The following is a 72089-nucleotide window of genomic DNA, read 5'->3' on the forward strand; positions in this document are numbered from 1 at the left end:
AAAGTCTCTTTATAACGTTTTCGGTCAAATGTAAATATATATTCCCATTTACCAATTTCGTTAAATTAGAAACAGAAAGAACACGTAATCTTCAGAAGACTGAGAACCATGTACATAGTCTGTACCATTTCAGTTTAAAATTATATTTATATAAGTATACTATATAATTATATTTGTATAATTTAATAGCAATATTAGTATTGTTAGTACAACTAATTGATGGATAGGTTATTTTAGTAATCGCTGGACAAATGGGATACAGCCCTACAGAATCCTTTAACGTGATAGCAAAGTAATTTGGTATCTAAAAAATGTTTGGAAATTAAAGATGTTACACGTGTCAAATGTCATAATAGTAATAATAATAATGCAATAAAATATATCATTTCAGGAAAATTTCATTCTATTTTAAATTTAGCGTTGTAATGGTTATTTTGAAGAATATTAGTTCTACCTTAATATCTCATTTTATATTATTTTTATATATTATAAGTATATAGAATATTATAGGTGAGTATATCATTCAGTTGGTAGCACTAGCTTTTCGTGTGTTTAGAAATTAAATCCAGAAATATATTGTTACTCACGAAATATAAACATGGAACACGAGTGTCTGAGACCTTTATTTTGTGATTGTTTTAAGTTATAAGTAACTGTTGTAATTGTGTACTACTCTAATTACAGTTTTGATATTTATCATAATAATAATAATTTGATATTGTAATTTCCATGCAATTTTTGACAGTATTGAATCTACTGTGTAATATTAAAATCGCTATAACACGATGTGGCGCAGTAAACATTAATGGGTCACTTGTTACTGCGGACTGATGCCTAAATCATTTATAAACAAAATTTTTTGGCCTCGAACAATCTATCAAAATTATGATTGAATTTCAACAACGTTTTATTGCGTATTTTATTATGTTTTTAAGCAAGTCAACCGATATTCAGATACAACATTTCCAATAAAATACAAATAGTTTATTACTGCTTGTAATCAGTATTGTAATGTAGTTTAATATAATAACACAATATCAATACAAAATAGCCGTCTCAAGGAATTTCTTAATTTAAAAGGCTGCTAGAAAATTCATTTTATATTTCCACCTGTAATAAACTATAGTTTTTAAAAATGTAGTGTTATTAAAACATTACCGCTTACGAATAACAATCTTATTCAAGGGTCAGAATATATCGTAGATTGTATTTAGAAACAAGTTAATATATAGACTACTTGTTGAATATAAATGTAACCTGTTATAATAGCGCGCACTTTTATATTTTTGTTAATATTTATTTATACCTAAAAGAAATTACCGTCAAACTAGTAATCCATAAAATCAGCTGTTCCAATCTTACCAAGTTTGTCATAATGAGTCTTAACTTTATATAAACTATCAATTCTTTAATTTGTTTCTGAATAAAACTCAAATATTGAGGTTGATTGGTAGAGAGGGCTTGATAACCCTAACTCCGCCTCTTTAATAAACGCTCTTTTCATTTAATTTTAATATGTATAATGAATAAAAAATACTGTACAAATATAATAATCTCCTCCATACCACATATTAGTTCTCGAATTTAAACAATAAATATTGATTTTGTCCAACAGTGTTATCTGTAATAAGATACACCTTACATGAAATTACAGTTACCAGCTTATTGTGTCATAGTTTAATTGGCAATCAACAAGTAATATTTTGAAATAACATGTTTGGTATTGATAAAAATAGTGACCGATGAAGAATTGGTCGTATCTCTAGTGACCAAGATACTCTAGAAAATAAGCCAGTTCGCTGGATACGTCCAGATAACAAGGTACGATACTTGAGCCGGAGATAACAAGCTATTCTGTCTGCAGACAGTAAGTTGGTGTTCGAGGAAAAAATTATTAACTTGTTGGCTGAAATCCTTCTTTCATATGTTTTTTACGAGATTATAACAAATTAGTGACTCTTTATGGGAAACAACTACTGACTGAATTGCTTTCCTTTTATTTAAACAGTAATACTATGAGCCTCTGCAACACTGAATTTCATACCTTAAGAATACTTAAAAATGAGATAGGAAAGTGCATTCAATTGTTAACAGTATTTATTATCTATTCTATTAAGATAAAGCTGAATACTAAGTTTTAATATTTCATAAATAACTAGTCAAAATTGCAAATAATTACACTGTAGAGTCTCTATTTATCAGAATAAATAAACTATAAAACCCAACGTTACTGTATTGTAAAATGCCCTTAAGGTCTTGTAATTTAATACAAAAGATTTAAAAATGATGAGTTCCCATTATATGGTTAATTAATTTAGAAGTGATATTGACACTCTACTGAAATAGCTATAATCTGAGTAACTTTAGACATTCAGTAAAAAGTAAGACATAATAGTTATATTTCTTGTATGTTTGCATAAAATATTAGTTGTGTTGAATATTTTATTTGAAGGTTTGAATAGTTCTACAATAGAAAGTTATTTTTTTATTGAATGTTTGTAGTGGGATTCGAGTTTTAACCAATTTTTTCGTTGACTCAGGGGTTAATTAAGGAAATATTTTGCTAACCTTTGGTACGAAGATGGAAACCGTTTATATGTTAGTGTATTTATATTTCGTTATCAAAATTCCCGTTTGTAGAGAGCATTTTACTTTATTTTGTGTTTTACAATTCTTTTTTTATATAAGACATGGTTAGCAATCGCATATCCCAAACACCAAAACATTCGTAAAAGTTTAAATAGCGTGTCTTTATTAAACACAGAATATTTAATTTTTATTTATTGTCCGCTGGTTTTTAGGGTGTATAAATAAGGAATCTGGTAAGGCGATGGAAATTTATTCATAAAAAGGATTAAATTATCTCGCACTCTATGTAAGTTACATTTATCAAACAGAACATTATTGAACTGGGAAAAATTTGCACATTACTTTGTGATAAGCGAAACCGATTGATATTTAAACGTTTAAACAAATGTAACTTATCCCTTAAACGCTTCAACCATTATTCACAACACGCCAAGCTAGTACATGGTGGGACATATTACTCGCACAGTTGGCAACATTACAACTGTCTCCATACCTCAGCGGCGGACACACCCATATTATGTGCGCGGACCCACATACACTCTGAGATTTAGCTGTCTTTGTCAAAGTTATGCGGTTTGTTAACATTGAGTGTATTCGGTGGGACTTTAATGTTTGTTCACTGTTCAGATGTTTCAATCTGTTTCTGTCAAACTATAGGTAGTGTGGTTTATGTTTATTGCACTAATTACAGTTTTGGTATTGTAATTTGTACGCAATTAATAGTTTATTACTGCTTCTAATCAATATTGTAATGTAGTTTGATATAACAACACATTATCAAACTACGCTTGTGTACGCTTATGTATTCCTCGAGTAAATCCTAAGATTGCCTATGTTAATTCATGGATGGTTTCTAAGAACAACCGGGTTTATTAACTAACTTTGTATCTAGAAGGCAGTTAGACAATATACAGGGTATATCAGACCACCTGCCATTGATTGCAGGGGTATAACAAGTGAAGATTGAGACTTCGTTTCAAATGAGCCCTCCCCATGTTGTTGCCAAAAATAAATAAAACAAAAAAAAAACTATTTTGGATCTCCAAAAGAATTCGTAAGGAATATTTTTGAAGGGTGAGGGATTGATTTAAATATACATGTTGGGCGTGTAATTTTAAGGTCTCTTGACAAAGATACTTTAAAGATGATATTTTCAATTTATCTTGCTGTATATGTACATGGTGTTAAAAATATTAAAAAACAGCTTTAACTTGTGTTTTCATTGTTACTTTCCTAAAAAACTTATAAAAGTCCAAAAGCTACCCAAAATAAGCTGAGGACCTGTTAAAAAAATAACTAAGTAAGTTCAGTTACAACAAAAAATCTACGATATTCTTTATTTAAAAATGTTTATAAATAAAAACATTAAACGGAAAGTATGGTTACATACATCAAATGAAAGGTAGTAAAGAAACAATATTTTGTATTTAAACTACGGCTTTATCAAGTGGTTTCGGTTCTGTAGGCAAAAAGTTGAAAATTATTTAAAGAATTTTATCCATGCACTAAATTGTAATATAACAGTTGAACACTTTTTATACTCTGGAAAGGCCTTCATCAAGTCCTCTAACACTTCACAGGTGCTCCAACTGTTTCCATCGTTGCCAATGCAAAGCTTCACTCGCCCACTGAAGGGCTAATGAACGATTTCCTCTGGAGAAATGAAAGCTACTGCATTTTAGAGATGTAGCCTCGAAAAGTGTTTTATAATAAATAACATAATATTAATAAACTTTTAACACTTTTAAACTTTTATTTTTCTTACTATGTACATTTCGGAATCATTTATTCCATCTTCAGGTACAAAATAAGGTTCTTTTGTAATAATACAAATAACCTTATTTTGTACTTGAAGATGGAATCAATGATTCCGAAATGTACATAGTAAGAAAAATAAAAGTTTAAAAGCGTTAAAAGTTTATTAATATTATGTTATCTACTGCATTTATTATTCTAGCCATCATATCCTCTCTAATAGTTGGTCTTACTATAAGTCTTACACTTCAATCTCCCTAAAGGTTAGTATTCTAGACAGTTCAGATCTGGAGAATGAGCGGGATAACCGACTGATGCACCCCGTCCTTTCCGATTATCGGAAAGCTGTTCATTAAGTGTATAACGAACAGCTATAGCATAATTTGGAGGGGCGCCATCTTGCTGAGGCCAAATTCTTTGTCGTACTTCGTTCTGAAGACCTATCAGCAGGTTAAGAAAAAAATGTTTAAGGAAATAATTTTACATATCTCCATTTCAATTTCCTTCAAAGAAGTGGGAGCCAATTATTTTGTTTCCAACAAATTATGCTACACCCTCTTGTTGAGCGTCCAATACCTTTGATTTTCTACATCCAATTTGGATTCTCGAATAACCAATATCGCATGTAATGGCAATTCACCACAAATCACACCAGAGCACATCATTAAATAAGTCAGGGTCTTCATTCATTCTCTATTGGGCCCCTAAATACAATATGACAAGCTGAAGATAATCATATTCATTAAGTTCTTAATATAACGGTATGTTGTTGGAGTGCATCTTGTTTTAGCGAAGGATTCTCAAAATTGTCGTTTAACTCAACCCAGATTTCACCGTTGTTCTGGATTCCTTTGGATTTGTGTGCAGCAGGCGTTACAAATTCGGCAGATTTTTTGCTTCCAACTCTCCTAGCAATCTTCTTACCTTTGTTGTAATCACAATGCAAACTTTCAGTTTCAGAAACAGGATCAGATAAACTTCGGAGTAGTGATGTCTTCCAGGAAAGCGTTCGGCGTACAATACAGCTACTGAAGTCAAGTTAACACTCTACCAAAACTATCAACATATCAAACGCCTCAGCGCTGGTGTAAGTCATGTTTAAATTTAAATAAATAAAGTTACAAAAGAAACTATGTAGTTTCGTTTGTTACAGTAATATTGCTATAATTTTACGGTGATTAAGTTTCAGAAACTGTTACAATAGTAACAAACGTCAAAGATAATGCTTCCAGGCTATCATTTGTTTGTTCGGTACTGATTGGCTGTTTTAAAATTAGGACACCAGGTCACGTTTCATAACAATTACAAAACCTACATTATCGTTATTGTTTACTAGAAGAATAATGCACACCTTATCATCTGACAAAGTTTGACGGTAAAATTCTAGAGAAGCTGAAAACATAAGAATATGATTGCAAGGCACATTGCCTTGCATCTTCATGGATGGATATTGAAATTGGGTAGTGGACTTCGTATTAAAAGACTATACGAGTTTCAGGACCTGCATCAATTTTAAGAGTTTTATAAGCACATTCATTTTTTAGAAAGTGTTGATGGTTTTAAAACAAATTTGAATAAATGAATTGAAATTGTTATTTTTACCTACAGAACCACTTGAGATAAAGCCAAAGTTTAAATACAAATATTTTAATTGTATAGGATTTTGTGTGATGGAAACCATACGGTTGTATTTGATATTACTTAGTTATAAACATGTTTTAATTTTCAAAATGGGAATAATATTTATATGCCGAACTTTTTTGGAAATTGATAGGACTGGAGAAGGATAGGTCCTCAGCTAATTTTGGGTAACATTTGGAGTTTTATAAATTCTCAATAATATAGCAATAAAAACCCTGTTAAGCTGTTTTATATGTTTAAACAGCTTTCAAGATACATTGAAAACGTGTTTTATGGTCATTGGCAATAGATCTTGAAAATGAGGTCCTACACGCCCCACATTTACATTTAAATATTTCCAAAACCAACCATTCACCCCACAAAAATAACTCTTACAAATTCTTTGCTGGGTTTTTAAATAATTTTATCGAATTCTTTGGCCAAAAAATGGGGAGGGTGATTAATTTAATCGGAGTTTCTATCTTCACTTGTTTTTCTACTAAAGTGGCCCAGGTGGTTCCTGCATTTAAAAATACTTATTTGAGGTTAATTGTTAGAGTGGAGGTTTATTTCCAATTCTGCCTCAGTCAATAGAGACCGTTTTCATTTTAATAATCCCTGCTACACCACATGCAACACTCACAAATTAATATGATGTGACACTTCTCTAAACCAAATAAACTAACTGCCCTGCACTCAGAAAATATTTATTATTATTAAATTTATTTATACACTCGTTAACTCCAAACATGTTTACGAACATCAAAATTTGCAAGTTGACAGTTTGGAGAACTTCGTGTGGCAATCTTTTAAGGTTTACTTCCGATATAACTTAATTAATAATCTTTATAAAATTTAGTACAGTCTTTTACATTTATCAGAACTGTAAAGTTTGGAAAGATAACTATGTCAGATACTGGAAAGGCAAGAGAACTAAGAATGACAAATTAAAAAGAAACCTCGTGTATTAGTACAAAAACACATCCGCTAGCGACAGAATTCGTCAAACCAAGCTGCAACATATAATGCAAAAGTTGTAAAATTAGACGTAAATGGTATGAATAGTTTATAATCGTATCATGGATGGATAAAGCAGCAATTAATTTCTATGGATTGGAATAATATGCTTTAATTTGTATCAAAAGCGTAGAGTGCTACATTTTGTTTTTCAGGCCTTTTTAATCGATCTATCGAAGTGAGCCTACACCTATTATATATTTCAGATAGTTTGAGATTCTTTAAAGCTCATGCGAAGTAAATGTCTAAAATTAGGAAGTAAAATAAGTGGTCGTGTATCTTCACCCGATGAATAGTTAATGTCCATCATAATAAACTATTTTTGAGCTATTTCAAGATATTTCAAAAGCCTTGATTATTTGACTGGTCTATAATGGTAACCAGCGCACGGAGTTTAGGTTCTAGAAATTGTGTTCCAGTCCGGTGCTCCGTCACACAGGCCATGGTTTTTAACGTAAAGAAAGCAATCATTCGAATAACTGCTGTGTTATAAACGACAAGCAGGTTTTGAAATCTTTCATAAGTCAATTTCTCTATTTTTACTTGGGTATGAACTGCTCATTAACCTTCAAAAGGATTCAAGCTTCATTTCCTCTATGTCCATCGTTTCCTTTCCGAAATGAAATTATTTCAGTCCCTCTCTATCCCTCAACCAATAGATGTATTTATAAGTTATATTTTTTAATATATAGTTTGAAGTTAAATAAAATTTGTAGATTACTTTGCAGCTCATAGTTTTTGTTAGCAAAATAGTTAACTGACATGTTTTTAAATGGTGAACATTTCTTGGATTTGGAGTTAAATCGTGATTAACTAGTTATAGTACTTGATATATCTGTTCTTATAGCACTGTAATATCCTACTCGGTTACAAATTGTATGCAAATAAAGGTTTCCAATGACATAAATGCTTTGTTAGAAATATTACAGTGTTTAATTACAAGACACTTCAATAATCTGCCATGGGAGTTTCTGTACGCATAACTACTAAATCGTCTGTAACAAGTGGAAAATGTCTGAAATATACTTGTATTACATTATACTTATATGAATATTATATTTTCTAATTACCCTTAATATGAGTATAACTAAATATTACATTTGATCTGATTTAATACGCGATAAATTCGTTGAAAAAGTGTTTAGATTTAAAATAGAAATACAATATTTTTTATGTATGGATTAAAAATTAATTATATGTTTTGTAGCTCCATCATGAATGTGCAGCAGAATATTTCGTCAATACTTAAAAAAAACGAGTATCATCTATATGAAAACACCAGAGTGTAGGATAGCACGTCAGACACGTAGAGGTAACAAGGAAGAACACTTGGGACTGGGATCACAAGTTATTGTGTCTACAATGAGAAGTTAGTGATCGAGAACAGAGTGTAACAACAATCACGTCCAACACCTCTTGGAGGTGTCACATTAGAGTAGCACAATTTATACTCATAGAAGATTTATTGTTTTACGTTATACAAGTCATTCTACTCAACCATGATAACTTATTGGAGAGTTTGCAATGAATGAAAAATCATTTACTGATAAGTAAACGGCTTAAATTAGCGTAAGTATTTTTCCTAAGGTTTATAAGTCTAGATTACATACACTATAGGTACAAACAAACAAAATTTAACTTTTAACTTATCAAAGCCAAAAGTAAAGAAATTTTTCAAGCAGAATCATTTGTTTACAAGGCTATCGACTATTGCAGGACTTGTAGAATCAGGTTATTCTGAGCTTATAAAATGGTTGGCTGGCCGTTAGATAAAGTCAAGAGACAGGAAAAATCTCTCTCTCTCTCTCTCTCTCTCTCTCGTTTTTCTTTGTGATTGTCTCCATGTACAGTATGTCTACCCGCACGCCATATCAGGAATGGAATGAGCTATAAACGTATAACATATTTGCATGTTAACTCACCAAAGCTTGTTACACGACACGAGGTGTTGCAACAGCAACACACCACATACAATATACAGAAAGGAATGTCATAGACTGTATTTATTTACAGGAAGCTCATGCATATTCAGAATAAAATCCAAAGATACAAACGGGCATAGGTAATCGCTATGAAGCAGGTGGTTTTGAATTATTTTGGGAATGTTTTTGTTTTTATCACTCAATAACTTTTATTATAGTTACTTTGGAATTTTGATCTTAATTTTGACAACCGAAATAACATATAGGCTTGTGTACGTTTCAAAATTGTTACAGTACTTTAGCACTCTTGTGATAACGGCTCTGGTCTGCGCTCCAGTAGTTTTAATTGAACAATGGCTACTTACATTGTACAGCATATCTTACCAAATTTGATATTGCCCAAAGAAATTTCATGCATGTACAGTTCAAGGACTTTAGCTGTGCGCGTGTCCTTGAGTGTGTGGTGATAGGCGGGAGGGGTGGCGGGGTAGCATTATGCGCTGCGTCCCGAAAACATTTCCTGTGACTCACGGGTAAAACCCTCCTTTCAGGAATCGTATTGGCCCGAATAACTCATCACACTCGCTAAAATTAATCTGTTTTGTAAAAGTGCTGACTGTGGTGGAATTAAATAATAAGAGAAAACCAAATAATAGGAATAATAGGACTTATCCTTGTTTTTCAGTTGTTATAGTACTGTCTAACGTGTTTTTTAAAATAACGTATTTGTCAATTTTATCTGGAAATCAAAATCGTGAGTTTAAAGTCGTTAAAGAGATTGTTGCGCCTTCATCTCAGCGGCTAGCACGTAAACGCAGCCCGCCACACAGATATCGTTTGTTGAGAGGGTGGTATCTGGGCCCTACGAGCACAGCTAAATTCCTCTAACTGTATTTGGTGATTGTAGGAACACTAACGCCAAAACTTAAATATCACATTATTCGTAACTAGATTTAAAGATGGAAAAATCTTTCAACAACTACTTACCTATCAGTTAAATCCAATAAATTTAGCTATGACGTTCCTGTCATACTACAAGGAATTCCGTACAAAACTACTGGTAACTGCTAATATATAGAGTGCCTCGTAACTCTTTTACTCGTATAAAACGTTATTACTCAGGTCAAGACAAATAAATTCAATCATATGAACATTGGTCCATAGTGCATAGTTTCACTTATAACAAAAATTTATATCGTAAAACTAGTTAATTGTTTGAAAGTTAAAAAAAGTAATTCTTGTATTAATGATTGTGTAACATTGATAGTTTTGCAGATATATTTAGTTAGAAAGTTGTAATTGCCACTACTTTAAAAATAATAAAGATAACGTCATAATATCTTTTGTGGTTACTGGCCTTGCCACAATAAACATTAGGTAGAATTTAATTTATCGTTTTTGTTTATTCACACAGACAGAGAAACTAGGCAGAGATTCATGTTCATATGGTGAAATCTGTTTGTCTTGACATGAGCAATAACGTTATACATCTTTTTCCAAAGAGTTACAGAACACCCGGTATAATAAATCATACATTTAAAACACCTAGATTACAGGTAGATGACTACAAGTTAGCAACTTTATTTACAAATACAAATAAGATCATTTCATTCTGGAAAACTTCAAAACATAATAATATTGATGCAACATTAAGCAAATTATGGAGAAGTAAATTATAGTTTCAATAAGAATTTGCTCACTTGCAAGTTTCCTAACACTTTCATAGGTAGGTAAACTATGTATGTAATTAAAATTGTTATTTCTCTGCCTAAAAACTCCAGAACCAGCTAAGGCTATTTCTCAAAATTACGAGTAGGCTAAAAATATATTGGGCAAAACTGTATGTAAACTATTTATTAGTAACAAAATAACTCTACTATGGGACATTATATGGACGTCTGTTAAACAGTTAAGAACAGTGTTACAGATCTAAATACTCGTTAACGTCCCTTATATGCCATTTTGATACTTTAAGGTATCTAACTGTTCCAGATCATGCAATAGACGACCTCAGTCATCTATTACAATACCAAAATATAAACGGGAGTTATTCCCATCTATTTTTGGGTTAGTTTATGAATCGTGCCAACATTATCTAAGAACTTCAAAGTATCTCACTGATACAAGATATATTTTGTGGTAAGTTTAACTATAGGTTTGAATTTGGTTGATTCTTGCCAGATTCGCAAAAGAACATTCTGGAAAATAACATCCCAAGAGGTAATTGTTTTAACCAATAGAAACCCCTATTTATGAACCATAATCTCCATTCTTAATCACCGCATCAACGCGATTCTCTTTTACGATGGGAGGTTACCTAGATGAAGAAAAAAATATTTCCCTATTCTGCTGTAAGTGGCGAACTCTGCAAACAACCACACGACCACTAAAATAGTATTCCAATAAAAATATTAATTAATTATACCACGATAGTTCTATAAAGTAAAATATACTAATTTTTGTTTATTTTCAATTTAGTTTCTTTTAATTTTGGCTCAAAATTTCAAAATAATATAATACTTTATACAAATTAAACTGTTAATTAGGATATTTTAACACCCACTGATTTTTATTACCATTATCTCTTTTGTAAATGGAAGATCTGCGGAATGTGGAAACCCGACTATTTTTTAAGTTCCCACCCTATTCCATTATATGTTCTTGAAGTTTTTAACAAGTGCGAAATCAGCTTATATTAATATTCTTACAGTGTTGCCTTAGCCATGTTGTCGAAACTAGTCTGCCATATTTTATTGATTAAAAATGAACAAAAGCATATTTTTGTAGAAAAAAATGTAAATAAAATAATAGAAATAATATAAAACTGACCCGAAATAATAACCTAACACCCTCAAAGTATCTAAACGCTAAAATCACTTAGTGGTATGCGGTCCGCTTGAGTGTGAATGGTCACTGCGGGACTGTGTAATTGCTGTTGCTAAATATATCTTTCTATTATGTAATTAATTTTGGTGGCGGCCATATTAAGCCAGCACTACGGAATGAATGGATTGTGTTGGTTATTCAAACGTAAACATCTTATAAACCAAAAATTTGGATTTGTCAAATAGGTTTCTTGTTGTTATTTTAAATTTAAATAGGTTATAATAGTGAACTTAATTAGGGTGTTAAAGGAATAAATGTTTGTATTAGTATCCATCCATAACTTGTAGCTCAGATAAAATTAATGATTCCTCAGGTATACTTCACTATCTTACAGCATTAAATCCCTTAACACATTAATTCCACTAATAATTTTATTACAGAGTATCTTTTGGGGACCATTACATGTGAACGGTTTTACTCAACAACAGCGGACAACTCAACCTGTACAACACAAACATTGACCTCTCCAAATGCAAAGGACTCTGTTTTTACGATCATTGATTTATATTAGGATTTAAAAATCATTAAAATAAATAAGATGCTGTCATTGTCATGCAGGATATCGGTCACTATCGTCACAATATTGGCCAAAAACGCTCGAATGTAGGAACCTAGTGGTGAAAATTTGTTTAAATTGATTTCATCCAACTAAACATAGGATATTAAAAGGGAAAAGAGGAGCGCAACATTTTAAGTTTGTTAAGTAACCTCTGTACACACTAATCTTCTTTAGCTTGACTGATAAGTATATGAGAACGTTGCCAACGCGATAAAGGAAAAAAGGAGAATACATATACAAAATGAAAAATAAATTTAAAAAAATTTGGATGATATAAAAACTGAATGAACTTTTATTTTCATGGTTCTTGGTGCCCTTTTAAGTCAAAAATAAAGAAACACGACCCATCGCAAAGCAGGATTGGTAAATAAACGCGCTATTTTAAATTTCACGTGGTAGATCTTGATATCATTTGTAAGTAATGCGTGCTTCTTGATGATAACAAGAAACACGTTATATTAAAAAAAGCTAACTTTGTTTGTTAGACATTGATTATTTGGTTTTTAGTGATTATAATAATGCTCCATTTTGTGGATTGTGAGATAACCAAATTGATAATTACCATAAGATTTCGTAGGGTAGTTAAATACTAAATAACTACATGGTCACAAAGATTTCTTAAACAATTTTCAAAATAAACTTTTTAGACGTTCACGAAACACAAAAGATAAATGAGTGTCAACAGACCATTATTGACTTTGGCTGTCTGCCCAACACGTGAAGAACAGTCTAGACTAGTTAGCCTCTCCGTGTTGTTTGACTGCAGTCGCATTTGTGGCGATAGCTTGTCTAACCTGTGCAAGTACTGCGGCACATCGGGATGAATTTACTAGAAACATAACGTATACAAGAATATCTTGCAGTATATTCGATATTTCATTAAATGTATTACAAGTACAGAATATCTAGATTCTTCACTGAGAATCAGTGACTGTCTATTCTTCATAGTATCTATTGTAGGCCACAAAAAATGTAAACTTAACTAGGAACTTGTGTATTACTTCCTTTTATTTTTCTAGGAAACATATAAATTTACATAACACTTTAAAATAGGTTTAGTAAAGATAAAAATTATGAGTACCAGACACCTTACATTAATAATAGACTTCTCAGTAATATTTAATGTAATCTTTTCCAAGGGACACACTGAGGATGAAAGCCGTGTTTAATAAATGCAAGTCTCATTATAAGGGTTCTATAGTTGGAGTTCTTTTTATTGCTTTAACCTGTAAAACGTGGCATAAACACGAGAAATATATAGCGTTAGTTTATATCCCAATGAAATTGTTACAGAATTACGTATCTTTAATTGGATTCGTAAAACACCAAATGTCTTTGTATTTTTAATTACGTTTCTAAGCACCTTATAAAAACTGTACTATTTGTGTTTATTAGTTCATGACGACAAGAGTAATTTGTCATCCTGCGGAGACTAAACCTGTGTTTATACATAGTATTAAATGAGCATTTAATATTTTTCGTTATTACAGTATATAGGAGGAATTTATAAAACACGCAATTATTTGTTTCAGTGTGCTAACCTCCACCTTTAATTGTTTCACTAAAAAGATAAAGTAGTTGTTTTAATACTACGTAACATTACTTTTTTCTATACAATAAGGACTAAATAAAATTTATATTTTAATTTAGTTTTCCATGGAATAAAAAAAAATATCTTTCGCCACTAAATCGTATTTTTTCCTTCTCGTAGTACTAACAACTACTGTTTTATCAAAACCTTAATTTGGTGCGCAATCGTTGTTTACAATAAAGTTTCTATTGTTAAGTTACTTATTACAGGAAACATCCATAGATTCTAATTGAAATCACAGACATAGCCAACGATTGATATGTTCCTGTTTTATTGGCAATTACCAATCAATATTGGTAGCTCACGTGAATGTGAGCTATCGACAGATCAATGCGTGCTGCTAATAAAACTAGTTAGAATTTCAGTGATTCCAGGTAATACAGCGATGAGATCGATGTTCAAAAAAAGTTTCATTATATTCTGTGAAATAACAGTTTTCTGTGCAGTTGATGAACAATTCAGCTTTCATAACACACAACACGTACATTTGCAACGGACGGATATGGAATGATTAACTGGAAATTAAAAATCAATAGTTGTCACGAGTAGATCGAGTAAAACGCTTTATTATACGAACAGTGAGCAAAATCTGAAGTAACTTTCTCTTCGAAATAATTATACTTTTATTATTTTTAAGTCTATTTGGATATTCTGCAACTCGTTCAGTTCTTGTTCAGTTTTGCGTATTAAAATAAAATTCATAACTTTCGATGGGATAGGATGTTAACTTACACTGTACAAATGCTTAATCTAGTTAGAATGTACTGACTTCCACAAAGACTAGGAGAATTAAATAGGAGGAAAAGAGATCACTTCATTATAAATCTTTATTTGAATATTCCTTAAACCAAATGATTGTGACGGAACAAAGTTTGGTTTATTTATTATTTATCCCTCTTTGAAATGTATAAATTCTTAGTAATGAAATATATTTAAGAATAATTATACATTATTCACCACTTACGGTGAAGAAAGTTTTTTGTTGATTCTAAAGTATGACATTTCTAAGTTATTAAAGAACTATTTAATCAAAATTAATTTTTTCCAGTGTACTTGTAACTCAATATACTTAAATAATTGAATTCTTGCAATAATTATCCATTAAAATAATTGTGATTATCCATTGATATTATGAGCTTTGTATGAGCGTAGAGGCTTATCCGTCACACCAATGTGACAAGAGAATGTTAATATGTAATATTAACGTACATTTACTTGTAATATTGCAATACGCAGGAGAAAAGGGGTGTAAATCTCGGAAATATTCAAGTCAACGTTATTCATTATATTATTTCTCATCATGGAAAATTTCAAATTGTTAACTGATGAAACATTTTGCTTAATTGACATCATTTGTATAAGCCGTGTTCCTAAAACTTAATATATCTCCAAATTTTTAATAATATAATCAAATGCAGGGTAAACTAAAATGTTGCTGTCAATACTATTTCATGATTCAATAATTTTAAGCGTTATACTGTACGTAATCTAATATCCGTTATTGAAGTCAAGTGTTGTCTTATTTAGAAATGTAAGGTTTATCTTGTTTAAATACAGCAACTGCAAAAGTATAGATTTTGATATTCTGTAATGTAAATGTATATGAGCTAAAATATAGAAGAAATACTAATAGCAGTAATATAATAAATTCCTGTGTTTACGTAGTAATTAACTTCAATAATTTCAAATTGTAATAAATATCTTAGCATATTCAATCTTACTATACGAAAAATCATGAATGGATCTGACATTATTTCATCTTCATTTATAAAGCCGTAGTCTACTATTATAGCTACTTTTTACTTGTAATATTTTTACAAATTCTTGTTTAATCTAGTTCAGTTAAACAAATAACATGATTAATAGTAATTTTTAAATAATATCATAAATACAATCCTAGATGATTCTGAATTTCAAATTCAAATTCAATAATTGAACAAAGCAATATTCTTAAATTAGCTAAGCATTAGCAAAGCCTATTACTTAAGCGGCTGGCAAATATGGCCTGTCGGTCAGCATATCTGTCTGCTGTCGCCATGATATATCGATAACGAACTGACTTGTTGACTCGAAATTGTTCATAGAAACATTCTTCATGAGGAATACTAAGTTTTATTATGATGTATGTCACTTCATGGGGTTTAGCGAAGTATTAGCGAATATTTTTGCATTGGTGTTATCGCTAACCAACATGGCTAACGAGAAAAACAGATGTGTGAACAAATGTAGTACACTCATAAGAGATTTCAACATGTGACATACTTACTCATATAGCCTAACTATCCACACATACTGTTTTAAGGTGACTTCAACTATATACATTTATAATTTAAAGACTGATGAACCCCAATTTAATAAACAGAAGTGTCCAAGTGATAAATATAAAATTACATCTCCAGAAAGATCTCATTCTTAGACTTAAAATGAAGTTTCATGTACATTTTTAAAGACAAAATTTATTTTTTGTTTTCAGGGGTACGTAAAAATGTCTTTTCAGTATAACCGTATGGCGTTTTATCTGTTAATAACGAAATGAGTTATAAACTTGAAAACATTGAACCTCATCGAAGCCTGTAACACAACACATTAGTGTTGCTTGCTTCTTTTATTAACTAACAAATTATTTATTACCAAATTTTCAATATTGGCCTGTTTTTAGGACTTGCGTAATATTAGTCATATTTTTTGGTTTATTATATTAAAATGTTTTTTAGGCATATGTATTTTAGGCAAATGTACAACTGTTACAATGTCCTACTATATGAGGTTTATTTATAATTTCTAATGACAGAATATTATTTGATGTGGGAAAAGCTTTAAAATATAAAATATTCATATTTCACAGTACCATAATGACAATCTACTTATGTAGGTAGATGTACAATCTCTCTGGAGTATACAGCGGTAGAGAGCTCGACAGATGGCCCGGGCCGCGGCAATCCATTAACTAAAGACACCCCTGGGCCTGATCTTGTGCTGCCCAACATTAGCGTGATGTGGGAATTCTAGTTTCATAAACGCCTAACGTAACACATTAAATCATGACTAATATTATAATTATAACACTATTTGACTGATATTATAATTTTTTATATTATAACTGTTCAATATGTTTTACATAGTATACTCGCTAATATGTTAGCGTCACTCATTAAAGTTTAAAAATATCATTCACCATCGAATACATTCAACTAGAACCCGGCTTGCGTTACGCCCCTTTCCGATTTTTAACCCAAAACGTGTTTTGATCCTGGCTGTTACCCTTTATTTAGACAACAGAAGTGTAAATTAATAAATTATATATATATATATATATATATATATATATATATATAATATTTTATGATTCAATGTTTATTGAAATTAAATTAGACTATTGCCACTTATACAAATTTAATGAATGTAAATAAAAGCCATTTAACAGGTATTTAGTCTTCCGATCATATGTTAGTTTGGTTACTTAAAATACATATGTGAAAGAAACGGCCAAATACAAAATAATTTATTAGTAAAAAGTAAGGGCTCTGTAGTGTAATGGTAGCACATTCACCCGGCAAGTAGGAGGTCCGGGTTCGAGTCCCGGCGGAGCAAGTACTTTTTGTCATTCAATGTTTATTGAAATTAAATTATATATATATATATATATATATATATATATATATATATATACATTAAATTGTATAAATGGCAATAGCCTTATTTAATTTCAATAAACATTGAATCGCAAAAAGTACTTGCTCCGCCGGGACTCGAACCCGGATCTCTCACTTGCCGGGTGAATGTGCTACCATTACACCACAGAGCGCTTACTTTTTCCGATTCAATTATTTTGTATTTTGGCCGTATCTGTCACATATGCGTTTTTAAATAAGCAAACTAACATATGATCGGAAGACCAAATACCTTTCAAACGACTTTTTATTTACATTAAATTGTATAAATGGCAATAGCCTTATTTAATTTCAATAAACATTGAATCGCAAAAAGTACTTGCTCCGCCGGGACTCGAACCCGTCTGTCACATATGCGTTTTTAAATAAGCAAACTAACATATGATCGGAAGACCAAATACCTGTAAAACGACTTTTTATTTACATTAAATTGTATAAATGGCAATAGCCTTATTTAATTTCAATAAACATTGAATCGCAAAAAGTACTTGCTCCGCCGGGACTCGAACCCGTCTGTCACATATGCGTTTTTAAATAAGCAAACTAACATATGATCGGAAGACCAAATACCTGTCAAACGACTTTTTATTTACATTAAATTGTATAAATGGCAATAGCCTTATTTAATTTCAATAAACATTGAATCGCAAAAAGTACTTGCTCCGCCGGGACTCGAACCCGTGGGACAGATACGGCCAAAATACAAAATAATTGAATCGGAAAAAGTAAGCGCTCTGTGGTGTAATGGTAGCACATTCACCCGGCAAGTGAGAGATCCGGGTTCGAGTCCCGGCGGAGCAAGTACTTTTTGCGATTCAATGTTTATTGAAATTAAATAAGGCTATTGCCATTTATACAATTTAATGTAAATAAAAAGTCGTTTGACAGGTATTTGGTCTTCCGATCATATGTTAGTTTGCTTATTTAAAAACGCATATGTGACAGATACGGCCTAAATACAAAATAATTGAATCGGAAAAAGTAAGCGCTCTGTGGTGTAATGGTAGCACATTCACCCGGCAAGTGAGAGATCCGGGTTCGAGTCCCGGCGGAGCAAGTACTTTTTGCGATTCAATGTTTATTGAAGTTATATATTATATATATATATATATATATATATATATATACATTATTTTAGTCTTTAGGAAAATATGTGTTTTTGTTCTTTTTCATCCTCTTATACACGAATTGTGACCAGTTTATTATATCCAGCAATGTTTGATTCTTTAGCTATTTCCATTGAAAGTAAATACGGAACGTGCTCGAAGTCCAGACTGTAAAACATGTTTGATGAATTGCCCGGGGCCAAACAATTTCCCCATATAATTGATTTAGGCGCCAGCCAGTCCAGCGTGAAGGGTGTAACACGGTAACATTCCTGTCACTCATGGCTTCACCGATACAGTGTTTCTTGCCTGGATTTAAACATGTCACCTCGCAAATAAATTAGCTTAGTCACAGTGTATATTGCTCAATTTGAAAGGTCTACACCTATTCCAGCTGAGATTAAAACGTTTTAAAAAGTCCTAATGTTTTATTAAAACCAAAATGCTATACTCGAAGTATTTTCTGACAGACTTATTCCTAATATTTATCCTATATAAAATGACGGCCATTAAAAGATTCAGTATTGATATTATTTCAAAAAACACTAACAGCTGTAGTAAGGCAAATAAGTTATAAGGTAAGGAAAACGTTAAATCACGTCCAACATAATCTATAGTAAAAAAATCTGTTATCCTTCCAAACCCCCTTGGTCAATAATAAACTTTAAATTAAATAATAGCTCACAGAGGATGGTAAAATTAACTACCTCTCACCGCATAGCCGCATAGATGGTCGTATTGTTACATCTAGATAAATTCATTTAGCTGCTCGGAAAAACACCTATGCGTTGCCGCTAAATAGGGGATCCTTAAAATCCAAGTTTATCAAGATAATAGTGCTCTGAAGTATAATACCTCGCTAAGTGCACTATCATTTTTATAAGAATCAATATTGTATTTTGAAGACAGATTTGGATTCTATTTGTTATTTCGACCTCGTCGTCTTGGCGTGCATTCACTCAACGCAGGACCCCACTCACAATAACACGCTTCCAAAAGTTCAAGCGCTATTGATGTCAGTGACGATCATTACGAGGAAGGTCTATCTCAGCCCTAACCCAAACGTCGAGTTGATCTGCAAGGTCCGAGAGTTCCAAAATGTAGTCATCTGGCACAATTACATAGTTCACCAGATATCCCCAAATGTCCTTGAGGTCAATAATGCACGTAAAGGGGAAATTTCCATACCCGCACAGAACATCTGTTTCGATGTATCTGACTATGAATATGGTGTAGGCTATTATAACATAAATGTTATCAACTATGTTTCCTCGAGCGACTGTCTGTGTTAGTAGATTCATTCATGAAATTAGTTATATATTATTAAAACCTTTCACGACAATCCTAGATGTTTCATATAGTAGTCCGGTCAATTTAGCCCAAAAATAGGGGTAACTTTGCATTAATTCCCAGAAAGCTGAAAATTTGCATAGATGTTAGGGACACCTTTGTTATGAAATTGTGAAAAGTCCCCATCGATCTCAGGTCTGCAAAATTTTGTATTCAAGGTCTAACTTCACAAAAATAGGATTTTTTACTTTTTCAGCGAACCGATTAGTTTTACACAATTACTGTTTAAATTAGGTTTATTTTTGTCTTGTTCTTCTTTATGGCCTATCAATTTACATCGTTTCTCTCAATATTTAAAGTAACCCCTATTTGAAGACATCATGCTATTTTGCATGAAATTCGGACCTATGGAATGTAAATAAGTAGCTGCGTATTTTCTTTAACTTATGTCCAAAAGTTATCTGAAATAACTATTTTACTTAAGCTTTAAAATAATTATATATAAATTACCCTGTAGATACATATTTCATATAAACTATTATCCAACGGTGATAAAATATCTTTAATAGCCACTTCAAATTCAATAAATAGTTGAGTAATACATTCCATTTGCTTGCATAAGTGAAACAATTTTATACAAATTATGTCCTATTAAAAGCTGCTTTTATTTCATAAGTTGTATTAATTACAACTATTATAATCGTATAGATGATTTTCCATTGGTTCCTTTACAGTTGTTTTCGGTTAAGTTGTAACAAATATTTTTACAGTCATTGAATTGTGTACATAGGAGAACGTTTTCAAAACAAGTGTAGGGAATTAATTAATTCACAAGCGCAATACGTTGTGAGCTCGGGGCTGTACATTGTACAACGGTCTACTGTGGGATTTGTCATCAGCAGCCAATATCACCTGAATGCTGTATTGCAACATTCAACTTTGATGTTGCCCTCGTGGCTATGAAACAGTATTTCCAACTGAAAATAAAATAGTAAACACACAATTTTCCATAATAACACAGTTTAGTAGTAATGTAGGCATACTTTATGCATGAAAGTAATTAATTGTAATCGAATGTAAACTCGGGCTTGCCACGCCCTCTCGCTTCTCTATATTCTGAGATAAGCTTTCCCGCTCGTTGTGTTTTGGCAGCTAAAATTCTACCTTTACTGCTTTCCAACAACACTGTTCATTTATATCGTATTTTTGTCTATGGTTATTTTATACCACTAAAGTACATAGATAAAAATACATAAAAATATATTATTAACTAAATATATTAAGTATAAAAATGTTGTTTTATCGCTTTTCATGGATTTTATAGTCGTTATATACAGGATTGGGCAAAAGTGTGGAAACGGCTGTATATCCCTGGAACGGTATTCTCGACAAATACCAAATTCAGCACACTATAAAAACTAAAAAATGTGCTTTTTAATGACAGGGTCTTTGTTACTTTTTCCAAAATGGGGCATATGGAGGGTAACCCCAAAATTTCATATGGCACACCGAATCACGCAATGGCTCATTAGAAAGGTATTGTGAAAAGAAGACAAATGGTGAAAACTAGAGGTGTCTATCCTGTCGAATAACAAAAAGACGCTTATTTGAATATCAAAATATCTATCATATTTGTATCAGTAAAAAACAAAGATAAGGTAAGAAAGCATATAGGAATTACCTGATAATTAAAGTAGATGCTCCAACTGCTCTCCTTAGACTGTCTGGCAGTGTCGTATCCTGGTTTAGAAATGTTAAACAGCGAGTGCAATAGATTCCTGGGAAACACTTTGAACCATTTGTACAATTCTTTCCATCATTTCCTCGATATTCTGAGGTTTGGTTTTCTTTAATGTGACCCCAAGCGAAACAATCAAGAGGTGTCAAGTCAGGGGATCTTGCTTGCCACTCGATTTCACCCCTTCTACCAATCCATCGATTTGGAAAAATGTCACTCAAATAAGCACGGACATTTAATCCATAATGCGGAGGTGCCCCATCTTGGTGAAACCAAACTTGATCGGAATGTCAAAAACTTGTTGAATCACCGGAACAATCTGTACTTCAAGAATCCTTTGATAACCATCAACATTAAGATTTCCTTTAATGAAAAATTGTCCTAAGAACTGACCTCCTACGATCCCAAGCCATACATTCAACTTTTCTGGATGTTGTGTATATTGTTACCTCATCTAGTGAGGATTGATCTGAGATTAATAACAACAATTGTGCCGGTTGACGTTACCGTTTAACATAAAAGTCGCTTCGTCAGAGAAAATAATATTATTCAGTCCAAACATGTTGTTGTCTAAGTTCGCCATCATAAGTTCGCAAAACTCTATACTACGGTCAAAGTCACCTTCTGACAGTTCTTGGACTAAATGGATTGTATACTGTTTGTATTGGTTCAAAAGCACGCAATTCAATCGAACAATGTATTTTTTTTAATTTTAACAAATATAATGTAATATTATAATTTATAAAATCTAATGAGTTATCGCGTGATGTGGCGTGCCATATGAAATTGTGGGGTTTCCACCCATATCCCCCATTTTGGAAAAAGGAACAAAGTCCAAACGTCATTAAAAGGCAAATTTTTTTAGTTGTTATAGTGTTTTGAATTTGGTATTTGTAGAGAATCCAGCCGTTTCCACACTTTTGCCCAACCCTTTGTATAATTAAGTTACTCAGTCAAAAAGTATTAAAAAGTTGTGATAAATATGACATATTTTAATGATGCTTATTTTTAAATAGGATTTGGATAATGCTAAGATACACGTTGTAACTTCAAGCACAAAGTTTCACCACGTAATTTAAAATATTTCAAATCTGAATACATCTCTTAACATGCATTTTCAATAAATGCGCTTAGAACTTGTACATAACTTGTTTATTTTTAAGACACATATCATAAATCAGTGGGCATACTTAGACTTACTGTTTACTTAGTTGCATAAATTGACAGCCACTAAATAAATAATAACATTCTCCTATATCAACAACATCTTATCAATTCTATTAATTTTATTTATCTGGTGATGAGAGAAATAAATCGTGCGTTTATGATGACATTCTACAGTGAAGCATATACAGACTTTGATTTCATTCTTTTTCCCACATTTGATTTCGCCCTTACGATACATTATTTTATTCTTAATTTTAGATTATTTAAGCTGAGGAGTGGTTCGTTTTCATTTCAAAATATTAAGACCATTTTAAAACTTTTATGTAAAGCTGCAGTACAGCACTTCACTTCTGGTTCTTTTATCGCACCCTCTAGTTAAGTAGTATTTGTCTGCAAACGCTTCGAACATCCCCTTTATATTGAACAATGTGCGCACAGAGAGCCTAGCCGGATATCAAAGGGAGGCCCACACACATGCGGTGCTGGAGTATATACCGTACAGTAAACAATGGTCGGTGGATCGCCGCACCCTCCGCGCACACTGGCTGTGACAGACACGTCAATGGACGCGGTACTTAAATATAGAGTACTTCGTATTGTGTTTAAATTTACGATATAGGTACTTCGAGAGAGAAATTGTTTGTTTAAAAGTGTGAGAAGTTGTGATATTGAGTTATTTATTGGCTGAGCGTTAGCAAAGTCTATTAATCAAGGGAAAAGAAAAAATACATTTCTGTCTATTTGCCTATCTACTTGTAGACTGAAATTTTGCGTGAATTTTCATTTCTTTATATTAAACACTCTCTGACAGTGGATGTTACACTAAGCGTTAGCGAATACTTTTACATTGATTCTATGGGTAACAATGAGTACAACGGGAAAATAGTATATAGAATAAATAAATTTCAATATAAACTGAGTACAATCATAAGATATCAATCTGTAACCTTTATTCCGGTTAAAATTAAAATATAATAGACTGGAAAGTCATTTTTAAAAGTCTAAGACAACTTTGATTTCAGCACACCTTTCCGTTATACCCTCCCTAGCTCACCAAAACTTGTATTATTTAAACACTCTGTTATGAAACCCAACTTAGTGACCACAAATGTAAATGTATCATGTGGCGAAATATTTCATCTATACACTTTAAATTTTGCATGAAACTACATTTCTACATACACAAGAATGAGTTCTACGATGATTTATGTCCAATTATGGAATTTGACAAAGCTGTCTCTGAAGCCTCTTGTACGCTGTGACAACTAGTTTTATCTACCGGAGGATATAAAATGTGTATAACGGTTTGTCTATCTATCCCTCAGCAAAACATATCAAGAGTAAAATCAGCTATAGACTTGAAATGTTATAGGGGACTTAAACGAAGTATATTACGCGACACGTGTGGCTTACTACTACCTTGTAAAATAGTAAAGAAAATTCCTCTGCTATAATTCAAACGTAATGTTGTTTTAATGTTGCATTCTACTTATCCAACAAGAAGACATTTTAACAAATTTAATATTTAAATTTTTGCAAGTAAACTTGTACATGACCCAGACTACTCATTCAGAATGCACGATATTCCAGTTATTATCAATTGATCAAAGTGAATCTCTCTTTTGATTCTTATAAAATGGATATAATAATGACTATCTCATTAACTGGTTGTTGCGAAAGGTGACAGTAATTAGAGTCAGGGGTTCTTTAAATCATATGGTGTTTAAAGTCTACTCAACTTAAAAACCAGAGCGTTTCTAGGAACTCGCAAAAGCCAGATTGCCTCATATTCTAGATTATTCAAGAGTACTTAAATTCTCAAAGGAAGTTTTTTGAGAATTTTAGTGATTTTTTCCTAAATCTTGTAGAGATTAATTATGCTTTTGCAAGTAAATGAAATTATAAAGATAATTTAGGTGTATACATATTGATTAATAAAATGCTTTAGGGGTTTTATAATTGAATTTGTGTAAATGTTGTGGCTTAACATAGTAGAGAATATGAATGTATTTATTTATAGATTAATGTGCTCTTCTCGTTTAAAATATAGCACTGTAAGTTTTTAATGTATAAGCTGTTCATGATTTACCTAAAATGGATTTACATATGTAAAAATTTAGATAAATTATGAGTTTTGTAATGTTAAATAATTACTTTAAATTTTCAGACAGTCAATATATTTTATAAACTCAACATTAAAGCCCATGAAATATTTTCATGCAAGTTGCAATTTAATCTTGAATTTTGACTACAAAATGAATTATAATAATTGTGAATAAAAGCTTTAGAATTAAAACGATATAATCCGGAACTTGTAAAAATCTATAACTTCTCTAAACCATAAACTTCTCAAAATATTTGTGGTTTCCTTATATAAAATAAAAATTTTAGCTACTTAAATATCATTGTTCGTTCACTATCAATAAATTTAGGAGTCCAAAGTTTCAATATTTCAGTAATGAACTTGAAAAAAGCAAATTATCTGTTTGTATTTTCAGGTTTTAAAACTTTGTAATTATTTATATATTATATTATTTATATATTTGTATTATATATATATATATATATGTATATATATATATATATATGTATATATATATATATATGTATATGTATATATATATATATAGCGACAATTCATCTATTTTAAAATACTTTACAATTATAGAAACTATTTCAATTATTAGCCCTACTGGAAATAATATTGCAATAATAAAACTTTTAATAAACCCTTGCTGTCCTAAATATAAATCCAACAATGAAGTAATGTTTCATTACATTAAGGCTCAGTATCTCAAGTTTTGAATCACACAACACAAATATTTAAGTACTAATACTTTTCCTAAATAAAATTTAATTTACTTTACACGCATTACTACTTTTAAATTACTTTAAATTGTAAGAGTTCTAAATATCATTAAGTACGTATTATAGAAGAGATAAAAATGCATGCTCTTTAGTTTAAGTATCTCTCTAATACCCTTATCCCTTTAAATACCCTTTCCACTCCACAATTGTCGTCTACTACATCCCAACACGACTCGATGTTCCTCCCACAGTAATTTCTCTCTCATAAATTTATTTGCAAGAATTATAAGTACTTTAACCATTTGATAAAATTTTTTCATGATAAAACTAATTAAATTGACATTAAATAAAAAAATAGATACTTATTCAACTGACACCATATTATAAGAAATTTAAATTTATACGTTTAATTAAGCACTTAATACCTAAGCTTGTGATGTTTACATATTTTATGTATTAACTCATAAATTACTGCGTAAATATTTTATTTATTTTCAGTAATGGGACTAAAGTTTATACTTTTGTAATGAAACCCGAATACAAATGTTAGTAAGAACGCCAATCAAACAACATAAAGCAATTGCTAGTAAAAGAAAGTATTCCTAAAAACAAATACATTAGTACAGTAAAAAAACTAATCCTCTCCATGCAACGTCTTAGCCTAGTAGATAAGCAAGAATTTTTCCGTAATAAAATCGTTTACAATTCAATTTATCCCATCGATTAGCACCAAAAACTCACTCAGTTTGGCATTGGTTGGGTGACCGTACTGGCGTGGATCATTAAATATTTTGTGTCGCTCTATAAACTTCGGATCCAACATTAATTTGTGCCAACGCGGATGGGAGTGCAAAAATGAATTTGATGAATTGCAAAAAGCAGTGATGGATTCGGAAACCAGGCCAGCTTGACGTTCGGTAAAGAGGAAAACATAGCCCGGTAATGACATCGCTCAATCACTCAGTTGCAAATCCGCGATAAAACTGTTATTGAGCCGGAACATGTACAAGTACAAACTGTTCCAGTGCGCGGAACTGATTTGTAGTCGTTAATATCTACGTTAATCATCACTGTATCACTGTTCAGTACCGCGCTACATTGCTGGTTCATGAATGTTGGATACTACTCTCTGTGAAACAATGTGATTTTGAAATGTTCTATATTGTGGGATATATTCTTCACATAAGTAAACACAACCAATAAGAGTAAAAGTATTTATTACATTTAATATTATGTTTAATTTGTACCATGTGCGTTTCGGATTGAATGAATCCATCATCAGGCACAGTAGTGTTGGCTAAGAGACTAAGTACCTTAACCTACTTCGTATGTAGTACTGGAGGCTACACTACTAATAATTAAGTTCGCTTTGGAACGCTAATGCCATGTTTAGCTCTTTGGCTACGAAAGAGAATATTGTCCAAGAGTGTGGAAGGAGAACATATTCCCACTGTAATGCTAGTTGTGATATTATGAAAAATTAGTTTTGGTCTCTGAATTACTATAACGCTTCCTTTAATCTGTACCTTTTATCTCAAATGTTAATAAAGCATAGCTTTAAGGCACAAATAACACAGGCCAACGAAAAATGTTTTTGTGAAAAATAGCTGATTTTTATAGATTTTTATGTGCTGAATCCAAATCTGGCCTTAGTTTTTTTTTGTATCACCCATAGTTTTTTCTGCAATTTGGGTTTTTTTATGTAGTATACATTTTTATGTAGTTTCTTATGTAGTATAAAATACGGTATATGGTGAAATTAATGAAACACTATGTTACATCATAATTATGAATATATTAATACAATAGGTTACTTGAAAGGAGTTATACATGTGGTTATAATACAGGTTCCATTAGTCCCATCTGGGTTGGTTTGTATTTTCTTTCCCTCTTTTCTTTGAAACTTCTTGTGTAGCTTTTTCTACGATGAGTCGCCTGCTGAACTTCTCTGTGAAGTGACCAACAGTAGTCCCCCATCATGTTTAGTGTTCCAGCGGCCCTGATAGCGTTTTTCCATCAGTTTAATGTCCTGGTGAAAACGCTCTCCTTGCTCCTCACTTACATCGCCCCAAGTTTTTCCGGGAAGTTATCAAGATGACTGTTCAGGAAGTGAACTTTCAGGCTCATCAAAACATCCTAACTTTTTAAAGTTCTTTAACATGTTAGCAACAATAGCAACATATTCTGGATCTTTTTTTATTCCCCAAGAACTTGGTAACCACTTGCTTGAATGACACCCATGCTTCTTTCTCATTTGAGGTCATTGTCGATTCAAAGTTAAGGTCTAACATCATTTTTCTAATGTCTGGTCCGACAAAGACGCCTTCTTTCAGTTTAGCTTCTGAAAGGTGTGGAAACTTTAGGCAGAGATACATAAAAAACATGGCCCATCTTTAGGCAAAGCCTTGACAAACTGTTTCATGAGGCCTAACTTTATGTGAAGAGTGGTAGGAGCACTTTTTTTTTGGATCTACGAGGTTTTTGCGAAGAATGTTCTTTTCACCTGGTTTTAAAGATTCCCTAGCAGGCCAGTTCTTTTTGCACCACCATGTTGATCTCTAGCCCTACTGTCCCATTCACACAAGAAACATGGAAACTTGGTAAAACCACCTTGTTGACACCAAGTAGCATACATGTTACTTTTAAATCACCACATATCATCCAACCATGATCACAATAGCCTATTTTATTCAGCACTATTTCTAGGTTTTCATAGCTTTCTTTCATGTGTACAGAATGACCAACAGGTATAGATGCGTACTGGTTTCCATTGTGTAATAAACAGCCTTTAAACTTCTTTTGGATGAGTCAATGAACAGCCTCCAGTCTTCCTTTTTGTACTCAACACCAAATTCATTCATCAGACCTGGAATGTCTGTACAGTACACCAAATCACCATCTTGTTCAAAAAACTTTGAAAATTGTTGCTCTCTCTTTCTATACACATAAATGCTGGTTCCAGCACCCAACAAGTTCTTTTCTTTTAGTCTAGAGCCAAGCAATTCAGCTTTTTCTTTAGTTAAAGCCTAGATCCCTAACCAAGTCATTAAGTTCAATCTGAGTAAACAATTTTAGCTCTAACATTTTCTGTAATACATCGAAATTCTTCATCATCTTGTTCATCTAACTCAGATTCTACATCATAAGATGGTTCAGTTTGAATGGAATCCAAATCATCTGGAGGTTCAGGGACCGGCAAATCTTGACCGTGTTTCACTGGTCGGATGGCAGACATAAGGTTAGGGTAGCTTATTACCTTCTTATTTTTTGAGTTGTGACCAGTTACATCAACACTGCAAAAGTAACAATCATCAGAATGATTTCTTGGCTCTCTCCATATCATAGGAACAGCAAATTTGAAGGATTTTTTCTCCTTTTTTTTGACCATTTTTCTTAGATCTTCAACACATACATAACATACCTTATGCGGCGCCCAATATTTATCCTGATCTCCAAGTAAAGTTCCAAAGTATGATCGATAAACCTTTTTCACAAAGTCCGTAATGTTTTCTTTGGTGTTTTTTTAATCACAAACTCACCACAAAATATAACAAAAACTGTCAACAGAGTTTTTTACAACCGCGGTTAGACATTGTGTTGAGCACGTGTACAAAAACCGTGAAAGTGAGGTTAGATTGACAGTAAACAAACATCAGCTGTTAACGTTCAAATGGAATCTACCTTTTTTGATCTTTTTAGTGTGTTTCAGCAGTGCTACCAACACAATTTAAGTCCATTACCTCTACTTTTTTGATTATATTTAAACTCTGTAGAAATCGCTTAGTTAAAAAAATGTTACTTCAAAATGTGAAGAAATTGTGGGTGATACAGCTTTTTAAGCATCATAATTATTTGGATTCAGCGACCTAAAAAACATTAGATAAGGTATTTTTAGTAAAAAAGTTTTTTCATCGTTGGCCTGTGTAATTAAACAAATCGATTTTGCGTACTTTATTAATAAATGTTTTGTTTCACATATAGTACTAAGTGAAAGCTTTTTGTTATATTTTGTTACATATGTTTTAAGTTAATAATTTATCACGCAGCAAAGGATAAGTTGTTACTTGAGGATTAAATAGTAACTAAAGTAATCTTGTGACTACAGATATTAATTAAAAGATCTCCAGACCATTTTCTAAATGATGGAATGTCTAAGTTTCAAGTATATAATGTCAGTCATTTAAGTCGGAGAGGAAAACTCCGGTGCCCATTGAAACTGAGGTTTTTCTCAGTAACCACCGATGAGTGAATGTGAATTTCTATGCAAAATTTCACTCAGTCCAGTGAAGAGTTCCGAAGAATTTACTAGTGTTTTTTATCGTTATCGTAGTCTAAGAATGAGGCTGCGACTCTCGAAAGGTCACAGGCTTGATTCCCGGGAACGTTCATACTAATATTTTGCAAATGTGTTTAGACCATTTGCCCTGAAAACTTCACTAAATTTCCATTAACGGTGAAAAAAAACCTATGGAAAACTACTTAGAATCTTTAGGTTGATACCTGAAGTCAGAGATTACTGCTGTTTCTTGCTGCTCATCCATCAGATATATTGAATGCTATTGATAAATTTCGTACGATGTATGTTGGTGTTTTATAAGATTTAGTTTCTCAATTTAAATGCAAAAGTTGTAGAACCATGTACTAAATAAAATACACATTTCCCAGCAATTACTATAAGGAAGCATAAATTCTTAAACCATGAAATGATGAAAAAGAGTTCGTTTTGAGCATCTTCATAGTATGAATCTCATCACACGTACAGATCCCAGGAATCGTGTATGACAGATTTCAGACGCTGCACTAAGCGAAAGGGGAACTGGAGCTAAACTTAACATTCACACTGAATCAACCCTTCCAACCATAGCGTTATGGTAATTTACTTTTATAAATCCTGATTCATAACAAGAACATAGTTATGTTATTCAAATAACTTAAATGTTAAAAATAAGTGCTCATTGCATATTTGTTGTTTTTAAAACTAAACCTTTAATTATGTATAAACACCCAATTTAATTCAAATTGTTATGTGCTTATACGATCAATAACAGTAACTTCTATTTCATTTAGTTTTCTTCTTAACATATTGCTTTACCATTTAATTTTTCACCCCTCTAACTTTATGAAGTGTTCTTATTGAACGGACCACTACATCTAAAAAAACGTTTATGTAATACTATGCCAATTCTGCTCATTATCACGAATATTATGGATTGGTTTTGTAAAAAAAAGGGTTTCTGATTTGTAAGATAAAATGTGATTATATAGATAGTTTTTGGTTACATTCAAGAACGTAAGGTTTCTAATCAGTATCAATCGATATTTGCAAAATTTAAAACTACTCCATATATATTCTGAAAAAACCCCGGGCTTTCTTGTGTACTGTTAAATTGGTCAAAGATTTAAATGTCCAATGTCCGTTGTTCATTGTAGGCATCTATTAGAACACCACATTTCCTTCATACAGTAAAATCTAATTCTTTTTTAGCAAAAATGAAAATGTGTGATTAGATAGTTATCTTGGTATCCATGCTGAACCAAGTGCATCAAAATTTAACTTTCGTCCTATGAGAATCTGACTCACCCAAAAGTAGTAAAGGAAGTAGACAATAAAATTGTACACAATGTCCTTAAAAATATTACAAAACTTTACATTTAATTTACACTGTACAGTTAGGTTTGTGTATATTTGATATGCGCATTATTTAGTGATGGTAACTTTGTTGCTGGGTTGTGTGACTCGTGCTGTGCCTTGGGCCGCGTCTGCTTGTGCCTCAGGCTTTACGTAACATACTGTTAGGCTTAGACGGTGAAGAAGGTTCTAGTCCCACCAGCCACCTGCAACAATGATATATTATAGCTATTGCGTATTCAGTTTTTTATTTTATTTTATTTTAAAATTAACTGTTAATTCTTTTAGTTTATATCCATTAATTTTTGAAAGAAGATTGCTCCGCTGTATTGAGCTTGCAGCACTGACGTTTAAAAGTTGGCTGCATTACCAACACATGTATGACCATCCAATGAAAACAATTCTGAAACCTCTATTTTTTATTTCTTTTATATTTATTAATAGGCTTTTATGAGATGCACATTATAAAGATGTGACACATGTATTAAGTATTTTCAATAAGCGATTAATTTGATAACTCAAAATATCTCCAGTATTTACCTTTCCGAGTTCTCTGATTACAATAATCAGCCACTTATTATTAGAACTGCTATATACGCGATAAACTGATTCAAATAGTTATACTCGACCGATGATTACACAATTTACAACAGGAACTGGGACCCAAGACGAGCCAGGAAGTTGTTGAAAAACTCGACACCAAAAGCTTTCTCACATCGCAGACAGGGATATTCCTTCAGTCTCACTTTCCCTTGGACCGAAACTGCCTCTATTCTCCTCCATAACTGAACTGTTTCCGGTAATAGGTTCTCGGTCATGGTGAGTTACGGACTCGTGAGAGCACAGTTTCGTAACTGGTGCTTCTGGAAGGATGTTGTCTGCCGATTAGTCCCATAAGCATTTCAAATAGTGTAATGGTAGGCTAGTCAATATAGTTTTCCTTTAGAGTTTATCAAATATATGTTTATATTTGTTGCATTAACATACAATAAGTAGATTTCAGGTCATTATGTTATAAAAGGGCCCATTAAGGAATTTTATTTCGTACTACAACCTACTTAAGTTAATTTCTTTTTATTGGTGGTACATCACCTAACTGTGATATGAGAATTATTTATTATCTGGAAATTGTTAGTTAAATCTTAAAAAAACTATCGTGCTCCATTTTCAGTAGTGATACGTATAGGATATGCGTATGACTAACTATTATTCTACTACTCAGAACATAACGATCTGCTGCGAACAAAATATTACAGTATATGTCGAGTTAAAGTTTTAATTTAAGTTTGGTTGTAAATAGATATAGTTCATCACTAACCTCCACCTCCTCCAGAAGACCATCCACTTCCACCACCGTTCCATCCGCCGCCACCTCCACCACTCCATCCACCGCCGCCGCCAGAGCTCCATCCTCCACTACTCTTCCAGCCGCTTCCACCGCCATATCCGCCTCCACCGACGCCTCTCCATCCTCCGCCGCCGCCTCCGCTCTTCCAGCCACCACCTCCTCCATATCCTCCACCTCCTCCACTCTTCCATCCTCCGCCGCCACCGTATCCACCGCCTCCGTGGCCACCGCCGCCGCCGCCGCCTCCACCACTCAGGTAGATTATTTTAACAATCGTCGGCTGTCCGCCGCCGAATCCTCCGCCGCCGCCGCCACTTTTCCATCCTCCGCCTCCCCCGTATCCTCCACCTCCGCCGTATCCTCCACCACCGCCACTCTTCCAACCGCCGCCTCCACCACCGCTCCATCCTCCTCCACCGCTACTCCATCCTTTACTTATGTAGCCTGCAACAGATACCCTTGTTCCAATAAAACTTCTCATTCAACACGTAATTAATAATGGTATGATGTAAACTTTAATATGATGTAAATTTTCAGATTATATTTTCCCATTTTTCGTAATGTCTTAGTGTGCCATTCATTTTGTTACATCTGTCAACAATTAATAATTCAATTCAATATATGTAGAGTGACATTAGTATTTGCAATTAAAATTAAATAACAATTATATTTTAAATTTAAAACTATCTACTATGTACTATGTACTAAAGTCTGATATTGGACTATTAACTTGGAAATTTTAAACGTCATGTAAGCTAAGGCTAGATAGTACACAAAATTATTTTTAATATTATATAACTGTTACTCGTATCATACAATACACACTTCATAACTTGCTCAAAACTCAATTACAGTAATTCGAGTAAAAGCTCATAATTTATGACATAGTTGATATAAAGTGATTCTTGTGTTTTTCCAATGATCTGTTAATTTTTGTTAAGTAGTGGTCATTTCACTTAAAACATTCTGGAATCAGATGCGATTAAAATTACGTTTAAAGCTATGGTAATTTGATACGAAAGGTGTTAGTCTAAATATTACTAAATTTTTGTTTCGTTAATCATAATTCTAAGGAAACTTTTAAACGGAGTACTTACATTTTACAATTTATAAGGGACATTTATAATCCAAATTTACCTAGCCTATTTCTAATATTTTAACATGTTTATTTTATTAAATTTCCAGTTTTAAAGATGTTATTCAACGATTTCAAAATATATGTAACGTACTTAAAATAATGTTTTATACTTAGTGTCTTTTTTAAGTTTTAAAGAGAATTGGACTTATTTGGACATTTCATCTAGTAGTAGTACATGTGGTATTTAAATGAACATAGTGTAATATTAACATTCAATCTTTAGTTATCATTTCTTTACAGTTTGACGGTAATACCACAGGTGCCAAATAACAAGAACAATGCCAACTGACCAAGATCTTTACCTGAAAACCAAGCAATAATGATTATTTGTAAGTTGGATGTAAATGCTCTCGGTGATAAAATTAAGTTGACTAGTACAAAAGATTCTAGTAGCTTCAAACAATGTAGTCCATATTTTATCTAGACATAAAGGGAAAGTAACATTTTAAGTTTAATGTTTATAATATTTAAATGATTGTGATCTTTATTTGTATACTAATCACTCAACTATTGAAGCACAACGTAAGGTTGCGTTGATTATGGTATGAGATAGCCCAGATACTATACACGGTTTACATTAGAGCATCGGAAACTACATCTAAAAATATGCACATAATCATGAATATGTATAATTTGTGTTTTGGATATTAAATATTATTTAAACCAATATACGAGATTACAACAGCAATATAAACTATCATAACGTATTAAATAAATATTAAAATTAAATGTAATGTATTTTTACGTTCAGGTGTGGAACATAAAAACATTAATGTGAATTTAAGGGATTACGTGACGTGGTAAATATTACATTACGGTAACAATGCTGTTTACTTCAAAAGCCATAGTAAAGTAATGCAAGTCCATGTTGTAGCTATGGACAAACACTGCACTTGGCTGTTAGCTGCAGGCAGCTGTAAAACAAATATTTTCACTTCATTTTACCACTTAACGCTCAACTGTTTACCAGTAATTTTACAGTAACATAGTATAAACAACACACATTATTATACCCTCTATTTCGTTCTGCAAACACGTCCATTCTACAGTGTTTTCCGACCATTGTGCCTTTCTACAAAATTAACAAAACAGTACGTTTAGTTTTTGCTTGTAAGTTATTGTGTTGGTAAATTTTCTGCCTTCCATACTATCTAAATATCTAATAAATATTTTATAAACATTTGAAGTTGATGCGATTTCGTTGATAACTATTGCGTTGAAGCAACTCTTTGTATACTCCAGGCAATATTCTTCCATGCCATGGTTATTGGTGGTTTGCAGCCTCAACACCTACAAATAATTGCATCAGGAATGATAATCGTAAGATGTTGGAGATTGGATCTCACTTTAGAAAGCGCAGGTTAAAATCCTGTCTGTGACCGTAGCACTTTTTATCAATACCATCGACTTTGAACTGTATAGACTCCCCCCACATTATTCTGTGTGATATGATCCTCGCACAGGAGAGAGGTCCAGTCAGGCAGAACAAGGCTTAGAAGGGATTTGTTTCTTATTGATTTTTGTACCTATGGTAATTAGGATTATTCCCTTTGGGTCGCCTCTATATTTTTCAACAGTAACGTCTTTGTACTCTATTACTAACTCAAATTGAATGTAACAGTTGCAAAAGTTTAATAAGGGATTAAAATTAATTATATTAAATCTTGCCAAAATCTGGACGGCAATTCTATTCATTATAACAAGATAGTATATTTTTTTATCTGAGATAAATAATTATTCTATAATGAACTCCACATTCCTTTTCGTATTTGAATTAATTACAAGTGACGTATTTTGATTAAAAATCACTAAAACAAAGGTGATTGTTTTCCATAGTAAACTTAACATATTCACAGTACAGGAAATATTACAAAATTCCACTTTGCAGAAATGACGTACAAGATCCCAATAACCAATTTGCAATGTTTAAAGAAACATATATTATTAACAACTGTTGGTAGAATTCCTAGGCAGCTTAAGAACGTTACTGATAGCCAAGTAACTAGTATAATTCTAGATAGTATTCATGTTATTAGAAATGTCTAAGTTTGAACTTTATGCACAATCAGTGTTATGCATATGAACGATACTACAGTAAGTTTTGGCTCTACTAACTGCAAACGCAATGATAATTTTCAAATTTAATTAGTGTACTTTACATGCTCCATGGACCGAATTTATTTTGCCTCACCTATTATGGAATTACTGTAAATTTTACAATTCTTTTTATCTACTTTGAGTAAAAATTTTTGCTTTTGATCTTGTGAGCAGGGGAAAGGAGAGTCTAATATTAAAATAATAAAATGTCATACAGTAGTAAAAGTGTACACCAAAACCGAAATTGAGTTTACTAGCTGGAACAATCCTCGTGATACCGTGTCTTACATCTCAGTCAGCACCTTGCTCTAGTCTACCGAAGAACAACGCTATAATAGTTCTGGTCTGACGACTCGCACAGTATGAATGGCGCTTAGTCAGCTTAGGATTGCAAGACGACGAGACGGGGTAATACCGGTCAATGCGTGACAATCGGGCGGTTCACGCCGCAACTGTTACACAACGTCTGGAGAGCGCCCGCCACTCCGTGGCCAGTGAGACCGGTGAAAGTTACGGTCAACCGCCGCGCCACAGCGGCCAGTGACCCGTACTGTGCCGGTACCGGCGCTGACCTATCGTAGCCGAGTTGACCTGACCCTCTTGCTAAGGTAATTGTGCGTGAGAGTTGTACTATCAGAGCCCATAACGCTTAAGAGAGGAGGGGAGTTTCTCTGAGGTTTTGTATCGCTACGTAACACCTTTCTGTCTCTTTCGTCTTGCTTAAACGTTTGTTCTCCTCAGTGTGGAAGTCTATCATATTTATATTTCATTCAAAATCTTTCTGTACATCCATGATTATATATGCAACTACAATATTTCATAATTGAAGAGTATCTTAGGATATGTAGACTCTTCACTATTTGAAACGTCTAAGAGTAATATTTTCAGCTGCATAAGCTCAATCTAAGTATATTACTATAAAATAGTACTAGTCTACTACAATAACCGACATACCAGATAACATTACCTATTGATAATACACAATCCTTACTGTTTTAAAACCACTAATATTTTTTTTATTAAAATCACTTCAGTGTTGAAGAAATGATTTGTAAAATATCACCATGTTAGAGTTTTTACATGTTATTGCAATTGTATTTTTTCACAACAATGACTTTATTATTTAAATCGGAAACTTTATGGACAAATTAAAATTTTAAATATGACGGTGGTATATAAACTGACAAGTTAATTTTCCTGTGATATATTATACATTTTATTTTATTTCCAAATTCATAATCTATAGAAAATTGTCCTTTCAATAGTATATTATTGTTGGCACATTATTTAAATTATCGTTCAAACAATGATTTATATTTTAAACTTTGACACCTTCACTGATACTGTATGATCATTGTTAAACTAACGCACACACTAACGCGTTTGCTAAGATCAACGCGTTAAACAACTTAAAATTCCGAATGGTATCCTTATCAATGCTCAATCTCAAAGGCCAGCGAAATGGGTATACAGCTCTTTCTTAGTTTAGGTTTTAATATTCTGATCCGTTCTACTAGAAGTAATCACAATCTCAAAGGCCAGCGAAATGGGTATACAGCTCTTTCTTAGTTTAGGTTTTAATATTCTGATCCGTTCTACTAGAAGTAATCACAGTCTCAAAGGCCAGCGAAATGGGTATACAGCTCTTTCTTAGTTTAGGTTTTAATATTATGATCCGTTCTACTAGAAGTAATCACAATCTCAAAGGCCAGCGAAATGGGTATGCAGCTCTTTCTTAGTTTAGGTTTTAATATTCTGATCCGTTCTACTAGAAGTAATCACAATCTCAAAGGCCAGCGAAATGGGTATGCAGCTCTTTCTTAGTTTATGTTTTAATATTCTGATCCGTTCTACTAGAAGTAATCACAATCTCAAAGGCCAGCGAAATGGGTATGCAGCTCTTTCTTAGTTTAGGTTTTAATATTCTGATCCGTTCTACTAGAAGTAATCACAATCTCAAATGCGCTAGTTGCAGCAGGTGTATGTGTTTGTACATTGACACTTAAAATATAAGAGCATAATCATTGTTAATGGATATAGTAATAAGTTCGCTAGACATTGGTGTACGTGTTTTTGGGTTTCCTAGGTTTACTAAAGGACATCAACTAAATAACATGAAATTTAATTAAATAGTTCTTTATTGATTTTTACGTATTATTATACGTCATAATGTTGTAACGGAAGCTAAATAATTACAAATTTAACAATGTTTCAGTACTTACAAGTCATTCTGCTTTCGAGTTCATATCAATGTTTATATGGCTGATGTTTGGTATAGTGCCTAATTGTAAACGTTCATATTGTGTTTATTTACTTTTTTGTTACATACTTTTCAATTAACATATTACTCACTTTTCCAGCCATGTGACTTATGTTTTGTTCTTCTTTTATATTTGATTGAATTTATTCTTACATAATATATAAATAACAAGATTTTAGTTATTTACAAAGTTTAATTAATATCTAGATTAATAAACAAAAATAATCACTCCGTCTAGACTCGAAATCAGTTCTCTAATTTTCTTGATGTGAATGCTACAGTTATGCAAACAAACATTATATTAAAGTTGTACTAGATATCCACTTTAGATTCTATTACTAGATATCAAGTAGGATCACTACTTTATTATCAATATTTTTATTTAAATACATTTATTCAAACAAATGTGCTGAAAATATTATTTTTAAAACATCACCGCAGGTTTTTACATGTTATTGTAATGATATTTTTACAGCCATTTTATAACAATGACTAACGTGAGAGAACATAGACGAGTTCATGTACCGCCATGGGCGATAGTAGTAATAATAGAGATATAATTTTAATTAGTTTATTCTAATTATTTACAAGTACTTCTGGGAATAGTTATGAACAAAAGTTACCACACAAAGCCGGTCTCATTCATTAACAAAACAAAGAAATTAATTAGCAAAACAATGAAACAGTTACTATTCTCACTAATTAAAAGAGTTCTTGTGTCTTCATAATTATTCATCCGTCGTGAACGTTAAGCGATTTATGGACATTTATTTTAATTTTTATTTAGAGCCTGTTTGTACGAAATTCTTTGTTCTGTTTACCCACTTCGCAATGACTATGGAACATGTTGGAATTCGTAACTATTTTATAAGCACCAAAATTAAGGGTAGGGTATGCATGAAAATATTTCCAACTAAAACTATCCTATATATAAGTAGTATTATATAAATAATTCAATATTTAATTAAGTACATTCAGTTGTTATTTAAAGACAATCAAACTAATTTTATTTAACTGTTTAACGTTTATTTTTTAAACACGACAAAAGAACGAAACCTACTGTTTTTGGTTTAAAATTGTATTTTTAAAAATATTAACCATATTTTTCAGTAAAAATAACTCACTAAAAACTAATTTTGTAACGTTTTTATGAAATATGTTATTTGAGTTGAAGGGATGGGTAATGTTTGTTTTATCTAATCTATGTACTTTTAAAATTAAATTTTGGTAAATTTAGTTAAATAAGCAACGTGAGAGAGGATAAGAGTATATACATTTCTTCATTAAATCTTTCAAAACCATTAAAATGTGCTACTTATCTTAGAACCTGCCTAAATCTTTCATTGTTTCTCCTAGTACTGTTTTAGGTCCAACTACTGCATGTTAACTGTACATAATTTCACCTATCCTTATACTTACAGTATTCCCTACAACTCTTCTGGTACTAGAAACTAAAATCGTTGGTTCTTATATAGGGTGCACTCATAAAATGTCGATCGATCACATTTCAGTTATATAGCGCAATAGCAAAGCTGTGTTGCTTTGGCAATTGCTCCAAGCGATCTGTGTTATTATTCATAAGTCATCTACATTAGTATTCTCCAAATATTTCATTCCTTGTATTAGAACATTGTTCGATATTAAGAAAATTAAATGCTAATATAAATTGAGCTGTACTTATGTTTAGCTTTTTATTAATTTCATTGAGTCCCATTGCTACTTTACACCATTAGAAATTTTCTTGTCTGATTTTTTCTGTTTACACACTTTATAAACGAACTGGTTATACAGTGTGGAATTAATTGATTAGCTCAATTTATTGCAAGCATTTCAGTTGGTGATATGCTCAGCCAATCGTACTTTCACATACACCCGGCCTTATGTATTTTATGCACATCTGTCTAATAGTAGTTGTTAAGTGCCTATCAGGGTCTCATCGAAATCTTTGTCTGTCTAACTGTGGAATAACTTTTGATAGACATGTCATAGAGAAACTTTGGTACTCAGGATCCTTTGGTCCGAGGTAAAACGCTACTGATTTTGGGATAAAAAGGTTAAGGGTAGTCTGTGTATTTGTCCGTTAGACCATATACAGTATGCGATAACTCTTGATAAGTCACTAGATTCTTAAATCTTGGTACAATCTTGGTATTCTTATTTAAGGAAGGCTTTATTTATGTTTCGATCAAAAAGTACATGGGCAGACCGCCAGCCCGTATATTCGTCTGTATGCTACCACTTTCATTGCATTCTGTTGGATCCTTCGATACTCCGTTTATATCGGTTTATTTCCATTACAATTACGCCTGTAAAATCTTACATACTGTATAATACTTATGCCATATCTAGAGCTGTAAACAGGTTTTGCAGCAGTGAACAGGGCATATAAAGAGTATTTAATATTTCTGGTGCATTTCCTTTGTTAAACATATTTACTTATAAATACCTTAAGTAACTTGTTTAATACCGCCCACGCCTTTTAGTACAGACACATGGTGAATATATTTTGATATTTTGTAATACTATATTGGTATCTAAAATTGGATGTTCATTTTAATGAAACATCCCTAGTGCTAAGCGCACCCAAAATGGTTGTTATAAACGGCTACACGCCCCCTAGAAGCAAAATCGTCCATTACCAAGTAGCAAGAGGGGCACGACACGCCTTCCCGGAACTTTTAAAAGCGTACATTAGGCTTATTGCTTCCTGCGGGAATTTATAGCACATTTCACTAGAGAAGTCATTCCAACGAGCTCTCCATCTACGTCCTGGGAGTCAGAACATTCAGATGGATATCTCGATATTTCTTTAAACCGATCTCAGAGAAACGGACTCACGCTAAATCTGAAAACGGTCGATTAAATGTAATTCTGACGAAAAATAAGGTCTGTCCCTCTTTTAAACATTTTTACTAGTTGATTTACGGTGACTATATGACTATCATATATGCCAAAACGAATTGCCTAATTCTGATCTAGACATATTTGAATCCACAAATATTTAATTGTAAAATCAATTCAATTAAATAATAGGTTACTGTATAACTAAAAGAGCTATGCTTATATTACAAATTTACTATGAAAATCACAAAACAGGATTTGTATAACAACGACTAAACCAATAAACGCGGTTGTACATATCTTTATTAAGGCACAATGGTCTTTGTGAATTTCGAGTTCTACTTTCATTCGAATCCTCTTAAATATTTCATTTTATCTTGCCATAAACTATAGCATCAAACTTGTATTATTGATCTGTTAAATATTTAATCACAGTTAATTAAAGTTTCATATATAAAGAAAATAGTTATTGAACATGGATTGAATTAATATAACTCCAAAAAAAGCTGCATAGTATTTTTTGTTTTTGTGAGGATGGTATCAGTTCATCAAAACTCAGTGTTATCAAGTTCATTATTACTGTTTGCAGGGCCATCATCAAACAGCCGTAGTCAACACCAACTGATGCAACGATGTTTGACCAACAGCTGTTGACCAGCTGATTGAGATCCACACAGCCTTATCGGGTCAATCCTTTAAAAATACAGTACGATATTCTTATCTTTTAAATGGGATCAGCTCATAATAATAATAATACGAGTTCATCAAAATAGTTCATTCAAAATTAGTCGATTTTGTATTATTTTCGTAATAGCAGAACTTAACACAACACTTCAACCACTTTACTCTTCTCTAGTTACCCTTAAAAAAACTACATATATATTTGCCATATTTAATCTACTTATGGAATGTTTGCTAATGTAAGAGTAGTGACCACAAGAAACCTTCTCAGTTTCGGGCTTGGTGGACTTGAGCCAATTTGATCACTTATGGCCATCTTTAAAGTACATCTAAGATTCTGGAACCAATTTAGATTTAAAATAAGAATCTTTATGGCTGGTTTGTTAACAGGAGGTGATCTAACCTCAATTAAATTAAGGGCTAGTTAAGTAAAATAGTAAACACTTTTGACTGTTTAATATTTATATGTTAAATCTTTACACCTGAAAAAGTAGCTCAGATACCAGTTCTTGTAAGGTCACATTGTTGTGGCTGAAGCAATTCTGCCATGGCTAATGTGAGTATTCTTTTTACACGTGCTAGTTAAGACTACACAGGGCACCCTCTTCGTTATATTTATCTTCATAATTAGAAGTTTTGTCCCTCAAAGAGTATTGTAATCAAACGAACGAGAAAAGTATAATAGTTTATTTAACAGTTACTTCAACGAATTTTAATGCTGTCGCTTACTTTAAATGTACGTAAAGCAACCAGTATCAAACTCAGCATGTGAATTTTTTATTAACCGATTATTAAACTCTAACAATGTGAAACTTTCTTGGAATGGCCTACAAAGTTTGAGGCCTTTTAAATTTAAAACCAAAACCTTTAAACAGCTAACTGGTATTTTTAAGTTTTCTTGATTAATTAGTAATAATTAACTAATAATAATTATTACAGAATAGTTAGCAAATAATTATTTATTGACACAGAAAGGTCCGAGAAAGAGCACAATTAACATTAGCATCAATCACATTTATTTTATACACCTTTAGATTAATTTATGAGTCGTCGGTGACTAGTGATAGAGTTATGTCGACATTGAACCACTAATTTACAAATTAAAGACAAACTTTTCCTACTAGTCGATATTTATGTTACCCAGAGATACTAACTGAATTTTATAACTTAATCACTGTGATAATTATTATTAATGTTGTAATGGATTATTACATGCGTCAAACATACGCTAATGATTTTTACCGGATTTTTAACTGGATCTTCATTTCATGATAAACCAGGAAAACGTAAAACAGTATTTGATTAATGTTTTCCTGGTAACACTTGCAAAAAAAAGCTTTGACTCTGTCACGTCTAACTACGAAAATACAGAATTTAATTCGTACACCCAGTCAAACTGTAGACGCGTATTTTATTGATTAAAACTTTTTTATAATTTCTATTATTTTTTTAATAGCAACTTCTCTCTTATATTCAAGTTCCTGGTAAAACATCAAAATTAATTAAACGCTGAAATCATTTAATGCCAAGCAATTCAAGCATGGTCTCTCCCAGCGGGTTTATTTCATTAACGTTACATTCATGTTGGATTAAATGGATCTTTTAATTTAGAAATAGTTTTTATCGTCCAATCAAAGGAAAACTCTTAATCTATATAAATGAATTCTACACAATTTCTTGTAATTAAGGCAGTAATTAATACATCAACCGTTAATATAATACGTATGTTATTGAAAAATGTTGAGGTTAATATGGTGGAATCTTACTTTTATGAAACGAGACATAAATATCAATATCTATAAAATAATTTATTCACTCTTATGGCGGGTAAATATGTTGTGTTGAACAAAATTAGAAGCAAGTAATTTATTATAATTTACTGTTGTTATTATACCAAGCTTTCATTATGAGACTCATTAACATATTATGCTCTTGTAATAGAATGTTTGTGTCCGAAAGCCTAATTAATCCTGTACATCTCGTCTTTATAGTCTTGGCCAATAATGTAATCCCTGGATCTTTAAGATGAGGATACATTTATTTCATTTATATTAATTTACTAAATTAATTTCCCCGAAGAAACTTTTACTGCTCTAGTACAAATGTATTGATAATGATATTTCAATATTAACTTAAGTTTGAATTATCTACTTTTAATTTAAATACCTACAAGTAATCTACTAAGCAAAGGTTGCTTCTATATTATAATGTAAGGAAAATTCAGATTACAACACTAATTAATAACAAAACTATGCATCAGTCATAACGGTAAGAGAAAGAGGGAATGTATGACCTAATTACGAGTACATGCTAATAATACAATGATTTAAATCATTTTGCTAAAATTATTTTTACTCTAGATGTTGTTATAACCCATGACGTATAATCATGAATACACTTATTAATCAGTTTAATTGGTAAAAGATCTGAACTACCAAGAAAAATCTCTCCAATTATGGAAGTTAAAATACGTACTGGAGTTTTAAATAGATTGGAGTTACACAAGTAGATTATAATGATATCATCAAGTTCTTGGATTGTTTGAACAACGTCATATATCAATTTTTTTGAATTCAGCAAGCATTAAGTTATAGTAGCGCCAATTACAAAAAACATTGAGCGAGAATGCATTTAATGACTAGAGAAGTAAATTGTTTAATGGGTCCTTGAGCTGCAAGTTTCAACTAAACATGTTGGATCTTGCAGAGAGAGAGTGAACTGTAGTGAGACAGTGGCAGTAACATATTAACATGCCACACTTAATGTAAGGAATGGAGCATTCCGCCAGCCCTACAAGTACTTCGGCTTATAAATGGAACTGTTGGTAACTTTAAAATATTAGACTGGTAATGTAGTGCATATTTTACATCGCCAAATAAATATAGTAAATACTGGAAAATCAATCTGTGCATCTTTTATTGTGGCTCTTGATTGTTGTTTGTGAAAGCATTTAATTGTGAAGTATGGATAGTGAAGGGTGTGAGAGACAACTTCCACTGTATAACGATAGAGTTTTGTCTTTAAATCGAAGGAGACAGTATCCATAGATGAAATAAATCGTCAGCCACGCTTGTTTTCGGGAAGGTAAAAGTGGGAGGAGACTAAAATGTTACACACATACAACGGTAATAGTTTTCTTGGATTATACCATTCTTAGCTTGTCACAATTAATACCTACTGTCAGATATTCAAATACTTGGTAAATCAGCATTATATTCGCTTCAGCATTGGTGACTATGAATCTCCATATCTAGTTGTTTTACGGTGGTGTAACTATTATGCATATGCCTGAAGTTTGGTTTTAAGTTTATCAAGGAACCAAGAAAATATAATCTGAGAAACTATTACTGATTTGTATTTCTGATCCCTTCGATAACCTCTCCTCTTTCTCCACAAAAGCTGCAATTGGTTGCTGACGATCACTTTCTTAGAAAACATTCCTTTACCAATTTTAAGAAAATTAGCTTGTGTCCACATACAGGTAAATGTCTCGTAAAACAGGTAAATGTATTAGCTGTATTTAAGGTGTTATTGGAGATTTTATAAAAGGGTCCAACTGAAAGTAGTAGAATAAATTAAAAACGATTAACGAGATGAAGTAAATAACACAAAACATACCACAGTGGACTTCGGCAACCGCCACCAACAACACCACACCTACACAGAATGCCTGGAACAAACATTGATTTCATTAAACACTTACTTTTGAAACATTCAATATGCTGTTAAAGAAGAAATATAGCTATCGATATTGCTAACAGTTTTGATATTTTATTTGTTTAGTGACCTTTATTAAGTATATGTCTCGACAACCACAAGAGAAGTATTTGCAAATTGTGTGCTGGCCCTTTTGTGCATAGCACTAATTACTCAAATGGTATTATTAAACTATTACTTTTATTTGGCTTTTGGATCTCAATTTAAAGACTTGATTTAAGCTAACATATCACCGTTTCACTTTTCTCAACCTAAATACACGTTCGGATTTACATTTTCAGTCACTTTAATGAATCAATTAAAATACTTGGTAGTAAGTTCAAGTAATGAAGGAAAAAACTTAAATCTAGGTTTTATGTAACTTCTTTTTTATATCAGAACACAAAATAGTCTGGGAGTATCGCAATAGGAATTAATAATTTCCCGACAAAAAAGAGTAAACCGTTATCGCTATCGGAATAAACCGTTTTTATACTAAAGGAACTCAGCGCATTATCACAGCACTTTAAATATACAGGTTGTAGATAGTTAGCAAATTGATTGTAATGCAAATACATAATTATGTTTTGTTTGCAAACAAACATTCCAATTTCTGTGAAACTATTCCATTTAAGATTTTAAGCACTTTTTAATGTTTCCACATAAGCATTGCACGGGTTTTAAAATATGTATTTAAACGATGAAGGTCCAGCCCGGAACCACTATCACAATGTGACTCTACGTGAGAAGTGCTGCGCCCTGGTAGCCAGGCAATGTACTACAATGGCTTCTTGGTACTCTCGACCACATACTTTATTGCTACAATTTCAAATATATACTACCGTGATAAATAATGTTTTCAACTGTTTCTCAAGACCAAGTATCAACAAATAAAATTTAATTTAAGTTTTATATTTACGTAAGTAATGCACGGTAACTTTTTCTACATAAGCAATAGGGGAAATACACTTTTAAGAACTAAAACATAAACAAGGACAATCTTTCTTTTAAACACTGAAAATATGGCTTTTCAGCTACACCAATAAACTGGTAAATAAATTGTATGCGTCGTTATGATTTCATATTGTTTAAAATATTTTTAGAAAATAGTACCGTGATTAAAATGTGTCCAATATTAGCTGAATATTTTCCCCTCTTGCCTTAATTAAAGGGCCCTGTGGGAATAAATATTTTTATAACGATAGTATTAATAATTCTATCGGAAAGTTTTACAAAGGTACGTATTTTAAAAATAGGAAATAGGAATGGTCTTGATGATATCACACTTTAAACATATTAAGATAAATATGCGCAAAGTACAGAGCGTTTTAGAACTTTATTCCGATATCCCGTGGTTCGTTTAAACTCATTTTTTAACAATAGTTGGGTTTGAAGTTGAAGTATTTGGTATTTTGTCCAAGTAACTTTCGTGAAGTTAGCACACACAGTCCGTAGTTACTTGAGCCACTTCCCATCATAACAATTAAAATTATTTAGGTGACTAAACATTCTATCTAATGTAAGAACTATCAAATGTAGGCTATTGGCATTAGTAATATTTTCATAATAAACCCATATTCATAAGGGTTTTAAAGTAAAATACAAGGACATTTGAATAAAAAAAACTCAGCCTATTAAATCTTAAAAATTCCGAATATAGTTAAAAATGAGTTTACTACAATAATAGAAACTATAGTATTCAGGCTGTGTACTATTATACTACAGCTCACTATTGATTTAAAAAAATTGAAGCAGAGAAATAAATTTCTAAAATGTTACTTTGAAATATTAAAAAAGTTATATATATATATATATATATATATATATATATATATATATATATATATATACTGAATATATACACACAGAATATATATACACACACACATTTACTACAAACATTCAGTGCAAAATGTAAGTGCTTTGTCCAATGTTAATATTATAAAGATTTATTTTCTTATGAACTTTATGAGAAATCAAATGTCTTATAGAATGGAATCAAGTGGTTCCTTTTGTAATCTGTAATTAAATTACGTTTATCAAATAATTTGGAAATGAAACGAAATGTTATAGCGTAGATGCAATTAATTAGCTGATTGATTAGTTAAATTGAGGAGATCAATACATGAGGTACGAGAGACATTCAGGATCTAGAGAAGGCCGCACATTACATGATTAGTTATGTAATATTCAGACGAATGGGGTAACAGTCGGATCTGCTGATTTCGACAGAAGCAGCTCAAACTGTCATCTTGATTATAATCTGACAGCACATAGCGATCATGTATGTCCTACCCCTTCTCATCCTGTCACTGTTTTTTACTTACAAAATCTCAGGTACTGTCTAAGAACATTGCCCAATTAGTTTTAACTTTTGTAAACTAATGAATGGATTGTAGTGAAAGGAAACGGTTTCATGAGAAAGCATATTATAATAGTATAAAAATCCATAATCTAATTCTTGAAATAAAAAGGTTCCAAGGCTCAATAACAATAAAGGTTTTATAAATCTTTTCAAATTCATTATTGAATCACTTTTTCACAAAAAATAAATTTGTGTATTCGCAAATAGCGTTATAGCAATTTTCGTGTTTGAAAATAAATGATAACAATCAGGAAAATGTGATGATAATACAATAGTGTATACAACACCAGTCTAATTAAGTACAACCAATAAAAACTGGCCTACGTTTTCATATGTTACAGTATTAAATTATTTGTACTGCATATTTACAAAATTATTAATGAAATTTATGAATATATTATTCACGTAAAAGTAACTAAGAGTTATATTTATAGATCCATTAATTTTGTACTAACGATGCCAAAATGTTTGACGATGGCTATAAAATGGTTTTATGTTTCATTGTTATTAATGCTCTCGGCCATTACTGATTGGTCCACTGAAGTGCTTATACTCTTACATGGTATAATATTTTTAACCATGGTTGATGAGTTTATTTATTAAAGCCAAAGTCGGTGTTTTCAATTTCATTCAATAGTATAAGTTTACTTTGAGAAGTCTAAGAAAATAATGTGAATATTCGTTTAGTGTTATATCGTTAGTAAAAGAATAATGGTAGTGTCTTAGAATCCCAGATAAATTTCTCACGAGCGTTGACAATCAGTTACAGCAGAGTAGGTGGGAACAATGGGAACTGTGTGGGAAATTGTCGATGGGAACAGAGTGTGACCAGTGTTACCGGTGTGAGGTGTGTAACCGGTGAAGAGCGAGTGTTTACACAACAGTAGGTCGGCGAGTGCAGTCTGACATGCTCCCATCTCTGGGCGCATTGCACTGTAACCGGTTAAATGCCACCGTCTTAGAAAGTACAGGGAAATTGTTACAGCTAATATCAGGCCCCGACACGTTTAAATTGCCTGTAATCTTTGCTAGGAAGGACTTTCTTGTTCGATAAGGAACATAATTGGCAATTAATACATTCGTGTTCTATAGGATGGGAGTATCGCAATGCTACGTTCTAGTAACAGTAATACCGGTTAACGGTATTCATTTAATGAATGTATGAAGACACAAGATAAAAAATTACTAATAATATTTACTACATATTATTTAACTGGTAATATAATTACTTATATTGAAAGGTAGAATCTTAATTTTAAAATTATACAACTGGAATCCGGAAAAATGTAAAAATAAACGATTTATAATAATTATTATTTAGCAGTCCCAAGTATTCGATTCACAACCCCATTTGCGACTATTTTACACCAATATGCCTAGCCAAATGAAAATACAATTTATTTTAATAGGGTCATTCGCACGCCATCTGTCCCACATTTAACATTATTATATCCAAGACCGATCCTTCAGATCCTTGAATGTTTCCTTTGCTATTTTAGTTGTTTGTTTCTTATTTAATGCACTATTACGACAAAAGGTTTCCACTAGTTTGAATGAATTATTATATTGTCCTCCTCTGATGTATTACAACAATGAACTGTGTGTGTGTGTGTGTGTGTGTGTGTGTGTGTGTGTGTGTGTGTGTGTGTGTGTGTGTGTGTGTGTGTGTGTGTTTGTGTGTCAAATTTTATCATGTTTAGCCCACTTTCGGTTCATGACCACATATTTAGTTATAGGAGAGATGCTTCCATCAACTATGATTATATTATACAAAAACTAATAACTGGTAATAAATTCTAATACCTTGAGTGACGCAGTTGTTAATTATTTTTCTTGTTGGAGCCTGCGGGACTTTCTTTAAGATTGTAAGCAGCTTTATCGTCTATTATATTCAATTACTTATTTTAAATGTTCTATCTGAGTTTCTAACAGGGCATTTATTATGAACAAGTTTGAAACGTTTATGGCTAACAAATCATGAATACTGTGCAAGTATGTGACCATTCATAGTTTTAACGTATATACCGGTTACCGGTTATTTCATGGAAATAGCAGTACCTGAAATTCTCTAATTACTTTTATACCCGTTTTACACATTTCTGTTGTGTTTACATGCGTAGTTACTGAATAAAAAATAGCTTTATGCATTAGAATACCTAAAATTTAAGTTGTTCACCTTTAGTTATTTCAATTCGTCTCAGGTTTCTAGATTCACTTGTGAATGCTATGCTAGATATCTGAATACCGTATGGTATTAAACCACATCGTCGCCAATTCGAAAAGCAATTTTCCACATAACGCACCACCTACCGCCACACTGTTCACGTCTCCCAAACACAATCCAGACAATAATGTAGTTTTGGTCAGACCATTTGTCTCGGAGGCACACTATTACCCAGCTCTCTCGGCGACAGCTAATAACTCAGGTGTCACAACTCCCCGGTCTATCCAGCCTTTGTATCGCAACTACTGGATAATGGCCCTTTGGATATGTCCTGGAAATCCAACTCTTGCTGTTTTTAGGTGATAAAATATGTTTAGCAGCTCTGCACTATTTTTAAAACAAAATGTAGTACCAAAAAATTCATATATTCCTACGGTACAAAATGTATTCCTTTGTCACACAGGCATCATCAAAATTAGGCATTAGCAACTTTAATTAAATCCCGGATTATCAAATCACTTAAGTGTATTTTTTTGATATAACACTGTACGTAAAACAAATTACAAATATTCTTTAGAAATCAATAAAGAATTCTTCTGATATGTTATACACAACATCACGATAGAGAATAAGTTAAAAGTCGCATTGGTTGCCAATTTTTGACATACTGTATAGCATAATGTATTGAACAATAATTATAAATATATTACAATTCAATCTTTACATTTAATAAAGTTGTTGTGGGTGCATGTTTAGGAAGCGATGCCTAGAAGACCCGTTACTCATCAATTTTATTGGTTTTTAAAATGTACACTAAAACGTCTTTCAAACTTAAAATTGTGATAACTGTGATGGTGAACTCCGCAAAGTGCTAAGGACCTGCGTCTGTATTGGTATGTGAGGACAACTTTACTATCTAGGCATATCTAGAGATAATTAACTTTATAGGTTATGTAATAAGCAACACGACTATGTGAAAAACTCACTTTGTAACTTTTCTGTGTTAGTTTGGGATGGTTTACTACCTTGGGCATTATGGACAAGGTTGATAAATTTGATTTCCTCAGAGGTGTGTTATGTCATTAGACATTTTTAATGTTTTGTAAGACTGCTGAAACTGTAAACATACTTAATTTTATACTTCCGTGGTAAGTAAAAGGACCTTGTAGCCTAAGTACTTAGCACTAGGCCGGTCAAAAAGAGAAAGAAACACGTGTGATTTCTATGCTATATTAATATGTGCAATGGAGATTAAAGCTACGTAATAGAGCAAGTTTAACATCGAATTTTAATTTTCCTGTTCCATTATTTGAATGAAAGTCAATCCATCTACAAAGGTTTGTATAAAAAGTAAGAATTTATTTGAGTGTTATGAACAAGAAATGTTTGTGAGAAGCAATAGCGTTTTAATATATCAATATATTTTAAAAGTATTTAGTATATGAACACTACTAAGAGAAAATATGTTGTTATTAGTAATAGTGTTTTTTATCATTTAACTAATATTATCAATTAATATAAACTAATTCACATATAACATCAAGTTCTCGTATAACTACATAAATATAATATTTATATAAACTAACAGAGTAAATGAACTGAATTAATACAATAAAACAAACGGCGTTCATAAATCACAATGTAACATATACAAACTGTACACTTGCAAATGCTATTAACCAAAGTTAGTTGAAATTATTATTGTGCCTCTTACGGTTCTTCTAATGCGAAAATCTTACAAGCGTTTTGTATCCAGCAAATAGAAGCTTAAGCTTAATATCTGGAACTCGTCTAAGGGTAATGTTTAATATACAACTTCCCCATATTAAAGATTAACTGCTTTGCAAGAAATCATTATCGTTTTCAAATATGATTTTTAAGTTACAACTTAGCAATCGATTTTTAATGTGATTAATTTGAATCGTACATAATAAATTAAAACAAAAATATTGTAAAAGTTTTGAATGACGTGAATGTCTACAAATATCTTAATAAATTTTGCCACTTTCAACTCTCCTACTTATATCTTATTACTAACTTTTAAGCCCATGGTAGAAAATGCCATGTAAACTAATTACAATAGTAAAGAGCTTTATAGCCGTAAAAGCCTATTTATTTATTTCTTAAGACAGCAATAAAATACGTTGATAACCTATATTACTTTCCAAAAACCTTAAACTGTTTCATATAATCTGAAAATCTACTTCTATAAATCAGGCTTTAACAGTCAACGAAGTACCAAGGAGGAAATTAGCCGGATAAACTTTGCTTCACACTAATTGTAATACATCTAAATATATACCCACAACATCATAAAAATAATAATATTCGTAGGATGATCAAGCAATTATTGAATAAAACATTTGACTCATCGTTGCTTTTTCCAGTGAAAGCTGTAGTCAAATTTACTTAATTTCAATTGCCTTAATCATAAACTGGTAGGACCTGGCGTTTGAAATGTGTTTTGGAGACAGATTATTCCATGTATGCAATACCCTTCACAGAATAAATTTTAACTGTCACTGACAAGAGTAACAATAGCAAGAATTTGTGATACGTTGATTATCATGGACCAATGAAAAATGCGAAATAAATTAACGAAATCCTCTACATATAACTATAATATTATAAGACTACAGGATTCTTGTATAAATCTATCAGACAGTAATATTATAAAATTATGAGATGCATTACTATTCATCCGATTACTTTGTCATCCCAATGCAGGGCAAAAGTATGATAGAAATTAGAAATTTTTGGACAATTTCAGTAGTAGTTGATCCACAGTTACAGTTATTTTAGTTACTATTCTTTTTACAAATGTATAAAAAAGTATCAAAGTTGGAAAAATAGGCCGTATTAAACATTTTATCATAAATTCAGATTTAAACTATATTAAAATTATGACCCACTAACTCAAAGTATCTTATTTTGAAATTGAATATCTTACATTTAAAAACTTCTATTTAAAATGGAAATGATATTGTTAAACAACAGCATTAATTACAAGCTTTCAATTTTGATTATATAAGAGCTCTCTCACGCGAGCTGAGAGTGAAATGCCAACAGGCGCCCTCACGTGCACGAGTTGACTGTCAAGAAACAGTAAAGGTGGATTGCGCATGTGCCGTAACAGCGCATGCGGACATTCAACCCACTTGAAGCCTATACGATTGATGACAATATCCACAATTGCTGAACCATCCAAGGTAAATTTTCTATCATTAAGGATATTTATAACCAAGCATATACTTCACTGTAAAAGGTAATTAATAATATAATCTAATAAAATAGAACTAGGCTCTCTCTTAAAACTGTTAAACTGTGCAAAATCTTTTTACAAAAAGCTAAAGTATTTTATGTAATGCTTCATTACATTAAAAAAAACATTAATCGATTCAAACCTCTTTAAGGTAGCGTGCTTAAAAATATAGGTAACAAAACACGGAAGGCTATTCACCAAGTTCTGCTTGCTACTTGTTCCATGTGTTTTAAATTATTAAATAGCTATTTTTAAATCAGTTATTCAAAAATTTAATTTAATTTCTAACTTTTAGACAACGGAAGTGATATATTTGTAATTTATAAGTTTATAAAATAATTAATTTAATTTATTATGCATGCTGAGTTTTTGGTCAGTATTTACTGTTTCCTACTATAATTTAAAACATTTCCTTTCTCTTTTCCATCAAATATTTAAAATTAAGTTGTTGTGATTGTGAATTTTGAATTCATACTAAATTCATTGAGTTAATTTTAATAAATGAATAATAACAAATATTAAAAATTATAAGAATTTTTTTTCTATTTTTTAATTATTAATTTAATTTATTGAATCACTAAATACATAACTGATAAACTATCAAAGGTGTAATACAATTAAAACTAAAACTTTTTAACACTTTAACGGAGATAAATGTGTACTCACGTTCATGGTGAGACGGTGGTCTGCGCATCCCGTGAACATCTCCAGTATAAGTAGGCGATCCCAGGGTCACGGGTGGGGGGCGGGGGGCGATGTTATCACGGCTCCTTTCACCTCGATATCACCGATGTGATGATACCATATCATTCACCAGTGCCAGTGGTAGGATCACCACTCTGGTTTAAACCACCACTTACGTCTGTCTCTCTGGTCTGTCCAATTCCGATCTCCTAGTGCTGTGTACTGTACTCAACTTATCAGACTGGCTCTAGTTTTTATTAATTTTATACTACGGACTAAGCACACATTCAAAACTAGGGGATTGTCAAGGGATTTTTCTTAAAGTCAAGCCTCAAACAGTCTTCACTATCACTTTTTACACAACAAATCAATCAAATGCTATATAATTTATTTTCTCAAAATAAGTGATGCAATCATTCAGACTATAACATAAAGATTTAATACTTATTGGCTATTATACAATACACATCATTTCATAAGCCCTTTAACCTTAAGAATCATTCAAAGGAAAGATTGATTGTTTTTAAGTTGAATTTGGCTGTTGAATACCGAAAACCCAAATAAAACTTAATATCTTAGAGATTTGACAATGATTTCAGTCTAATGCCTAACATTACAACTATTTACCATGCGTTCAAAGAAGTTGTAAGTGTAAAGTTGTATTGTTCGTATTCTAATAAGGCTTGTTTTACATGGACAACAGAACAACCACATCAATACTACATAATAAATATAGGCCCTATATTCAAAATTAGTGTAGTAGCCGTCTATGTCATTACCCAGACATGCACACTACACACCTATCTTCTGAAAGCAATGTAAAGGTTTGAACCTGTAGAGTAAAGTGTGACTTGCCAAAAGCGCTCTATTGGTTCAAAGTGGATGAGGACGAGCGACGACCGCCGAAACCACGTACCGGTCAGAACTCGAACCTGACCCGACTGTCAAGACCAAGAGGATCGGATGACGTTAAAAAACTGTTGCCAAACTAGCTCTTTTTTCTATCTCAAATTTCTCCCAAAACCACCTAACCGGGATGTGACTTTCTCATGAATTAGTGAAAGTGTTTGGGCAAACCCACTTAAGATTTTCAGAGGTGTGGAAGAGAGCTAAAGCTCGACAGTGCCATTCTATCCTCCAGTAGCTGGGTGGCTCGGAGCATATGGCGTAATGGCCTGGAGGTGTGAGATGTAGGGATCGAATTTACCTGGCCCTGTAGAGTAGACGTCTTACATTGGTACAGATGGCATCCTCCTTAGCGTACCTCTATAAACAGTAGAAATTCACAAACAAAATAACATGTCAAAGATTTATATTTAGTAGTTCAGCATGTAGTAAGAGTAGACTAAATTTTAAATATTTATAGACTGGGTGATTCTCAATACTTATATAGTAAATTAAGAGAAGAGCAGATATTAACAACAGTTTTACACAAATTTTTAGGCATCTTGTAGGAGAAAATATTCCCCAAATGGAGTTTTTTTCGCCCAAAAATAACCCAAAAAAACTTAATATCAGAGATATGACAATAATTTCAGTCTAAAGCCTCATATTACAACTGTTTAGAATGCGTTCAAAGAACGCAAATTTTTGCATAATTAAAACAATTTCAAAAGACTTTTTCTCTCAAAATTATAATTCCTTTAAAGATATTAGTTCATTTTGGTCGAGTCCATGTTATTGATGCTATCAAATTAAATATAACTAGAAAATTAGTTTTTAGAGAACGTAAAAAACGGTGGTTAGCGAAAAATGTAAAATGTTTCAGGTTAAAGAGCTACATCATATATATATATATATATATATAGCAAGTAATTGTAATAAAAGAGTTATAATTGGTTATAGGTATAAAAGCGGATGTATACAACATAATTTAGGAACTTTTATTATTATTATATATATAATGGTTCAATGCTAAACTATAATTTAATCTTTTTTATATACATTTTCAAGTTGATAAATGCTTTATATATAACTGTTCAATGTCTTACAAAGTTAATAAGGACTTTTAATCTTCACCCTAACTGTTCTCTTATTCCTGATATATAAATCAAAATAAGTCTATAGTCACTTTCATGTATGCATATTTTAAAAATAAAAGTATACTATAGTTTTTATAATGATTTTGAAAGTAGTTTCAAGTTATTCCTCATAATATTTGAGCTTCCCAAAGGAGAGTTTTATGGGACAGGTTCCAGGTCATAAACTCGACGTGATAAAATAAATATGCTAAACCCGCTGTACAGCCAGTGGTTGGACAGCGTTAAGGTGCTTTTATTCAGATTAGACTATATTTTTATATGTTTTTACATAAAACTCTATAGCTAGCAAGCTTTTACAGTAACCCAACGTAGTTTCATTCGTGATTAATGTCAACGTTTTTACCAAAACTGTATATTGTTTGTTTTATAATAACAAAGACACTTAAGTTCGAATTACAGGATTAATAGTTCAGTTTTAAAGTGAGAAATCGTCAAAAATAACGCTTTTAAAATATTAGTACACCAGTTCTTTGCCTTTGATAACTTTGGATCTGGGATAGATTATTAGACATGCAAATGATAATTCCATCCTCCCAACGCAGAATATTACTTCCTAGATTACTTCTTAGATTACTTCCTGCATTTAATAAAATATCACGAATATCTTGATGATGAATTAAATATCACGTTTAAAAATGCAAATGAAATGTAATAGTTTTTGGGGAAAATCACTTACTAAGGCTTAAGGTTGATTATTAATTTAAATTGAATAAAAAACTGATGTAAAGGAGAATAAAAGCAGCCGACATAATGCAACGAAAATCTTTGCTACCCATTTCAATACACGTGTTACTGTGTTACATGATAATATATCTATGATTGTACTCAGTTTCTTTAGTCCCTAATTTTCTCTATTTGGTTATCCATGTGACCAATGTACAGTCATTAGAAATTTATTTGTATCTTTAATTTTCACTTTTTAACTTCAAAATTAATAATATTTCTTGTGAAAGGGAAGTTAGTGCCAAGTTTTAAATATCCAGGACCTTTCTGTAAAGAGTTATCGCATAGACAGACAGATGGACAGACAAGGAAACTATTTCAAAAACACTATGTCGGGTCCTTAATAAATTACAACTTTTAATAATAGTCAATTTTTATGTTTTTATACTACGATGAATAATACAGTTTTTTCTATATTTATGATATTTTATTCACACACCAAAACGAGACTAAATAGTTGTCACATCGACACTTTAAATATTGAATTGTAGAACATTAAACATTAATATAATTGTACTTGAGTACGGAGTAGTGCTTAAATTATTCAAAAACAAGAAATGTAACATTTTAATTGACAACCAAAAAGTGAACTAATGAGTGTGCACTTTCCAGGAAACCCATTTAAACTGCATTTATCCCGCTTTCTACCGTGGGATACCAGGTTTGGATGTGTGTGATGGGAATGTTATGTAAGAAGATATCTGGTACGGGTGCCGGTGACTGTACCGAAGCTGTCTCATCATCACACCTGTCAATACCAGTAGCTTGTTACCTGCTTGTCACACACCTACCGCGTTTGTCAAATCCTCTCTATTGTCGCTTGTACTTCCCTACTTCCTCATCTCCATTCAGGTCCTTAATGTCTCCTGACAATTCTCTTTGGGCGAAAAAAACTCCATTTGGAGAATATTTTCTCCTACAAGTTGCCGAAAATTTTGTGTAAAACTGTCGTTAATAATATCTGCTCCTCTCCTCATTTACTCTATATATTTTAGAAAACATTTTAACATTTTAGATTGTCTTCTTTTACTCTCTATTTTATCTCACGAGATACTTACAGATTTAGTTATGCCCACAGTGGTTGTAAAACAAAACTATGATAATTGTGAAATATTTATACATTAATATACTTTCTTAGAATCTTCGGAATACATAAAGGAATTATGTGTGGATTTAATGAAAAGGATTTATTCGATACGTGTATGATGGATGGGTTAATTAACGTATTTCGTTGTTCCTTTTATATATGTTATAAGACTACACTTTTAGTAAAACTAGTTACTAATGACACCATGACTGTTTAACGCTAGATTTCTACAACTTAACACCATTAAAACTTGATTCTTATTCTTTTTTGTAACAGTAAATAAAACCAATACATAATAATCAATCATATACATATTATCATCAGAGAGCAGTATGAATTCTTTCTTCGTATTCTCGGAAATGAATGATGATTATTTAAATAAAAAAATAAATAAAGTTGGATGTTGGGTTTTTTTGGTTGGGAACCTCCAAACCTCCGTTATGTTTTTCAGGTTTATCCATATCCCGTTGCATATCATTTGTATATAGACCATACATTCTATAAAGTTCTATAGGTTCTGTAATGGTGTTTGTCTCTCCATGGGAGCTGAGTATATCTTAGAATAATATCTACAGATTTGATTGATCTATAAAGTTTAAATTTGTATACTTTTCTTATTTATCTCTAAACGATCTAGGAAAAGTCATTTTATGTCTTTCAATATGCCCGTATCTCTGTTTACCTCGGTATGTTTGGTTATCTCAAGAACGTATTGAATTGTGCGCATGAAATTTCATTTCTACATACGCAACGTCGTGTTTGATGATGTCCATGTCCCCTTATGGAATTTGGCTGAGCGTTTTCGTAGCGTAACTATCTGTATGATATCTCGAGAAAGAATGTATATATAGATTTGAAATTTTCAATGAGTCATAAACAACAATGAGCTTCCATGATGCATGGATAAGAATGGAACAATTCCATCCGTATGATTTGTTTGAACCGTTTGTTTGAAGGCTGTAAACCTTTTCTGATTGTCTGTATGTCTGTCTGTTCATCTGCAAGGCTCTCGAGAATGAAATGAGCTATAATTAAAATGCAACTTTAGTGAAGCCTGTTTGCGACATGTGATACGGCGTACTCCTACCTTATACAGTAGATAGTTTTGCATTTCAACAAGTAATGTACAGTTTTAAAGGAAAACTAAAAGCTGCTATTGCAGATCTTTCATAAAATACCAGTAGGTATTATCCTTTGGATTCGAGTAGTTACGTTAGAAAACGGGTTGCTTTATTTTCGAATTGAACCCCTTATCTTTATAAGGTGAGATCAATCGTACGATATGTATAAATGTAGCTGACCCCTCCTAATATTTCTGACTCGCACGTATTACGATATCGTACAACTGTATATGTATTGAGTTAGATGGTTTGTAAGATAAAACTTGTAATAGAACGGTCGGTTTGCTTAAGACTGTCATCATGCTCGTGAATCACTAATCACTGATGCTATCTGCACGTCACGTAACCACGCACAGTCGTGTAAGAGATCGCGAACATACTCTACGCGTTTGGTGTCATTTTCATAGCGTATCAGTAAGTGGAAAATCTATATTATCTGGTATGAATTTTGTACATATTTTTGGCCTTTATTTCTTATCTGAATATAGGCAATTTCCATGTAGAAATATTGCCTATGTAACAACCAGTTATCATACGTAACACTGAACAAAGAAATATACACGCTTAAATTACTTAAGTAAGAAGATTCCTAATAATATTATAAATTCAAAGTGCACTCGCTTCTTTGTTTTGCTCTCATGCAATATTACTTGCTATTTAATCGGTTGTACTTAAATTTAACGTGGACATTCTTATGGTTCCTGGGAAGAATATTATCCTATTCTTATTTCGAAAATTACAACGAGCACGCTCTACTAGTCTTTAAAGTAGCGAAAAAATCCCATCTTAGTCTCTGAAGTTATGAAATATTAATTAGAAGCGCATGTCTAATGTAATTAACTATTTGTGTAAACATTGTTTATTATTTTCAATTTGCACATTTATAGTGAGTATAACTTATATAACGTATATAGGAAAAACCATAATTTTTTAAGACATTTTAGATATTAGCGATTAGGTGAGTAAGGTACTCATCTTTCTTAGAAGATGTTCCAAAATGTCAGAATTATCTCCGAAGACTCCCCTTTGAAGCAGTCAGCAAGACCTGTGGTAAATGAAAGTTTTGCTGAAATGTGATTTTTAACCACTCCCAATTCCAGCTCTAAATGTTTTTAGAATATTAAGAATATATTTCAGTTTATAATCAAAACAAACGTGTAGTATCATTGTTAATGTAGCTTTAACTTTATATTTGAGCAAATTTTGATTATTAGATCTAAAAGACAATGCTACTTTCTAACTTTTATTATAAAATTAAAAGACTAACACAAAACCCCATCTTAGTTCACTTTTCACAGGAGTAGGATCTAACCTGTGTTATACATATTTTCTTGATCGGGAAACAAGGTAATTTAAAGTATGGGACTAAAATAATGGGAATAAGGTAAATTAAAATGGCCATAAATATAAACTTGTTGACATGTTTTCTTGATCGTGGCAACAAGACAAACTCAACATTGGCCTCGGAAATATAATTCAATCGTACTAACAGTGGTCATGCAACGTTCAACCGCCAACTAAATTACGCCCAAAAGCTGCGGGTAACTGCTAGCAGTGTAGATATAACAGACAATGTAATCTAAATTTTACATTACATTTAAAGACTGTTATGAAATATAATTTAGTTGTCTTTTGACAACTAGGCTTCTTAAGCTCTGTATGTATTCATAATTTCTTGATCGGAAAAAGAGGCAAAATCAGCTTTGAAATAATAAATATTAAGATTGGGGTAAATTATTATACACTTTCTTACCTATTTTTTTTATCGTGAGAAGAAGGCGGACTTATCATTGTCGTCAGAAATATAATTCACTCGAACCAGGAGTGCTTCAACAGGTGTAAAACCTACATAATCGCGTGCGAAGCCCGCGGGTAACTGCTAAGATAATTTTGATTCCCATACAAGAAGATCTTTAGGTATTAAGGTAAATTAGGCTTTGAAAAGTGTTTACAATATTGTAAACACCTTTTAAATTATTTCTTACACGCTCAGTTGGTAAGGATGGTAATTGGTTAATATCACCATCTCCAGAATGATATCATTGACAAGATATAGTAATTGGGAAGATAATGTAATGTCCATGCAATGTCCGGTAACATCTCGTAGATAAGCAATGGTAACAGAATATATCTTCATGTCGGAGGAAAACAAGTCACAAAATAGATATGTAATTGGAAGATGGCTCCATCTATAGAAACAGTTCATTGATGTCATTGGAACCATATCCCAACAAATCCAGAAATACGAACAAATCATTTAATGTATGTAAGTTAGTCTAAAATCTGATATTTTGTTTTATTGATAATTCATTGAAAAGCAAGTTACCCCACTACTTCGCGCACTCAATTTTCTGTTAAATAACATTGGCAACATTTTTTCAAGGGAATATTCTTTACAACGATACTAATTATTCCTGAGATAACTGATCCTCTCAAGAAGAAATTCCAATTTATAATTCTGTAAAAAGCAATTATTTCCAGTCGTTTTAAATATTTTTTTCTGTGTAATGTATTTTAGTGCCATAATTGAGTTTTACTCTTTTTACTCTAAATTGAGATATTTTATCTTGTCTTGTATTTTGTTTTTATAATAAAAAGGGGTTAGTAATGTAAATTTTCTGTTTCTGATGACTGTTTTCTCTCTAGTGATAGAGAAATATTTAATACAACGTTTTTAAATGTAATATAACACTCATAAAAAGGACTTTTCTGTGAACAAGAAAATCAGCTATTCAAGTACCATATAGAACGTACGAGTACAACATGGAACAGAGAACAATGTTCTGGGCAAGCCTCTAAGCCATAAGAGTATTGTAAAGTACAGTAAGTGAACTGGAAGAGTTGACGCTGACATCTCTAACGTCTGGCTTAGCTATGATGTGGCGGATATGTGATGTGACAGCCCGATATTGAGTTCTGCAGAAACCGAGATGTTGACAGCAGATGTCACAGAAGAAGCCTCCAGACGTGTTGAGGGAGTATCAGTATATATCGTGTTTCACACCGACTACGCTTTCTTATAAGGCACGGTTGTGCTTAATTTGTTTCCTGGTAGTCGATAGATATACTTATAGTGGAGTCAATCAGATAATATGTCCTAAATGAATTTTTCGATATATAACAAAGACAACAAATCAATCTTTCTATTCATTTTGAAATTATTTCATCCAATTATCGAGTCTCAGATGTTTTTATATAAATTTAACAAATTTTAATTTGCACCAAAATAGGGTGTTTATATAGAAACCTGACAAAAAAAACTATTACATTATTAATGTGTAATTAAATTTCAATTAAAATAGCAAGCCACTTAAGAGTATTTTTACCACACTTTTCCATCACTTGAATCCGTTAAAATAGCGAACTCACTGAGTGTCAGTTTTCAACAATTACTGTAAAAGGTTTCACAGAGTATGTAAAAGTTATAACAACATTTTTTATAGAAAGAAGGCATGTATTGAAATTTTCAACTTACAAAGCTATCTATGAGTTAAAAAGAGTCGCGAGTTTTAAAACGTATTTTTATTTTTTCCAGTGTTAACACCTACGTAGCCAAATTCAAATAGGAACCACGATGTTATTTGAGAGTTATTATAGAGTTATTTGTGTAATAACTCCTGATTCGCATTTTACTGATTATCTGATATTTATATAAAATATATTAATTTAGCATAGAGCTGTATTTCAATGAAAAATATCACCTTTAAAGTATATCTCACACTCTCTGAAAAAGACTTTCCAACTATAAACAATCTCTAAAATACTCTAAATAATCCAATATGAACCCAACTTTTATTTATTTAAGTCACAGCCATACCGTGAATACTGGAAGGACAAGTGGAAATCTGGTCAGCAATAACGGTGAAACTGCAAGTAACAGTTATAGCTATAGCTTGAGAAATTAGCAATAACCAACGTCCCTTAGGAAACAGAATGCGCAAGTAATAAAACGCGTAATGGCCACGGAACATCTCAAGGGCGACTTTTAGTGGCGTACTCAAGAGTTAGAACAGCTACGACGAGGCCTTCGTTACACAAGTCGCTGTGGTGAGTGTGATTGAAGGTGAAAAGTCATCATTACTTGCGATAGGTGATATAAATAAGCTCAAACTTGCGCTAAGTACATGCGCAAGTAATAAAACGCGTAATGGCCACGGAACATCTCAAGGGCGACTTTTAGTGGCGTACTCAAGAGTTAGAACAGCTACGACGAGGCCTTCGTTACACAAGTCGCTGTGGTGAGTGTGATTGAAGGTGAAAAGTCATCATTACTTGCGATAGGTGATATAAATAAGCTCAAACTTGCGCTAAGTACATGCGCAAGTAATAAAACGCGTAATGGCCACGGAACATCTCAAGGGCGACTTTTAGTGGCGTACTCAAGAGTTAGAACAGCTACGACGAGGCCTTCGTTACACAAGTCGCTGTGGTGAGTGTGATTGAAGGTGAAAAGTCATCATTACTTGCAATAGGTGATATAAATAAGCTCAAACTTGCGCTAAGTACATGCGCAAGACAAATGTCCTAAACTTCCTGAGAGTGATAAATGAAGGATCCAACAATGCAATTAAAGGTTTACTACATGTGGAAATTGATGATGTTCGCCTTTCAAACCTTTCTTTAAAACTCTACATGCAGTTTAGGATGGTTCTATTCGAACAACAAATCTCGATAAATTACATGTTACTTTGTGGTAATTCTGCAGCTCAATCAGCTGCCATAAATTCAGATTACCACTGTTTCAGAGTGAAGAAACTAATCTAATAAACAGAGAAAAAGCTCAATACTCGTTTATTCCCGATTAAAATTGGTAGGAACGAGCAGGTCAAAATGTGGTTAACTCAGTAAAAACCTAGTAACATTTAGTATAGGTACTTGAACTACAATAAACCCACGAAGAAGAACTAAAAATCTCCAAGAGGTAATTCTCTGCTATACATTTGATTACGTCACAGAGGACATGGCGTGGCTACATAAAAGATTCAGGACATTCACGATGTGCATGTATAAGCTATGGTAGCTATGCAGATAATATACCTGTATACAGACATGTAATGTGTGTAAGCACAATCAGAGTAAACATTTAAAACACCCAGAAACAAAACACTGCTCTACTGATATTGTCGTACGTGTCGGTTATTTTAGTAACAATTATGGCATTTAGGTAAACAGTATTCGTAAGAGTGATAACTGGTACCCTAGCGGTTATTACCTTCCATGGCTCCTTGGACTCAGAAACTGAAAGGCGTAAGCAGACTTTAATAAGATATATTGTTTTTCGATCTATAAACTCTTAACTTATCAGGTCATTCTTTTAAGTCCTATAGTTATATTAATTAACTCTAAGATCAGATTATTATATACCATTTAAATAAGCTTTTCTATGAATTAATCTGAGTGTTATTTTGATATACATTTACGGGTTAACTATATTTATAGGCGATATTAAAAATAACCTTACGGAATGATCCTGTCGAATTTCACCGATTCCGTACTGAAGTTGATGTAACGATAGAAGACTGGCACGCGGATAGATTGGATCCGTCCTATGAATGTGGGGTAGAGGGTAAATGGTAAAGGAGTGTTATCTGCGACATTTTGAAGTATATATCGTACATAAATAAATTATACTAGTCAAGAAGATTTTAACTCGTTTAATGAACTGGATTCCTATTAGTGGAGGTGGATCAGTTTTTTATTTCTACACTTGACAATAACCGAATTAAACTGAATTCATTGCACAATAGAATATATACATTTTGGATACATATTACACAGTTAATACATAAATACAATACTTTTAATTTGTCTGATTGCTTAAAAACATTAAAATTCAAATAAATTAAATTAAAATACAAATATAATAGTATATATTTAAAATATAGCAATAAAAATCACAGAGAAGTATCACACAGTGCTTCTTGCAGGTAGTACAAAGACCTCTCACCAAAGTTCCTTTTAGGACTTGAAGGATTTATTATTTGTAATAATAGCCAAATTTACAAGAAATCTTTAAACAGTTTGGGCCCATAGAAATAATAGATAAAAATATAATACTAAATTTACTACTGTTACTACAAGCTAAATTTAGTTTTTATTTTGTGTGATAGCAGTGATTTAAAGTGTGAAACATATATTGATTTTTTACGACCTGCAATTACTACTTTTTTATCATTAGGCCATTGTGTTTTTGTGGTTTCCTTTTTCACATTGATAAAACTTGAGTTGAAAAACTGGTGACATTCACATAAATGCAGAAAATATTTCACTGGCAAAAGTTTTAGACAGACTGTCAACCCATACCTCTCATACAAGAAGATCTTTAAACTTTTTTTCTGTAAACGATACTTTACACTTCTGTTTGGATATATAAGATCAAGCTTTTAATTTTACTATTTTTCGTAGGTATGAAAAGGCTATAGGTTATTTCTCATGATCGGAGATACAGGTAAACACAATTTCCGATTGGTAGGAAGTGGTAGGGAAGTTTGCCAAGATGTTGTCCAGGAAGGAGCACGATCGTCGAGTAATGTCGTGTATAGTTGCAACGAGGCAAAAACTGTGAAATATGTCTTGAATTGATCGAACTCGGTTGGAGGATACAAAAAAATTGACTTGAAGTCGCCAGCCACAAAAATATTGACCTCTCCACTACTGAGAATAGAAAGAAAATAATTTTTCTTAATGCTATTACAGAATAATATTTTGCAATACGTTAAACTTAATATTTCTAATGGTTTCACATGATACATTGACTGGTTGGTTTACTATGCATATACCAACATCTTTTTTGTTTCTGAAAGGTTGGAGGGCCATGAAGTCAACAGTGTATGAAGAATTTCTAAATTGTTAATAATAAGTTGTTTTACATACCGTTCAATGTTTATTCTTTTTTTCTCAAAACAATGGTGTAATCGAAATAAAAAAGGGTATACTTTTATAGAAAATTAAAAATGTAGTTCAGAGTTATGAAAAGTAGTGGGTCATGTGGATTTGTATGGAACCTCCTAATTTGATAGAAATAGTGTTAGGGTCTGCTATGGCTCTTATGCCACGGGTAAGGCCAAATTTCCCATGTTGTCCTGACGTCCCTGAGGATCCTACGGGAAAGTGACAGCGTGAGAGCACCACTAGTCTGTACGTTATACGTTAACAAACCCCGCGGTAATGTGCTGGAACTGACACACTGTTGATGTAACATGGAGAGTACCACATGACGACAGAAGACTTCCGTCAGTTGAACTGCAGCTCACCACTGTTGTACTGTTATTTGAGAGTAATAGTCCGTACCTCGCTTCCTAACCGTCAATAATTAATGCGGGATCTCACCTCCATTACGGCTGCCTTTCCCTTACATAAAAGTGACCCTAGACCTCCATCTCCCATTAGTCTTTGAATCGGTTTCACTTCGCTTTATGCTAATAAATGGAGCACTCACAGTGTGCGCAGCTCCGTTGCGATTATTTCGTCATTACTAAGATTAACGATTAACGTACATCTTGCATTCATTAACTTATAAAATATATTTGACTTGTATAACTCTACATTGAATACTGACAACACATTCTGCAAAATAACTGTACATACACGTGTTATTTAAAAATGTACTAGAAAATTAATATTATTCTATACAAAGTTTTAAATCATTCAAACGTATACCACTAAACAAAAATCCTTGCCCAGTAAGCACTCAACAAAATATGTTTACACTTTTATAAAAAAAACTGTTTGAAACAAAATTAAAAAATAATGTTTTTGTTTAGAAGTTGAGGAATAACAACAGCTGATTTAGCATTAAACTGCCTACTATTTGCCGAGAAAGAAATATTTCTAACTGTAGATTATATATTTACAATGTCCAAGTTACGGAAAATTACAGAATTTGAATTAAATAACATACTTTATTACAGTAAGCGGTAGGTTCTCCAGCAGTCATTGAGTATTACAAAGCTTATAAGTAATATTTATTCTCAAAACAGCATCCTTTCTCGTTTATTATCCACTTTTGATAACAGATAAGTGAAAGGTCTGTGATGACGTGCATTTTATTGTACCATAAATGCAGCAAATATTTGCAATATTCGTGATTTTTATCGAATTCCTGTGCTCCTTGTCATAACAACTTTCAGTATAAGTATAAGGATATTTATGCGAGGTCATTGTGTGTCAAGGCATAAACTCAACTACTGTCATGAAATACTGAGTAAAATACGCCTATGCGTTCCCTTAGTCATACGCATCTATCCCTGTCAGATATATCTGTATATAAAGGTTTTGTGTAATTTTTTTATGCGTAACCAAAAGTTTCTTTTTATTGAAAACAAAAACAAAAAACTGACTGAGACTTTTATTTGTCTTTAATAACATTCTCTCCCATATTGGATAGTTCTTTATTACAGCGCATATACTGCTAAAGTTACAAACAATCCTGGCAGGCCTTGTTCCCAAACCGCATGTTTTTCAGTAATAGTTCACAATGCGAGAAGTGATAGTTGATGACTCAATTATTACAGTTGTCTTCAAAAAGTTAAAACTGTAATTTCTTTCATCTAAATGTAACCTTCTGGTTGCACCAATTTTTTTCAGTTTAATACTGATGTTTATAAAGAAAATTGAAATATCTCACTATATCTAGAAGTTTGGATATATATTGCAGTTTCATTTAACGTTGGATGTTGGGTGTAGTGTTAACTAATTATCGAATCTCCATGTATGTCTATTTATGTCAGCACCTTCCCAATACAGATTTGTACCTAAAGTACAAGATGTTGTTCGGATTCATAGATAAATATAGTAGTTTTTTTATTAGACGTCTCATAATTACACTTAACTGATAAGAGATTATTATTAAAGAAACATGTTTATATACAGATAAATTATTTCCTACCTAAATATTTTTTTAATAAGTTATGTACTACATATTACATACTAGTAATCTACAGTATAATTTGTAGATGTTCCAAAACAGTTCATATTATTTTCCGCGCGCCTGTTGCTTAAACAGAAGCACCTGTTAATATCTATCCCTTGTGCGAGCAGGCATCAGTCTCAAACTAGGACCATAACCTGTTGTTTGGAAATGGCAATGATTCTTTGGCTAGGATATAATGTCCCCCTTGACCTGTCCTGACCCCTGAGTGACCCCTGGTTTCCCAACTCGCACTCCGAGTTGTGTAATGCGGGATCAACGTGATAGAGATGCGCCACAGACCGGCCCATATTTGCCTGGGAGCGAACAGGCGCGCGGTGGTTTCAGCAAACAATCAATTGCTTGCTTGTGGGAATTACCGGTTCCATTCATATTGCAATGGTAATTGGAAGTCTGTTTAGGGTATGTCCCTAAATGACTTTTTCAGTGTGTTTGTTGTATTAGATATATGTATGCTAAACCTAATTTTGTGTTAAGCACATTGAAATTATGTTAAACACAAAATGCAATATCAATGCGCTGTTTACCACGGAAATGTTTAACTATCCAATGAATTAAAATAATCATTCTTAAAAAAATGTTTCTTTCCTTAAACTTCTTGATAAATAATTTTAATTATGTCGTGACCAAACAAATCATATTTAAACACGAAAAAATTATAGATAAAACATGAGAATTCAAAAGCATTCTTTCTTGTGTAATAAGAAGCTGATATATAACTATGCACTGTTGATGTTTGACTCTCTTAAATTCACCATCTTGAGATTATTGAATGATACAGAACATGTGTAAGATAAAACTTTATGTTAATCAACAATGTTCAAACCAACATAAGGTCCATATCTTCAAAAACTGGTCCAAATTAAAAAGCCAAATATCGCCTTGAAAAACCCAATGCAATTGAATATTAACAATTATGATTGTTAACAAAAGTAATGGTGCCATCATATAGTGGATGAATTGATTTATCAATTGGTTTGTCATTGTATTTAATATTATTAAGAGTTCTGAATGTCTTTAACAGTGAGAAAGAGTAGTAAACAGTGCATTCATTGGTTTCCCATTTTAGTAGCTATTGTCGCACAAGATGAGTTTGTCTATGTAGTTTGGAGTTTTACTTGTTATAGTTAATTATACTGTGGGTTTATCTAAAGCAATACTATTAAAGGCATGACAAATGTGATCATTCCAATATTGCATGTGCCGGGGCGATAGTAATTTTCAGAACTCAACTATTACTTCCGTAAACTGGATACCATTTGAAAAATGTAAATTTCTGGAAATTGTGTACGAATGTTTTTACCCATATTTTAGGTATCATCTCCTTCAAAAATAAATGAAAAGTATTTTATGTAATTATTAAAAAACAAAAGCAATACTGTACACATAACATATATTCTACCACTAAGTTTGGTCTTTCACTAAATAATGTCAAATGATAATGTATAATTGATTGTTTGCGATCCTCATATCATACGCTTTGTAAAATCATGAAAATTGATCTTCTAATAGAGGTCATCTAGCTGACAGTTAATAGGTAAAAGGTGAATATGAAACCACCACTGCCGGGTACTTGGGCTAGGTTTAAGGACAGTACGGCTTAATTCAACCAATAAAGTAGAGTAACAACACTTGTTGCTTTACATATATCCTTGTGATATCAGCTTTATTCTCCGAACAGCGGTGTTGGCATCACAAGGTATGAACACAAAGGAGGAACAACTTGAAGGGTCCATTATTTCTCTCACCCTGCCGCGAGAGAGTATCTCGGCTTCCGCTACGTGAACAACTTCGCTTGTGGTCTTTGAAAAGGGCCGAACGTAGAATAAGCAGATTTCTTGCACAAAAATTGAATATGATACTGTTGCCTTAGAAAGGTCAAGTGGCTCTTGCACGTTCTCCAAATAAAATTTCAACATTCACAATACACTAGTATTACTTAATCTCAATATGTCCTACGTTCTTTTGAAAAAATAAGCAATATCAGTGTTAATTTATTGTCATTTTCATGTGGATTATTTCTCATTATTTAAATCAACCTGTAATAATCACGTTCATGAATGGTGTTTCTTGATGAATGTTAATGATGATGCGTTGTAATAAGTGAAATAAGTTACTGTGTAACGTCTCTTACCATTCGTAGTTTCCGAACATATTAATAGATCAATAAGAAATAGAGATGTTACATAATAGATATACTAATATAAATCAATTAGACACTAGAGCGACTACTAGTGTTTAAGGTAGAGTTCAAACAAGACTTTCAATATATAAAGGGAAAATACATTTAGACAGATCGTATCACGAGCCTAACAAAACTTATTCTTATTATTTATGCAAAGCCATAAATTATTATTTCGTAGTTTTGAGCCATTTCTATTGCCTCATCTATAAATTGGTAAATAATAAATGTTCGTTTATGATATTTGGTACCTACAATCTGTCTGAAAGAAACAGTAGTAAAAACCACTTGTTATTATATTGTTATCAGATTATTTTAATCCCTTTGATTGGGATAAGTGGATTTTTAAAGCTGTTCAGTCACAGCCCTTTAACATTCCCTTTTCTGAAGACAAATTAGAACAAAATTTTAGATAATTTCATGACAAGTTTTTTAACTGTATAATTGAGAGGCGTTTATGTTCAATTCAAAATAAAAACAGTTAAAGATAAAGATATGAATTTTTATTAGATTTGTATGAAAGGTGATTGGAGAAAAAGACTTGTTTTACATTTATTAAAAAGTCAATTTCCTAAAAAAATATTTTATTTATAAACGTATAATTCTGTTACATTGTATTCTATTTTAGAAATATCATATCCTGCAGTCTCAAATTACTGTAACATATGGTACATTTTGAATCTATAAATCAAGTACATGCTATAAAAATTATATTTTTACCTTCAGACTTGTTTGGGCTTGTTACGAACATATTCAAATATTTTACTTTATTTTACTATAATTCCTCGTGCAGTGATAAAAACCCATTTTCTGTGTTCTATATTCAGAGATTTTATTAAGAACTGTGCCTTGAGAATTAAAACAAAATACCCAAACCAAAAATGTATCACATTACGTTAAAGTAGTTTTACGTTGTTATCTCAAAATAACTATCTGATTTATATAATATTTCCTGACTAGCTATACCTTTCGATGTTTAACTAGCGCTCTATAAAAGCGTACATAAAAACAAACAAGGGATTCTGTTATTTGCAAACAAATTCAGGGAGCGTTTGAACGTCGGTAGTAATAATAGCAAATATCAAATAATATGTGCATAACTATCTGATTAAGCTATAATAGGTTCCGAAATCCTATAAAAAAGACATTTCGTTTTGTATGGTGACCAAATGTCAAACCTCTCTACCGCTCTAAATGTATAAATGTACAATCTGCTATCTGGGAGGATATGTGCGTTTGTTATTTTCAGATCTAAAATATCAGACAATCTAGGAGTAGTAAATTATTGCATACCCAAAAATTCAATTGACTTGTCGATACAAATTTATTGGTTAGGCAATGCAATTATGTGCAGTGATGAAGTGCTGTGATGCAATTCACTGTTTACACGTGGCGTCCTTTAATTGATGTTCGTGTTAATTGAGCAGCTGTGACCTCATTCGATGGCGAATACAAATTTTACCCGTTATTAATTATTATGTTGCCTTTATTGAATTATACCCGTGTTTCGGTCTAATAAGAATTAAAATCGACTCCATTGCAGGAAACGTGCCGCACGGTAACGTCTGGAGAGGGGTTTTAATATTGTCCAACGTCAAGGTTGATGGAAGTCGTGATTAGCTGACCTTGTTTGCTCCGGCTGAGACATCTGCAGTATTTAAATCCTTCGCAATAAAACTGAGGATATTTTTTACGAAGGGACGAAAGGAGTACACATGTATTCAGTGAAAAGTCTTAGATGAAAAAACACAACATTTTGAGGCCTGGATTCTATTCCCTTATTTGATGGTACTAAAACGTCTCTAATAAACGATTCAAAATACACCTCCAGATTGCTAACTGTTGGTGTCGTGGTAGATTCATGTACGCTTTGTTTCATGTACAACTTTGTGTTGTTAACAATCAATTATCAATTTATCAATTTTTGTGTGTTCTTAATGTATTGTATTTTATTCAACACATGAAAAATAGAAAGAATTCCAGTCCTTGAAATATTACGGTTGTGTTTCTTTTGTTCTTACACTTAACTCTAGTAAAGGTCCGTAATTTACTTATCCTCTGAAAGTATGTGAAGTCCGCGTATAATTGTCACCATAACGCAGTTAAGGCCAACTTTCGATT

The 72089-nt window shown here is 32.2% G+C and overlaps 1 protein-coding gene across 1 annotated transcript; it reads right to left on the bottom strand.

The window, feature by feature from the left end:
• Window positions 1-31343: 31343 nt before the first annotated feature.
• LOC124366662 (ctenidin-1-like) lies at window positions 31344-54157 on the bottom strand. The gene is made up of 4 exons (XM_046823267.1): window positions 53867-54157; window positions 45332-45383; window positions 32667-33140; window positions 31344-31554 (listed from the first exon to the last, which is right to left on the bottom strand). The coding sequence occupies exons 1-4, from the start codon at window positions 53903-53905 to the stop codon at window positions 31538-31540; spliced, it is 582 nt and encodes a 193-aa protein (XP_046679223.1). The 5' UTR covers window positions 53906-54157; the 3' UTR covers window positions 31344-31537.
• Between the last annotated feature and the right edge of the window lie 17932 nt (window positions 54158-72089).

This window comes from Homalodisca vitripennis, chromosome 1, assembly GCF_021130785.1.
Source record: "Homalodisca vitripennis isolate AUS2020 chromosome 1, UT_GWSS_2.1, whole genome shotgun sequence".
Classification (NCBI taxonomy): domain Eukaryota; kingdom Metazoa; phylum Arthropoda; class Insecta; order Hemiptera; family Cicadellidae; genus Homalodisca; species Homalodisca vitripennis.

Excerpts from the sequence above, each read along its gene's own strand:
- LOC124366662 (XM_046823267.1), bottom strand. The coding sequence starts at position 53,905 with ATGTTCACGGGATGCGCAGACCACCGTCTCACCATGAAC. Across the intron at positions 45,384-53,866 it reads ACCACCGTCTCACCATGAAC|GCATTCTGTGTAGGTGTGGT; the intron begins GTGAGTACACAT and ends TGTTTGTTCCAG. Across the intron at positions 33,141-45,331 it reads GGTTGCCGAAGTCCACTGTG|GCTACATAAGTAAAGGATGG; the intron begins GTATGTTTTGTG and ends TATCTGTTGCAG.